General features: G+C 51.0%; 4 protein-coding genes across 10 annotated transcripts; 2 read left to right on the plus strand and 2 right to left on the minus strand.

Annotated features, from left to right (window-relative positions):
- Window positions 1-8,779: 8,779 nt before the first annotated feature.
- Window positions 8,780-31,354, minus strand: WDR93 (WD repeat domain 93). Of its 3 annotated transcripts, XM_089782065.1 has the most exons (17): window positions 31,219-31,354; window positions 27,376-27,685; window positions 26,777-26,972; window positions 25,352-25,416; window positions 23,600-23,682; window positions 22,694-22,817; window positions 22,058-22,096; window positions 21,299-21,386; window positions 20,333-20,516; window positions 20,006-20,076; window positions 18,610-18,696; window positions 17,453-17,584; window positions 16,132-16,327; window positions 15,371-15,431; window positions 14,644-14,800; window positions 12,780-12,960; window positions 8,780-11,262 (listed from the first exon to the last, which is right to left on the minus strand). In XM_089782065.1, the coding sequence occupies exons 2-17, from the start codon at window positions 27,640-27,642 to the stop codon at window positions 11,163-11,165; spliced, it is 2,031 nt and encodes a 676-aa protein (XP_089638191.1). In that variant the 5' UTR covers window positions 27,643-27,685; window positions 31,219-31,354; the 3' UTR covers window positions 8,780-11,162. The 3 variants fall into 3 exon arrangements, with proteins under 3 accessions (XP_089638191.1, XP_075753205.2, XP_075753204.2); XM_075897090.2 differs by lacking the exon at window positions 22,058-22,096 and having other exon boundaries at window positions 8,781-11,262; XM_075897089.2 differs by lacking the exons at window positions 22,058-22,096; window positions 31,219-31,354 and having other exon boundaries at window positions 8,781-11,262; window positions 27,376-27,978.
- On the plus strand, window positions 31,320-59,931 carry PLIN1 (perilipin 1). Of its 5 annotated transcripts, none has more exons than XM_089782067.1 (9): window positions 31,320-31,458; window positions 41,627-41,691; window positions 44,361-44,559; window positions 46,608-46,690; window positions 47,555-47,819; window positions 48,853-49,034; window positions 52,435-52,587; window positions 54,488-54,733; window positions 57,210-59,930. In XM_089782067.1, the coding sequence occupies exons 2-9, from the start codon at window positions 41,638-41,640 to the stop codon at window positions 57,612-57,614; spliced, it is 1,587 nt and encodes a 528-aa protein (XP_089638193.1). In that variant the 5' UTR covers window positions 31,320-31,458; window positions 41,627-41,637; the 3' UTR covers window positions 57,615-59,930. The 5 variants fall into 5 exon arrangements, with proteins under 5 accessions (XP_089638193.1, XP_089638194.1, XP_075753210.2 ...); XM_089782068.1 differs by lacking the exon at window positions 31,320-31,458 and adding an exon at window positions 32,432-32,546; XM_075897095.2 differs by lacking the exon at window positions 31,320-31,458 and adding an exon at window positions 38,741-40,640.
- PEX11A (peroxisomal biogenesis factor 11 alpha) lies at window positions 31,340-35,206 on the plus strand. Its single transcript, XM_006139281.5, has 3 exons — window positions 31,340-31,458; window positions 32,431-32,546; window positions 33,476-35,206. Exons 1-3 carry the CDS (start codon window positions 31,403-31,405, stop codon window positions 34,045-34,047), a joined length of 744 nt encoding a protein of 247 aa, XP_006139343.3. The 5' UTR covers window positions 31,340-31,402; the 3' UTR covers window positions 34,048-35,206.
- Window positions 59,932-62,206: 2,275 nt separating the features above from the next.
- Window positions 62,207-66,879, minus strand: LOC102456025 (ras-related and estrogen-regulated growth inhibitor-like protein A). Its single transcript, XM_006139283.5, has 4 exons — window positions 66,693-66,879; window positions 66,046-66,099; window positions 65,431-65,507; window positions 62,207-63,861 (listed from the first exon to the last, which is right to left on the minus strand). The coding sequence occupies exons 1-4, from the start codon at window positions 66,829-66,831 to the stop codon at window positions 63,436-63,438; spliced, it is 696 nt and encodes a 231-aa protein (XP_006139345.2). The 5' UTR covers window positions 66,832-66,879; the 3' UTR covers window positions 62,207-63,435.
- Window positions 66,880-67,607: the final 728 nt, after the last annotated feature.

Consider the following 67,607-nt stretch of genomic DNA (forward strand, 5'->3'; position numbering starts at 1 on the left):
GGCTTAGTGCCTGTAGATGAGGGGCAGCACATGGAGCCGTGGAGCCATTGCTGTACATGCCAGCTGCTTTCAGGAGTGGTGCAGGGCCACGGCAGGAGTATCTTGCCTTAACCCCACTGCTCCACCATCCGGAAGCCATCTCAGTTAAATGGTGCCCAGACAGAGCTTGCTTCCTGAACACCTGTGCCAGCCCTGAACCCCCTCCTGCACCCAATCTCCTGCCCCAGACATGAGTTCCCCTGCACCCAAACTCCTTCCTAGAGCTTGCACCTTGAACCTCCTGCTGGACCCCAATTCCCCGCCCTGGGCTAAGCCCGGTGCTTCTCCCACACTCTGAACTCTTTGACCCAAGACAAGAGCCTGCAACCCAACCCCCCATCCGAGGCTGGTGAAAGTGAGTGAGGATGAGGGAGGAAGGGGGAGGAAGTGAACAGAGTGAGGCCACAGAGAAAGAGTGGCGCAGGAGTGGGGCCTCAGAAGGGGCAGGAAGGAAGTGGTGCAAGGGTATTTGGGTTAGAGGTAGATCTTACTTTGCACTTAAATTGAAAAAAGTGATCTTGTGATTAAAAAGGTTGGAGACCACTGCTCTATAGGGTTCTGCTTAAAAGCTCCCCAAGGTCACAGATTCCCTGGCCTTGGGAAGTAGCTGCCATCACCAAGTAAAAAAACCAAACAAACCCTTTCTTCTTGAACCCAGGAAGAAAGCATGTGGGACTTCTTCTAAGGGTGTACACCAAGCTCTTTGACCACAAGAGGGCTTGAAAAAAACCCAAACTAATCTCTAATAGCTGACCTGTCAGTTTTAAGCGTGCGTGCATACATGGACCTCCTATTACCTTTCAGGACACAAGAATCAAATCATAGCCTTAAAAAGGTGATTTTATTAACAAAACAAAAAGATATAATATACTTGGTAAAGCATATCGGTTGCTAGGTGTTTAAAAACAACTGAGAAAAGAACAAATTAAAACACAGATAATTTCATCCCTTGGATTCAGCTTAAAGTTACAGTGTATGGGGGAGCACACAGACTTAACAGAAAAGTTTAACACAACAACTAAACAGAGAAAATAAACTGATAGTGTCTAAATAGACATTCCCTATCTAGTCATATATCCATGCTCCAAGGTCCAGTCCATTTCCATGCCTAATATTCTTTGTGGCGTGGTAGTCCTGCCTGGTTCAATTCATTTTGTTACCCCAGCTCCTGGCTTAAACTCACACAAAAAAAGAAAAGCAAGGAGGGTTCCTTTCAATTCAAATCTCAACACCTTCTCCCATTGGCTCTCCTGGCTCCCTGCCAACACTTCCTAGCTACCTGAGTTTAACCCTTTAATCACTGAATGCTTGGCTGCCCAGAAAAGGACAGCACTCCTATCCATCACAGGAACATGACTTGTTGGAAGAGTCAACATCGCTTTTGTAAACGGAAAATCATGCCTTACCAATCTATTAAAATTCTTTGAGGGATTCAACAGGAGTATACAGAAAGGGGACCCAGTGGACAGAGTGTACTTGAACTAATAGTAAGCCTTTGACAAGGTTGCTCACCAAAGGCTCTGAAACAAAGTAAGCAATTATTGGATAAGTGGGAAAGTCCTCTCAGTAACTGTGTAAAACACAGGCAATAGGAATAAATGGTCACTTTCTCAGTAGACAAAGGTAAATAGTAGTGACCTGCAGAGAGCCATACTGGCATCACTGCTGTTCAACAGAGTCATAAATGACTTGTAAACAGTGAGGTGGCAAAGTTTGCAGCTGATACAAAATTACTTGAGCTACAAAAGTCCAAAGCAGACTGCAAAGAGTTAAAGGGATTTCTGAAAACTGGGAGACTGGGCAATGAACGGGTAGATGAAATTTAATGTTGATAAATTCAAAGTAATGTATATTTGGAAAACATCCCAACTATAAATACAAAATGATGGGATCCAAATTCGCCATTACCACTCAAGAAAGAAATCTTGGAGTCAGTGTAGGGATGGTTCTCTGAAAACATCCATTCAATATTCAGTGACAGTCAGAAAATCTAACAGAATGATAGGACCCATTAGGAAAATGATAGATAATAAGACTGTAAATATAATCATGCCACAATATAAATCCATGGTATGCCTACACCTTGAATATCACATGTAGTGATAGCTCATCTAAAAAATAAGGTGTATTAGAACTAGGAAAGTTACAAAGAGACACCAAAAATGATTAATGGTATGGAACAGCTTCTGTATGAGGAGAGATTAAAAAGACTAGAACTGGTCAGCTTGGAAAAGAGATGATGGGGAGGCGGTGTGTAATGGGGCAGCACTTACCTCTCCTGAGTGCCCCCCTCTGACCAAGTGCATGTGCTTGCTTTCATTCAGTTCCAAAAGCCTCTTAAGCAACTCAGCCCTCCAGCCAAGTCTCACACTGCCAGCGTGTGAAGTACGAAAACCCTTTCAGTGTATACATCTATAGTATCCCTCGGTCTGTTCCACACACTGGGAGAGAGTGGTGCCAGACAGTGTCCTTATTCCTACATTAGGGCTTTATCTCAAAGACCCAGATTTTCTGGGACAGTTGGATTTCAAATATTCTGTCCCGTTGTCCCTATAAACCATCGAAATGTCCTGGAAATTCCAATATTTCTACAAATATTTTGGTGGGAGTCGGGGGAGAGAAAGCCTCAAGGCTCCCCACTAGATCTGGCTGTGGGGAAGAAGTACAGCTAGAAGCAGCTATGTACTCTGCTACTCCCCCTCCCATGGCTGGGGGAGCAGCAGCACAGAGACATGCTTCCTGGATGCTTTTCCCACTGCTCCAGAATCCGACCAACAGGAAGAGCAGGAGGCAGTGCCTAAGGCATGGTGTTGGGGGCCACATGAAAGCAAGTAAGTGGCCCAACTTCCCCTCATGCCCAGACCCCGCACCCTCAGCCCTCTCATTCACAGTTCTGCCAAAACCCAAGATCCCCAGCCTGCTCACTGACTGCCCTGTGATTTAATTTTCATAGTTTTGTAAGACTTGTCATATAAATAAATTCATACATTTGAAAAAAAAATCCTTTGTCAGATCATGTGTCCCGATTTTTGGTTTGGAAAATATGGTCACCGTAATTATAATCCATTTTCACTACAATCACCACAAAGAGCTATCCATGGTGCTGCCACTCTCCCAATCACACAATCTTCATCCTTGGAGGTCGCCAGAGGAATTGAAATGCCTCTGGTCCTTCAGCTTCCTTTATAAGGCCTTCATGGCCCCTGATTGGCCACTTCTCTTGCAGCTACTCTAGCCTCCTTAGAGAATGTCTCTATTGTCTTTTTCTGGGGCGGGATGTTGCAAGGCCACAAGGCTCCAGCAGAGGGCTTTGGGGCCTGGTCCACCCTGCCATGGAGGGATATGATAGAGGTCTGTAAAATCATGACTGGTGTGGAGATAGTGACTGAGGAAGTGTTATCTACCCCTTTACATAACAGAAGAACCAGGGGTCACCCAATAAAATTAACAGTCAGAAGGTTTAAACAAACAAAAGGAAGTACTTCGCACAATGTACAAACAACTGATGGAACTTGTTTCCAGGGGATGTTGTGAAGGTCTGAATAATAACTGGATTTAAAAAACTTAGATAAGTTCATGAAGGTGGTTCATGAAGGTGAGGTTTATCAATGGCTAGCAGCCAAGATGATCAGCGATGCAACCCCATGATCTTGGTGTCTGTAAGCCTCTGACTTCCAGATGCTCAGACTGGATGACAGAGGAATAACTTGGGGTATGTCTACACTACCACCCTAGTTCGAACTAGGGTGGTAATGTAGGCAACCGGAGTTGCAAATGAAGCCCGGGATTTGAATTTCCCGGGCTTCATTTGCATCTTGCCGGGCGCCGCCATTTTTAAATGTCCGCTAGTTCGGACTCCGTGCCCACGGCTACACGCGGCACGAACTAGGTAGTTCGGAATAGGAAGCCTATTCCGAACTATCTGTACTCCTCATGGAACGAGGAGTACAGATAGTTTGGAATAGGCTTCCTATTCTGAACTACCTAGTTCGTGCCGCGTGTAGCCACGGGCACGGAGTCCGAACTAGTGGACATTTAAAAATGACGGCGCCCGGCAACATGCAAATGAAGCCCGGGAAATTCAAATCCCGGGCTTCATTTGCAATTCCTGTTGCCTACATTACCACCTAGTTCGAACTAGGGTGGTAGTGTAGACATACCCTTGATGATTACTCTGGTCTCTTCATTGTCTATGAAGCACTTGGTACTGGCCACTCTCTGAAGACAAGATACTGGGAGAGATGGACCATTGGTCTGACCCAGTGTGAATGTTCTACATTCTGTGACTTGGGTTAGACAGGAGATCAAAGTAGATGATCACAGTAGTCCCTTCTGGTCTTGGAATCCATGAATATTTCCAGTGGAGAAATACTGTCAGGAATTTCAGGGGCACCATGAGAGGGCCATAGGTGTGGAGGCCACTAGTTGAATTGTTCTGACCTCCTGCTGGCCCCCAGGATCAGAGGAGTGCCATCTCCTCCAGCTGTCTGTCTTAGTTCTCCCTTCTCATCTGTGTTTGCAATACTTGCCACAGAGGTCATTGGGAACCCACTTTTTCCTTGATTGGTAAATACTTAGATGGACCTGCCCCTTCTTGTTCAGATGTGAACATATAATCCAAACTGGATCAATTTCAGACTCTCCCGTAGCTGCAGCAAAGCTGAGTGAGCAAACTGGCAAGATGTGTGTTTGTGTGCTACACCTTCTGAGAGGCCAATTTAGTGATATTAAAGCAGAAAACCATCTCCCATAAAAACAGTCACTCTGTGGAATAAATGATTGTAACAATCTGCTCTCTCCAAATTGTTGCTGCTTGAGCTCCCCCATGTGGACTTCTGTGCCATTGTTAGTTTGCTTGCATTATCTTTTGAGTTCATTACATCTCCTTTTCTTTAGAAGACCATAGATATCTAAAAAGTCTCAGAGGGGTAGCCATGTTAGTCTGTAACTTTAATAACAACAAGTAGTCCTATGGCACTTTAGGCTATGTCTACACTATCAAGTTATTTCAAAATAACTACTCCCAAAATAGCTATTTCAAAATACTTATTCCCCTTCAAAAGCAGGAGTTATTATTTCAAAATAACAAGCCCGTTATTTTGAAATAACAGACTTGGTAGTGTGGATGCTTGACTTGTTAACTCCCCTTCTTTCAAAGTATTTTGAAATAGAGCCCCAGTGTAGACAGGCCTTTTAGAGATTAATAAAAATATATAGTATCATGATATTTTGTGGGTAAAACCCACTTAATGAAATGAATTGGAGTGGAAATAATAGAAACCAAGATATATATATAACAACAGAAGAAGTACTTGTCAATTGTAGGACCTGTATTAATTAGGCTAATTAAGTGGGCTGGATGTGTCCCATTAATAGCTTTTGATGTGAAAATGTGGATGCTAAAAGCAGGGGAAATTGGCTTTGTAATGTGTAACCAGTTAATGTTTTTATTCAAGCCCAGGGTGACAGTGTCACATTTGTAGATAAATTCCGGTTCTGCAGTCGCTCTCTGTAATTGGGTGGTGAAATTCCTTTGTAGAAGAATGTCTACTTTTAAATCCAGCTAACTTTCTCACTCAGCTAAACCTAAAAAGTTTGACTTCACTGAGGATAGATTTCAGCCTCTCCAAAAGAGCAATCAAACCCCTGTGGAGTTATATCTCTACTTTATATTGATATTTACAAGGTTTTTCATTAGCTCCCAATAGGGGCAGCAGGATCATGTCCTCAGTTCTCCTTGGCTCAGGTACTTTGAGCCAGTGAGAGTGGAAGGAGTGCCCCTCAGTAGTAAAAGAATAGCTGCCTGGGAATCTCTCCAAAAGTACAATGTACCTTTTAAATAGCTGATCATTCCAATCATTCTATAGACCTCAATGGGGAGAGGGAACAAATATCCTGCATTAAAGTCATGACTAAAAGTTGACAGTTCATCAGCATCCTGCATCTGGTTATTCCTTTCCATTCCGCATGGGCTACGTCTAGACTGGCATGATTTTCCATTAAAAGCATTTTTGGAAAAGAGCATCTAGATTGGCACGGACGCTTTTCCGCAAAAGCACTTTTTGCGGAAAAGCGTCCGTGGCCAATCTAGACGTGGTTTTGCGCAAAAAAAGCCCCAATCGCCATTTTCGCAATCGGGGCTTTTTTGCGCAAAACAAATCTCAGCTGTCTACACTGGCCCTTTTGCGCAAAAGCTTTGCACAAAAGGGACTTTTGCCCAAACGGGAGCAGCATAGTATTTCCGCAAAAAGCACTGATTTCTTACAGTAGGAAGTCAGTGCTTTTGCAGAAATTCAAGTGGCCAGTGTAGACAGCTGGCAAGTTTTTCTGGAAAAGCGGCTGATTTTCCGGAAAAACTGGCCAGTCTAGACACAGCCATGGTGTCTCCCTGACCCTAGTTATCATCGTCAGACACATTAGTGGGGCTTTATTCATTACAGTTGTGTGTGTTAATAAGCATTTCTGGGAGTAAATACATTCACACTAACTGACTATCCATTGACAAGGTGAATATCATGCCCTCTCTTAGGGTATGTCTACACTACCCTCCTAGTTCGAACTAGGAAGGTAATGTAGGCATACCGCACTTGCAAATGAAGCCCGGGATTTGAATTTCCCGGGCTTCATTTGCATAAGCGGGGAGCCGCCATTTTTAAATCCCCGCTGCTTCGAACCCCGTGTAGCACGGCTACACGGGGCTCGAACTAGGTAGTTTGGACTAGGTTCCTATTCCGAACTACCGGTACACCTCGTCCGAACTACCTAGTTCGAGCCCCGTGTAGCCGCGCTACACGGGGTTCGAACAAGCGGGGATTTAAAAATGGCGGCTCCCCGCTTATGCAAATGAAGCCCGGGAAATTCAAATCCCGGGCTTCATTTGCAAGTGCCGTATGCCTACATTACCCCGCTAGTTCGAACTAGCGGGGTAGTATAGACATACCCTCAAGGGGTTATTGTGGGAGAGCCACAGTTGTTCTTTTGGGGACAGCATCAGGATGCATGAGTTCCCCAGTAGTGTGTATGTGGCAGGAGGGCTGATCTGGTGCTGTTACAGAGGCCGCATATTTCTGCAGCACAGGAAGCAAGATGGGGGATGAGGAATCTTGCACAAAGGAAACAATGCTCAGCTGTACAATTAGGCTGTTTATTTCTAACCCCCCTCCTCACTCTACTTTAGTGAAGGATTAAAAAAATAAAGAATTAGAGTGAACTTAAGTTTGATTTGTAAAAAGAGGCCGACTAGGAGGCAGAAGTCTGGCCTTGAAAATGAGTTCTCAGGCAAAAGGGGAATGCAGTAGGGAGGATGTCCAGTTTAAAGAATAATAAAATAAGGGGAAGCTTCTAAGAAGGTCCCTGAGTGAGAGGGGTGACTGCAGATGGTTTTCAGTAAGAATTTCTCTTAAAAGGAGCCAGCATAGACCTACCTACCCCACATACCTGTATTATCTCCATTTTATTTTACCTAAGGTGTAATGAAAAATCCGGTCAGCAGGAAAGAGGGAAAGAGAGGAGGTGGAAATACTATGGGGGGAAAGGAGGTTTTAAATCTTATTTGGATCAAATTTTAAAAGGAGAGTTGTCTCAAATCATTTGTTTGCTAGAGTGGTAACTGGCTATGACACTTGCTTGTGGCAGAGTATAAACGTTATGAATTTGAAGGTGGTTTGTCAGACCCTATACTGTCATTGTTGGAGTATGCCAGGATGAGACTGGCCTTCCTAGGTCTGACCTCTCTGTAAATATACAGATCACATGCTTATGAGTACTTGGTTACTGTATTGAGTGTAGTAAATGTCGTGTAGCAGGTCCTTTTGACCACGGCCTTGCGCGTATTGCCCATACTACCACACTAAAGCCCCTCACAAGAAAAACACAGGCCACTGAGGTGGATCCAGAGACAGACCTTGAAGTCCCTCGGGTGCTCAGCACAGTTCTCAGTAAACGGAACTTAACGAGGCAAGCACCCGGGCCAGGGGCCTTCAAGCCTCAGTAAACGGAACTTAACTTGGCAAGCACCTGGGCCAAAAAGATAAGAGTAGGGACACAAGCTGTTCCATACACTAAGTTAACGAGCACTAAAAAAACAGGACAAGATAGGAATAAGAGAAATGAGCTGTTATATACATAAGTTCACAAGCACCTGGAGCAGGAAAACAAAAAACATAGCTAGTTTTCACATGTGCCAGTCATGTCTGCATCAGGCACTAACCACAATGCCCTGAGGCAGACGTCATGTCACAAGGAAGGAACCCTAATATGGTACCGGATGTCAAAATTATAGTATAAAGCACCCTGAGCCCTAAGCTCGGGGAGGTTCCGTATCAAAATAGAAGGCACGTATCGTCCAGCCTAGCTAAGGGGTTGATCACCCAAGGCTGCCTCCCACCCACCGAATCATGAAAGGGTGTACGAATCCGGAGCATGCTATGCATTGTTTTTTGTCTGTGTATCGTAATTGTCACTGGGTTTGTAAGTATTGCTTAATATATTATTTATCAGCTTAGCAATAGTTAGTTGTATTGTATTAACCATATAGTATAATCAGGGCTCGACAAACTGTGTAATCTACTCACCCGTGGCGAGTAGATTACAACCTGGAAGAGCCGGGTTCGGGCAATCTTGTAGACGGAGCTTGATCCTGCCTTGAGGGCGGGGGGCTGGACTCGATGACTCTCGAGGTCCCTTCCAGTCCTATTATTCTATGATTCTATGATCTGTGCATGCGCAGATCGCTGGACAGCGTGGCTGGCGAGCAGGGCTCGCCGCGGTTCGGCGAGCCCTGAGTATAATGGTACAAAACCTAGGTCTAAATAAGAACTAGGAGTAGAATTGAGGGGTTGTTAAGTGAATAGGCAAACTAATAACTAACTCTACCGGCTGTTCCAAGATAACCATAGTGGGATTGGCTGTAGGAGGAGTTTTTATTATTGTTGTATTGACTTTTGTATTGACTTTCTTTGATGTATGTTTTATTTGCATGCTATGTTGTCTTAAACAAATCAAAGACAGTAATTTAATATAATCAGAGTGTAGTCAATAAAGTTTGTAATTGGTTAAGTACATTTAAGTCTTGGGCTTTCCTCCTTCGCTGCCCCAGTCCCTTGCCACAAAACACCACCCCTAGAGAATCTTTCGAGCCTCTGGTTCATCAGTAAATTGCTTATTGTTTAGAGTTGGTAGCCATGTTTAGAGCCATTTGGAATACCAAGGAATGCAGACCCAGGCTATAGATCAGCTCAGAGCAAAAAAACATTCTCTGAGCTCCCTCTGCTGCTCATCTAACAAACATTGGGCCTGATGCTGCTCTTAACATCTGCTTCTAAGCAACCCACAGGGTAGGTGAGTGTGGTTCTAACTTTCCCTGACCCATGCAGCCTCCAGAAATACTTTGGCCGCCTCTAACATAAGAGTGGTCATACTGGGTCAGACCAAAGGTCCATCTAGTCCAGTATCCTGTCTGCCGACAGTGGCCAACACCAGGTGCCCCAGAGGGGGTGGACCGAAGACAATGATCAAACAATTTGTCTACTGCCATCCATCTCCAGCCTTTGACAAACAGAGGCCAAGGACACCATTCCTTACCCTCTGGCTAATAGCCTTTTATGGACTTAACCTCCATGAATTTATCTAGCTCTTTTTTAAACACTGTTATAGGCCTAGCCTTCACAGCCTCCTTTGGCAAGGAGTTCCACAGGTTGACTGCAAGCAGGTTGACTCTGGAGTTCATAGTGACCCAATTTTCTTACTGATTCTCCAATGAACAGATGTTGGCTCCAGGCAGAATTGGTAATCAAATGGGAATAAATCTGAAGCACATCCAGGGTTGCCTCGCTCTGGGTATCTAGCAAGACCCAAGGTAGAAGTTACTTGCTCAAGATTATAACAGCAGAAGAATTTTTTGAGGACAATGTCCAACCCCATGTGTCCTACCAGTAACTAGCACCTCCATGGACTGCTAGGAACAGATTCTAGATTTTCTGGCCAAAAATACTTATTTCTCCATCATCTCATGGCACTCGAGTCCAGTGTCTTACTCCTACACCCATTCGGTCTTAGGAATGTCACAAAGGCAGCTCTGTGGGCAGCAGGCACCCTCTTTCCCTTATGTGACAAGTGACAGAGTCCCAGCATAATGACTTTGCTTTATATGGTGCCTAAGTTAGATGACAGGGTTAGTGTGCCTGCAAACAGGCAAGGCTAGAAATCAACCCAGCCCCCAGCACTGTTCTGCTCCTCCCTCCCATGTCTCTCTGGCCTTCCCCCTCTCTTCTGTCCTGTACTTCCTCATTCCTTCCCTATGGCAGGGACCCACATGCCACAGTGCGAAGAATCTAGATAAATGTGTAGATCTCATTGGGCTAAATGACTGAAAGCAACATTTTCCTTATGTGAGGTTGGGTAAAGAACTGATGTTGGCCAGAAGCAGCTAGAGGCATAGCTAGTGCCAGCATTGGCCTCTAACACTGGGTTGGCTCAACCTTGTTCAATAAAGCTTGTGAGTCAGGGGAACCTCTGGATTTTCTGTTGCTCCTAAAAGCCACCAACAGCATGTGGGACAATGGTGCCTTTGTCCTTCTGCATGCACTGTCCTATTCTCTCCCATCCCAAGCACCAGGCAGCTTCAGATGCCAGGGGATGAGGTAGAAGAGCAATCCCACTTCAGTGCCAAGCCTCTGAAACACCATAGACATACAGTGTGCAAAGGCCTTTATTGAAAGGGAGGGATGTGGAGCTAACTGCATGCATGAAGCTTTTGCTTAGGCTTGGATTTCCACATCCACATGGGACTCAAAGGCTCACCACACATTCTCTAGCTCAATGGGGCTGCTGGGTTCATCTCTGGCATAAGCAGACACGGCTATTGGAATGCTCCCAACATGGTGCAAGTACAACTGGAAGAGGAGCTGATCCCTGCTGGCATGGGCTGATCAGAGGGCTTGGGTAAGATGTGGGGGCGGAGGAAGGATCAGTATGATGAGCTGCCTCGAGGGAGAGATTAGTCAAGATCAGTGAGTTAAAATAAATAGCCTGCTGTTAAAATGCCAATGCTGAGCCAGGTCTGCGGGCCTAGTGCCAGCCCAAGGCTGCAATGTTGATCTTGACTGTAACTCTTCCTGCCCCCATCACTTCTTCCGGCTTTCCCGCTGCAGGGCAACTGCATGCTTCCGCAGCTGGCTCCAGCACTCGGGTATCTGCTGGCTGACTCTTGGCAGGTGCTGCAGCCTAACAAGGAGAAAGCAGGGGCACAGACCTTGTTTTATTCCCCATCCCAGAGCCCTCTGGGCTTTATCAAACCAGTTAAAGAGAAATCCGTGTGAATTAACCACTTTCCTCCAATGCAGATGGAGATACAGAGCAGCCGGACACTCTTCAGATGGGCTGCTCTGGGCTGGAATGCTGGCAGCAAGCAGCCCCCTCATGTGTGTTCTTCTCTTTTAGCCTTTGGGAGCACAAGCTAGTGTGCTGCATTGGTACTTGCTGTGAACTAAGCTAAGGTCTGCTGCAAACTTGTCCTTCTGTGGGTTGGTGATTTAAGCTCTGGTTATTAGGTAATGTGGGTCTCCAATAGTGTTCATGCTAAGATTTTCCAACCGTGAGTGGAATTAGTTTTGGCTTGTGCCCTAGTATCGGTCATGTGCGCTGGTTGGGATGTGTGCCACTGTGGCATCCAATTTATTATCCTGTCCTCTGGAGCAGAAACCTGCCCCCCTCCCCTGCCATGCAGCATTTCCCATTCCTGGCACTAGCCACCAGAATAGACCCTGGGCCCCACTGCCTCAGTGGCTCCCTCACCACTTTGTCTCAGCCGGCCCCCTCTGCCAGAGCAGCTGCCTACCATGTGAGTCCTGCTGTGTGGCTCTCCAGAGGAGGTGGGCAAGGGAAGAACGTGTTGTGTGCAGGCGCACATCTTAGCGGAGACTATGGTCTCCAAGTTTAACAGTAGAAAGCAGACAGGAGAAGCTCTTCTCAGGGCAGAGCTATAGGGAGGGGAGGCACTACTGATTTGGATGAAAGGCTTTCTGTGCCCTGAGCTAGCCCTCCACTCCATGGCCTCGGGCCTAGAAAAGCACTAGGTAACAGAATCCTGCTAGGCCACTTCATAAGAACGGCCATACTGGATCAGATCAAAGATCCATCTAGTGTTTTCCAATAGTGGCCAATGCCAGATGCCCCAGAAGGAATGAACAGAACAGATAATCAAGTGGTCCTTCCCCTATTGCCCATTTCCAATAAACAATTTTGATAAGCAGAGGCTAGGCATAGGCTTTTAAAAGTAACAGTGCATCCAGTAAGTGATGTAACACTGCCATCTAGTGACAATATGAGATAGCAAGGCCTCTGCCTAGTCAATGGTATATTTGCATCAAAGATGCAATACAAGAGTTCCCATTCAAGAAGAGAAACCTGCTGTGCCTCTTAAGTAACGGAGGAATCTGCCCTTCAATTGTGTTCACAAGGAAACAGAACCATCTGGAGAGATCCCAGAGGCAGAGCTGGATGCTTGAGGAGGAGTGTCTGTCTGCTCTTTTGCATGGACACAGCTACCCTGTATAGCCCAGAGTGTACTCTGTTCTAACCCAAGGAATATAGGAACAAATCAAACCAGTGACCTGGAGTGACGATCCTGCCTCCGGCCGTTTTGGAATTTCACAGGTGCCCTAGGGTGGGACCTGCCCTACCAGGAGTTTGAGCAAAGTCTCAGCTTCCAACATTCCGGACTCCTGATGGGAAAAACTTACCTTTCATGGAGGAAAATGTCACATCTCTCCTCCCAGGGCAGGTATTGCAGGGAGTCAGGAGGAGGCTCCGGTACTGCTGGGAAAACCTCCAGGGATTGGTAAGAATTAAAATAAAAAAGGAAGATGGAGCTTTGATTGTATTTGGTCTGTGGCGGGAGACCCGCCTGCTGCTGCTCATCTCCTGTGGACCGGAAGAGAAGACATGGCTGTCTCAGTGGGATATGCATTCTGCAGAGCCGTCTCTGGAGGCCAAGAGCGACCCAAAGCCACCATGGAGCTGGCTGCACCAACCAGTGTGCACTGTTCCCCAGACTGCTCTGATTTCAACCTACTCAGTGGGAGAGAAGAAAATGGCCTCATTCAGAGCAGGGATCACTACCACTGACCAAACAGTCCTGAGCCACCAGCTGACCACACAGTTCTGGAACTGGTGTGCTAAAAATAAAAACATAAAAATGGCCGCACTGGATCAGACCAAAGGTCCACCTAGCTCAGTATCCTGTCTGCTGACTGCGGCCAATGCCAGATGCCCCAGAGGGAATGCACAGAACAGGTAATAGTCAAGTGATACATTCCCTGGTGCCCTGACAAACAGAGGCTAGGGACACCATTCCTACCCATCCTGGTTAGTAGCCATTGATAGATCTCTCCCCCATGAATTTATCTAGCTCTTTTTGAACCTGTTAAAAACCAGGCCTTCACAACATCCTCTGGCAAGGAGTTCCACAGGTTGACTGCGTGTTGTGTGAAGAAATACTTCCTTTGGTTTGTTTTTAAACCTGCTACTTATTAAAAAGCCTGTTTGAGGCTCCCAGTAGGCCTCAAGAAGCCACCAAGAAGCACAGACTTAACACAGCTGGCGCTGCCACCCCTGGGTGGGCTCAAACCACCTTTTAGCTAACAGCTGAACACACTGACCCACTGCACCACAGAGACGTTCCAGCATGGATATCCTTACGTTGGGGCTTAAACAGCACATGCTGGGGCTGGCAAAAAGCTAGCTGAGCATGTGGAGTTTGGTCCTCCTCCCTCTTCTTCCCAGTTGCTTCATCACCCTGGAGCAGCTACTAATATAGCAATGCTTTCCCAGTGTCACTTGCAGCAGTGGGCTACCTGGACAATTATCAGAAGGGAAGTTCTAGAATCACAAATGGGAAGGAGGAGGGGCAGGCCATGGCTAATAGGAAGAGAGGTACAACCAACTGATGGAAAGTAGGACTGGAGATGTGTAGAAAACATTCTCTCACCTAACATGTTGCCCACCCTTTAGAAAGCTGAGGACCCCTGCAGCAGCTGACAGAGAATGATACAAGCACTCAAAGATGACCAGAAATTCAACCCTCAGGTTGCTGTTTAATCCTAGCAGCTGCTATCTCCAGAAGACCAGTTGCAGGGAAAGGAGAGGCAGCCAGTCTACTCAACCTGATACCCTGGTCTAATCCAGCCTGGGCAGTGACTGAAGCATGGGACTGCAATCCCCATGGCTCCAGCAATGATGTTTAAAGATTTCAGTCCCTGCTGCCCCATGCAAGTCCTGTTGCTTCACACTAGCAGGAGGCACTGGAAGGCCAGCGCACGGCCTGTGAGCAGCTTTCAGAGGGGCCAGCATACTGATGGATACCAGTGCATCAATGCTGTACAGTGCTAATCTGCCTGGTGTACAGGGCAGTTTGTACAGATCTTGAAGCCATCAGGGGAGACCCCATCCCCATTTCATATTGTGAGTTGATTCTTCCACCTCCTAGGACTTGCTAGCTTGAAACCCTTGGCAGGAGCTAGAGCTCTGTGACCCTCCTTCCCCTCCCACCTGTGACAGGAGCAGGTTGTTCCCTCCACCTGCTCCCATCTGTATCAGATTCCCTACCTCGAAGGAGCAAGCATTGGCTATTGGTATCCAGGGTAAAGACTGGCTGCCAGGGGGATGCCACTGTGTGAGAAGGCGGGGTGATGAAGTGGCAAACAGTCTGTGGCGTGGCCGTGTCTGTGAGGCACACTGTGCCGTCCCAGGAGAACACCAGCACCTGAAATAACAACAGGGCACAGAAGCTGCAAGGAGAGCACTTGCAAGGCTTACGTCCTGGCTCTGAGTGCCCTTCCCATGTCCCTTGGCTGAGACCCTGACAGCCTCAGTCCTTCTGCCCTAGCAGGATGCAGAAACCCTGCAGCCCAGACATGAGATGCATGGGCCAGAGCTGCCCAGAGAGCCCAAGGCAGCAGTAGCAGCTGTGCAATGGGTCGGGAATGAGGTGCAACAGCAGAGCAGACCTTGCTCGGTGCTTGCTGTGCTAGGGCTGGCTCCAGCCAGATTCTTTTAAGCGTTTATTTTCCACCAGGCCCTTGTGCCTGTTTTGAAATGGCTGTCCATCTCCACTAGTCATGAGGCTCCACATTCCACCTGTAGCTTATAACTGGGTTGGGCTGGACTCTCCATGCCTCGAAGGACTGGGATTTCCTGGAGATGCTTCCCCTCAGCCCTCACCCAGTCCTCTGTGACAGAGACAAGCTGCTAATGCTCTTCCCCCCAAGGCCCTACACTCTGGCATGCTCTTCAGAGGACACAGTGCCCAGAAAGGATGACTTGCAACACTCACTGCACCCGGTAAGGCTGGAATTGGTGCTACAGCACTGATGGTCTGATCTGGGTCCTCAGGCCTGTAAAATAAACCCATCCTTAGGATGCTGCTTGGGTGCAGACACAGCACTTTGTGGAACCATGACAGCAAGAGCTGCAGTGCATGATGTAGGGGTTGGTATGGAATTTAGGCCAAATGCTACCCTACTGAGATCAGCAAACTGGGACTGGCCCTTCCCCCAAAGCTCTGATTGGCTAGAGCACAAGCAAACAGGAATTAGGCAGGCGCAGGTCAGGGAATTCCACCCCAACCTCTGTTCCAAGCTTTTCCTGGGAAGATGACAGAGAAGGCAACAGCAAGACCTCCAGGTGGCTACAACAGGGACAGTGCTGGCTGAGCCATGGCTCCAGGCAGGGCTGGAGGGACAAGCCAAGGACAGCCTGAGCCTGTGGTCTCATGAGCCTATATCACCATATGTATCAGCCAGAGCCTAGAGGGAGGAGATGCTCTAATCCATGCCTGTAGGACTGATCATAGCATTGTGATTGTATAATTACTGCTAAACAAAAGGAGTTGCTGTAAACCTGAGTATTTGCTACTGACAATGGGGCAGGAGAGTTTGCTGGGTGGATCCCTGCCTTCCCCAAGGCAGTGGTGGGGTCTCCCAAGAAGAGGGGAGGTCTTTGCAAATCCCTTCTAGAGGAGGGGAACCCCCACTATGCTACTGAGACAACTGGCCTGTCACCAACCTCTGTGGGACCTAGCAGACCCCACCTCACCTGTCTGCCAGGAGCACAATCCTGGACTCTCTCAGCTTCGACACTGTAACCAGGTGGAGAGACCCATCTGTACACAGAACAAGAAGCTGCACTTTGGGGCTAGGCAGCTGGTCGCTTGGAGCTGTAGGTGTCTGCAGGAAGTGGATAGCACGGCTGAGACATCCCTCTGGAAGGGCAGTCACACTTAGTGGGAACCCTGGGAAAGGCACAAGCACTCAACAGTTAGAAACAAAGCAGTGAAGAGTTCCAGGAGTCAGCACTGAATCTGGCCCCGGTGCGCTGTGTGGAGCTCCACCCCGCCTCTCCACGATGAAGTACTGAAGAGCTTGTAAGTACCATAGTGAGCTAGTGACTTGCATAGGATGGGTGTGGAGCACAACACCATCTTACCAGCATGGCCAGGAACTGGGCCATCTGTTTTGGGCTCATTTTGCCCACTGTCCTCCTGGCTATAGCACAGCGTGGCTCAGCTGCCACCAGTATTCCCGGTAAGCTCTGCCCTTGGGCAGCCACCCAGGAGAGATTCAAATGCTGCCCAGCTGATTGGCAGAGTACCCACAGTTGGCAGCAGGCGTTTCTACTGGAGGTGAACGTCCACACGTATTGGCGCACATAACAAAATGTATCCTGCACATGGATGGATAAAACTAGAGGGGACATTGGTTGACACCACCTCAGCTTTGGCTTGCGGGACCCAACCTTTACATTGCCTTGTGGTGGTATCACAGTGTGATGACGCTGCACTCTCAGGATATGGAGTTGGGTGGGACTGGTGCTGCTGCAGTGTAGTCACAGTTTCTACCCAAGTGCAGAGTAGGGCAGGCTCTTGGACTTTGCGACAGTCGTTGCAGTACAGCCCAGTGATGCTACGGACCTGTCAGCGTGAATCCTGTCACAATGTGGTGACATGTCAGGCCCAAAGACAGTGTAAGGCTATGTCCTCAAAATGGGGAATGTCCCACAATGAGTCAGGCAGGGCACTCATAGCCTAGCTGCCACAAACATGACTAGGGCAGGGCAGCCCCAAATGCATTTTGGTGTCACTCTCTTGCAGGATGGGATAGTTCTGTCAGAACTGGAGCTGGCCCCTGAAAACCCAGGCCATGTGGCGTGAGAGACTCTGCGACTCAGCTAAAGCCACCGGGGATGTTTGGCCAGCTGTTCCTAGGGAGCAAATGAGCCTGCAGGTTTTTTGGAAAATGTTCTTGAAAGCCCCTCTGTGATCCCCAGCGTGCACATCAAGACCCCCAGGCACTAGGGGGATTCCCCTGCCAGCCTCCCTCAGAGACTCCCTCAGTTCCAGCAGTGGAAGAGCACTCACCTTGACATTTGTCCCACACAGTTATCGTCCCATCTTCACATGCCAGAGTCAGGTAAGAGGAGCAGGAACTGACAGCTGAGCAAATGATTGGAGCAGCACATGGCCAGACAATGTCAGGTTTTAGCTCCGCATCTGCGGGGAGAAGCATGGCCTCTGAACAGCTGAGTCTCTTCTTCAGGGAGATGGAGATTCTCCCTCCCCACCACACACACATGAATCCCCAGGGTGTGTTAACCTTCTGGGGATGAGTACACTGGGTGCAGGTCAGGAGTCACCCAAAAGAGTGGCCTCACTTGGGACGCTGTCCATCTGGGAACCTGCACCATGCAGCTGCCACCCTTGTGTAGTGGAGACACACGAGCCATAGAGCCAGCTCCTCTCCTCTCCCATAACTCACTTCCCCTAGCTAAGGAGAGCTGACTCAGCCCTCTCTCTGGGCACTGGCCAACTGAGAGAGAAATGAAGTACCTCCTGCCCCCAGCCACAGGGATAAGGATGCTGCCTTTACAGGGTTCCCGTCCCAGCTTGTCTGGGAGAGCAACTCCCCCCTTCATGGTGTCATTAGACTTTTTGTCCTTAAGCCCCCTGCTAGTACCTGGCTATGGTGGAAGTGTCCTCGGGTTAGACACCAGCTGTGCTCTAGGCTGAGTGCTTGCTGCTCATTGTTGTGAATTACTGAATCACAAACGTCAGTCTGTGGGAGACTGAGCTCAATGGGGAAAAACACACAGGCTACGTCTACACTGCTGGGGGGGGGGGGTTCGGCAGAAGATATGTAAATCGTGCTCTCATATGCATATCTCCCGCAAAAAGGACCTGCAGAAGATATGCAAATGAGAGCATAATTTGCATATCTTCTGCCAGAAAGCCTCCCCAGCTGTGTAGACGTAGCCACAGTGTCCTGCCAGGGTGAGAGGTATGGAAAGGTAGGCCCATGCCCTCTGAGAACCGTCAGCTCACCAGTGGGGACCCTACTCAGAGAGAGAGAGATCCTAGGGTGACCCTACTGGGAAAAGTCAGATGATCCCCAGCGGCTGCTGAGTTAAATGGAAAAGGTCAGTGCAGAGTTAAAGGGGAAAGCCACTTTCTTTTGAAATACACAGCAGCAGTTTGAAAATAACCATACTCCCCCCCACCAGCTCCATTTCTCTTCTTACCTGTTTTCTCCTTTGGTGGCCGAGTGAGTAAATACAGGCAGAGATTGTGGCTTCCCTTCCAATGCACGCTGATGCCAATGGGTACGTCTGGAAAAGGGAGCAGGAAGAGGGGAGTAAGCAGCTCAGAAACCTCGGGTGCTTTCTCTAAAGACAACCCCAGGAATTGAGGGCATCTGAGCTACACAGAGATGTCTCCTGTGCCAGCTGTATCGTTAGCCTAGCAGAAATTTGTCTGGGTTCTGCATCCCTTGGCATTGCTCATTCAGGGTGAGAAACCAAACAAAAATTCTTCTTCGAGGTGATATTTTCCCCCGCCTGGCTGTGTCACACCCTCCTCCACCAGTTTCTCCCCCACACCTGGCAGTCCCCATTACAACAGATGGTCTAGACAAGAGGAAGCCCAATCCACTCAAACCCTCTGAGGACACAGAAGTGATTGGAGAGAGAGAGAGACGCTGTGTTCCTGCCTTCAACAGCCATCCCCCCAGTGCCAGCATATACTGAAAGCAGAAGGCACCTTGCCTATAACAATTTCCTTGGGGCCTCCGCCATACTGATTCGAGTGATGAGACACTGGTGCAAAAATGACAGGCTAATGTCCTGGTGCCTGGTACTTGCCTGCCTGGTTAAAATGCTGGTGATACCAATTAGTTCAGCCAAAGCAAGGCTGTTTCTTTCACTGTACCCCTGAATTCTACCGCAGCCAAGCTGACACGGTGACTCAGCCAGTCAGGAGCACAGGGCATGCTCAAACGTGTCCAAAGTGGGAACCACATCTTAACAGAGAGATTGACTCAGAGAGACTTCCCCTCCCGTTCCCTATGGCCTAGCCCTGCCTCTCTGATACTTGCAAACCCAGAGCATCCCTCTGACAAAGAACCATTAGGAAAGCATTTGTGTATTTGGGGCTTCTTTAGTGCAATAAGAATCATCCCTTGTAAAGAAAAGTGAATCATGAACCACCAGAAGGCAGAATGCAATGGCATCTGTTGTTCCTAGCCTATGGAAGTGCCCACTTTTGGAGAGAGATCAGAGAGAAATCATGTTGGCTCAGGCCCACTATGGAAGTTCCATGCTTTGATTAGGATCACAGGAAAGTAGCCAAAGATGCATCTAGTCCTGCATCCTACCTCCCAGGGTGACCAATGTCAGATGCTACAGAAGAGACTATACATCTTCTCTTTTGTAGTAACATACCACGGAGCAAGTTCTTATGAAACTAGCTGGCATTTCACATATGCCTAGTGCATGAGGATTGATCGCCCTTATCACTTTCACCCTGGCTTATGTATTTGTAGATGCTATTCTTTCTCATAGCAATGACTGGTCTAGGTTGAAACTCAATATCCTGAAGCAGTGAGTTTCACAGGTTAATTATGTATTCTGTTTATATTACCTGGCTGTGCTTTGATTTCAGGTCCCAGCTGCAGTATCCGGTCGGGCAGCAGAAAATGAAACACGGCATGGCTGAGAAAGGAAGGGACAATAAATACATGCTATGGAAATATCTTGATAAACTCAATAAACAATTCAACACAATTAGGAGTGGCTGTGGCCAGCCCCTCATAGCTTGGGACCAGGGAGCCAGCCTCTTGGGCCACCATTCAGAGTAGCAGTTAAGAAGTGCCCCGAGACAGTGGTGTGTGATGACAACTCTGAATCTCTGGACTGAAATGCCAGCATGCAAGAGATAGAGACACACTTGCATGAGTCTCCCTCTCACCTGGGTTTCTCCTCCTTGCTGTCAGGCTCACTTTCCTTTTCCAGGTGCATTTGGAAGGTGCTACGAAAAATTGCATCCTGCTGTTCCCATTGGTAGTCTTTGATCATGTGATTCTGTCCCAAGCCAATCACACTGCCATCATCAATCTTCATCAAGGCTTCTAAAGGGCTTTTGAATGTGCTTCCTGCTCCAATTGCAAACACCAAGGGGAAGAGAGAGAGCCGCAGAAGGAGCAGAATGTATTGAGATCTAGGAAAGCTCTTGGGGGAGGGATAATCATTTCCCTTTCATTTGCGCTTACGCCATCAGGGAGGTGAGGTACTTGAGTCCATTCTCCTCCTTTGGGTGAATCCACCTCTCCTAGGCCTTTGAGCCCAGCCCCTCTACAAAAGCAATGGTGCCTGCTTTCTGCCTCAACTATCTTTGAGGCATAGGGCCTTGCCCCAGGTTGCCTCTCTCTCTGCTCCTCTCTCTGTATAGCTCAGGCAACCAGACTGGGCCTGGCACTGCTTTTGGTAAAAATAAAGCTGGAGGGAGAGGAAAATCTGCTTAGACCAAGCAGTGACAGGAGAAGAGATTCAAAGCTCCATGAGGTAAGAATTATAGATGCATGAGTGTGTGCCATAGCCACTAGCTCAGAGCTTTGGCAACAAGTGGAGCTTTTGGGCACCAGTGTAATATACATACATAATCATTAATAGAGGTGATGCATCAATAATGCAACTGGGGTGCCAACAGCTGAGTAAGCAGCGAATCCCACTCCAGGATCAGAGATGAGCCACAGGGGAAAGGGAAGGGTGGTGGTTTTACTGTGATTGTTGATTTTTATGTTGCTACCCAGCCACTCGGGCAGAGAGAAACACAAACACACAGAGAGGCCCAGCTGTTAGTACTTAATCAGACTTGACTAAATTCCCACTTCACCACCAAAAAGGGGGGGAGGGAGGTTGAAACAAGGCGCCTGACCTGTCAGAGGTTTGGGCGACTTGATCTTCAGCAGCAGCACTGGGAGACTCAACTTACTTTCAACTCTATTTGTAGACATGGGTGATTCCTGCAAGGAAGAGACAGCCACTCTGAGCACTGGCACTTTCAGGAGCTGCTCTGTGGCCTGTGCTGCCCCTTGCCACCACCACCAAAGTTGTCATAGCTGAACCCCTGCAGAATTGCTCGCCTGGGAATCAAACCTTTCCACCAGAAAGGGTTTGTAGCATTCACTTCCCAAGCCTGCCACTCCAACTGTCACCGTGTCCACTACACAGGCCACGTCCTGCCAGCCTGAAGGAGCACACACAGCCCCATGGGATCCTGCTTGCATGAGTGCTAGACTTGGCTAGGTACCTGCACAGGGATTGTTGAGACTGAGGACTTAGCTGTATGCAAGGGGAAAGGAAGTTCTTAACACAAGTACTTGGAGCAGTAGAGAGGAATTTTAGTTGTTCCCTTGTGTCAGAGCCATTGGGGATGGGGAGCTGGTCTATCAGTGTTGAAGAGCAGTGCCTGTTAAAAGGCAAAAGCAACCCCTGCTGATCTGGGGTTTGGAGGGGACTAGCCCAGGTGAACACTGGAATGGATCCACTGGATGCTTGGAACAAAGAGTGTGGCCCAGATTCCTCATGCTCCTCCCTAAGAGCTGGGATGCAGGGGGTTCCAGGTGCAGCCACCAATTTAACATCTATAATCTGCCCGGAGATCATGGTAAGTTCTCACTCAGGTCTTCATTACCATTTCTGCAGAGCCCTCGCCCGAGAGTTCCAAACTTTTCTGCCAAGGAAATGCGAGGACTGTGGTTAATTCACACAAGCTGGCCATGGTAATTCAGAGCATCCCCTTCTCCACCTGAACAAGTAATGCTCTGGCACACAGCCAGGTCTTCTCTTTGGCATGGGACTGAAAAATGAAGCCAAATTAAAGAGGCCCAGACTGGAGGATCAGCTTCTGTGGCTCACACTTGGAGATCCCACACCCAATTCTCAGTTACACTATGGCCCTTTTTGGCCATTCTGCCAGCCTGAAGGGCATTGAAGGGGGATAGAAATGGCTCCTGAGAAACTACTCTGCACTGGACACTTCCCCACGTGGGGGCAACACTGAATTCTGGCCTCTTAGCCAGAGGAACCTTCTTGTAAATTATCTTGCAGGTGACAACAGTGACCCAACAATACAAGGGGCTTGTGAAACGTGGGCTGGGTGACGATGCCTCAGCTCTTTTCCCCATCAACGTGCTGACAATCCTCAGCCTGTTCGACACTGAGGTTGGGAGAACAGCAGCGGGGCTGGGAGAACAAGGCTTCTGGAAAGAGATGGAGGTGAAAGGCCAAGACAGAAGATATCACAGTGGGAAAGAAAAACATTTTGTACCATCGATGTCTGGCTGAACCGCCTCTCCCTCAAAGATGATGCAGCTGCAACTGCCTGGGCATGGTCTGTCTCCTTCAGCCAGGAATCCTTAGGCAATCGGTAGATCTCCAGCCAAGCCTCTGTGCTGCCTGCATTGGGAAATTGCATTGAGCAACTGGAAAGGAGGAGAAAAGGTCTCTCGGGCAAGAGGACTCTGCTGTTATGTATCCTCAAGAATGGGATTAGGGTTCCCTTTCAAATGTAGGATTCCCCAGCTCAGATCCCCACAAAACCCCATGTGGTGGGTGCTGATCAAGGGACTGGAGCTATACCCACTGGTGGTCTCCTAATGGCTGCCTATAGGGTGTCACATGTCCTGTCTTTCTAGCCCTCAAGTTTCCACCCAAGCCTGCTTGTGAGGCACAGAGACCCTGTTGGAGCAGAAGGGGGCATTCACATGAGCTCATGTGGTCCTCACAGCTCTGAGGCTAGGAGATCCCCATACTTTGTTGAGGATTGTTTGCAGCAACAGGTTTGAGGAGAGCATCTCTCTGCAGTTCTCCAGCCTGTCAGGAGAGAGCTTTTCTGCATGCAGGCCTATACGCCCTCAGTGTAAATGTGGGGTCTGGGGACAAGGTTGGTGATTAGAGAAGGAGGAGGGAGTCTGCTTTGCTTTTGATGGCCTGTCTGGCAGCCCAGAGGTATCACTGACCAGCCCCAGAGCGAACTGCTTTCCAGGATTAGCTGGCCACTTGGGCTGGGTCCCTGCCAGGCCTTTGGCAGATGAAAGAGAGGAGCAGCGTCCGCTCTCCTCTGCTGGAAGGACACATGAGGGCACTGGGGAACCCCAGAGGATGCTCCCTAGGCTGGTGAGTTGCACCCATTGAAACAGGACAGCCAACATCTGACACCACAAATTCTTCGGACTTGCCTTGCAGCAGGACGCCTGCATAATGGCTCCCGTGGGAGAGCTCTGCCACCACACAGGTGTTTCGCTTGCTGATCTCTTCCTGTCAAAGAAAGGCATGCTGGCATCAGAACAGGCCAGGGCTGCTGAGCAGGGATAGGGCCTCTAATGCACCTGGGGAATTTGACAGGTGCCAGGAGAATGGGTCCATGATGAATGTTCCATGTACAGAGGGTTGGTGTGGGAGCAGGAGGGGGAGGAGATGTACTTGTTCTTGAGGGTTTACTCCTGCACCCCCTAGTGCTCCCAGATTCTCAGGTAGGGCTCATGACCAGAGGTGCCTTTTCCTATGTGCATTGGGCTAAACAGATGTGTCCATTTCCTTCAGCTCCACATCTCAGCAGAGTCATGCCCCCAGTGGCTTAGCACAGCGAGCTTTGCATTGGGCTACCATTGAAAGCCACCCTGGAGCACCAGTAGGTGCAGAATGTAGCTTCTGCAGAGACAGGGAGAGGAGCATGGATGGCAGGTATCCAGGCATGGCCCTGCTCACACTTCACCCCCAGGATCCCACTTCAGCTGTGCCACCCAGCTTCCCAGAGGTGGGGGAGATACTACAGTGGCACGACACATTCTCCCTCCCAGCACTCTGGTATTGGGTAGAGCTGGGGGGCAGAGGGCTGTGGGCACAAGCCAGCTTGGAGCAGGGGCTGGTGGCCATGGGATGGGGCCTCTTGGTTCTGAGGTGTGTGAAAGGGGCAGGGTGTTGGGTAGAAGGGGCAGGGATGGGAGCTAGCTTTCCCCAGCCAGTAATTCACGTGCCGCTCAGAGAGGAATGTGGAAGAAAGGTAAGAAGGTTGCAGTGACATGAGCAGAGCAAAGGTAAAAGGCAGAGAGTGCTGAGAGCCCAGACTGAAAGGGGTTAGTTTGGGCAAGGCCTATGGTTTGGGTCCTCAGTGGGGACCCTTCAGCCCCGAGAGGCTCCTCCCTGAGGCTGAGCAAAGGCCCATGGTTCCTTTGGCCATAGGCACCAATGTGTCTATGATTTCTGTAAGGCTGTGTGGGCATTGGTGGGGCCTGTTGGGGTGTTTGCGGAGAGCAGACCTGTAAGGTCCATGGGCCTGGTCCCCAGCCAGAGGGATGCTCTGAAGTCAGAGATGGCAGCAATAGAATGTCCTGCTGCCCTGTGGGGTTTGTCACAAAAAAGATGTGCAGTGTACGGCATGGGAGGGCACCAGCTCCATGAGGACAAGAACCTGTCATGTCACCAGAGTCTTGACATGCAGCTACCCCCTGCAAACAGCTAGGGAGGGCTGAGGAGCATCACTGGCTTTGAACTTGCTAAAGGGGATGTGAAAACAAGTACAAATTATTCCCCAGCCTAGTGTCTCCTCTCCCCCACCCAGCTCACAGTCACACCTCCCCTGTGCCTGAGTCCCAGCACTCCTGTCTCTGTGCCTGAGTCGCTCTGATCCAGCCTGCCAGAGCCAGACTGCACATTACTGGAAGACAGGCTGCTTTAGTGCTGAGCTACTTTGATCCTGAATACTGATGCACCCCTGGAAGGTTGACATCTCAGAGAAGATTCTGGGTATACCCCGGGGTCTGTCGCAGGAAATGGGTTCATGCGCCATTGACCCAGTTAAAAGGATCTGATCTCCAGGCCAGCTGCTGCCCAAAGCAGTGTGTTTCCTAAGTGCTGTTAGTAATCATGATTATTTATTACACAAAGGCTTTTGCCTCAGTGCCCATAGCACAAGTAGAGGACTTACGGCTTCATTCAGGACTTTAATGAGCAGCAGGCTGTCCTTATGAAAATAAAAGAGCCGAGCAAGGCCTGGAGGAGAAAAACAGAGGCAAGACGTGAGTGGGAAGACAGTGAGGGGTGCAGCTTAGCTCCTTGGGAGGCTGCAGTAACAGCACTAAGTGCCTTCTCAAAAAACAGGACTATGTAGCACTTTAAAGACTAACAAGATGTTTCAGCTACACCAGACTAACACGGCTACATTTCTATCACTATTCTAAGTGCCTTCTGTGGTTCTCAGAAGATTCGGCCACGCCTTGCAGTGCTGATGGCCCCAGAGGATATGTCTATGCTGCAATGAGAGTGCATTCCCCCCTCCCTGAGCAGACATACACCAGCTCCACTCAAGCTCACACACTAAAAATAGTGGTGTGGATGTTATGGTGTTGAGGGCAACTCAGGCTAGCTTCCTAGTCCATCCTCACCTGACACCCTAGCTCTGAGCTCAGGTGGCTAGTCTGAGCTGCTGCTCTCATTGCCCCATCCATGCTGCTATTTTTATAGTGCTAGCTTGACCCTCCCCCACACACCATCACCCCCTGTACTAGCACAAGGTCTGTCTGCTTAATTGGAGGCTCACTGATAGCAACCCTCCCCCACAAGAGAATGAAGAGGGGGAGGTGGGTGAAAGCCGCAGTCATTTTCATGCACCTCTCAGCTACTGGAGTCAGTGCAGCAATGCTTAGAATTTGGAAAGCATCTCTGCATCTGTCTTACTAGGGGTGTCACAGCAGCACCTAAGACATGGGTTTCAGGGGTCCTCCTCCACCACGCACTCCCTCGGGTGGTCCCAAGTCCAGCATGGAGACAGCCTGTGCTCCACGAGGATTTGCTCAGCTCCAGCTTTCTTCACTTCAAGGGAAAGAGTACTAAAGCCCACTTCATTAGTGTTGGCCTCAACCAGAATCCAATAGACCCTTCTGGGACTGCTGCATGCACTAATATCATGGTGGGACCACTGGACTCTCCTTGTCCTAACCTCTACACTGCAGCATGCGGACCATCCCTGAAGTGGAAGGGCTGGATAAAAGCCTTTCCTTGAAGCCCAGCAACATTATTCTTTGGCTGGCCCAGGGTATTGCTACAGAATGTGAGAGAACTGAGTGTGCTACTTCCCCCATGTGACCAACCTCTGCTATACCCCAGAGAGGGAAAACAAACTCCGGTCCCCCTCTAGGGCATTCGACATGGGGTATCCCCACTCTGAAGTCTGTTGACTAGCCCCATTGTTTGCAGGATACTCTCAGAAATGTTTTAGTCTTGTTTATTTCCTTTCTGCTTTTTAAGTCTTTTGTACTGAATAGATGCCACTTTCCCCCTTGCCTCATGGTACACAAGAGTGTTTTCAAAGTCCTCCTCAGGTGAGACCTGATGAAGATTATGGGGCACCTACCCATCTCATCCACAGTAATGAGAAGGTGTGTCTCATTGCCAAGGTTGGAGGCACGGATGGCACAAATCTCTAGTTTGGCTGATTCCCAAACACAGACCTGCTTACAGGTGGGCATGTTGAAGACTGCAAGCCCAGTGGAGAGCCCAACAAAGACATGCTGTCCAGAGGCTGCAAGGCAGTTGGCTCTTCCCATCACCTGCAGAGATGAAAAACAAAGCAGAAGAGAAAATGACTCTGGCCTGCCATCCCCTGATAAGGGGATTGATCAGTCTCATCAACTTCTCCAGATTAAGCAGGGACAAGGGTCAGTCTGGGGCAGAGAAGCAGAGGGCAAGCCTCTCATGATTTAATACCACCTCTCCTCTTACAGGAAGGGGTGATGGACTCTAAAAGGGCCATGTCAAGTACGTCTCAGATGAGCAAGCTTAGAGCTGCAGCTTTGTTCAATGAAAATGAAAGTGAGGGAAATGCTAATGGAGTCTCAGAAATGTGACCGGACAGAGGGGTGACAATGAAAGAAAAAAGGAAAGGGAACTAAACTGACACTGTCTGGATGAAGTGTTGCCATCACAGGTGATAACAGTGAAGGGTCTCAGTACCTGGAATTCAGCTGTGGGGAGGTACGATGTGGGCTGGACCTTCAGTGTCTGTGCCTCTTGGAGTGCCTCCCTCTTCTCAATGATTTCCCAGGCCTGCTCAAACACTAGGGTCACCAGTTTATTGATCATCCGGAATGGCTGAGGTAATGAATCAAAGGTTTGATCAGGATCCTGCAGGAAAAAATTTTCCTCCTCATCCTTCTTAATCCAGTCCTTTTCAGAGGGTGGAGGGATCTCCAGGGGATTTTTCCGGATATATCCTGACATCTTTCTGCCTTCCTCGGTGTGATTATAACACAGGTGCTCAACACTAAATGAAGAGACCAGGAAATCCTACCATAAATGAAATCACAGTAGATGAAGAAACCCAGGAAATCCTACAATAAACAGATCTTAGAGATAATAGGAGGAAACAGAACGTAATACTTAGGAACTAGCTATAACAAAAAAGGAAGCTTCCTATTTGTATATGGAGAAATGATTATATCTATTTTGTAGGGCTCACTTCTGCTTTTCCCATTGTCTCACTATGGTCTCCACTAAAGCTAAGTACTGTGCCATGTGAGTACCATCTATGTCGGGGTAAGCAAAAGGGCCTCTGCGGGCCAGATTCGGACTGCCAAGCGGGTGGATCCAGCCCGCGGAGGTCCTGTTGATCCCCTGCCCCTGGGCCAATTAGGACCTGGGGGCAGGAGAGCACCCAAAGCCTTCTCTACTCTGCCCCCATGCTGCTTGCAGGGCAGGGGCAGAGCGGAGAAGGCTTTGCGCGCTCCCCCGCTCCCAGGCCTTAATTGGCCTGGGGGTGGGGGAGCACGTGAAGCCTCCTCCGGCCCTGTCAGGAGCACATGGTGCATTGAAGCGCCGTACACTGCTCGCAGGGTGGGGGGAGCGCGGACAAGGCTTTCTGCGCTTCCCCGTCCCCAGGCCAATCAGGGCGTGGGAGCTGCGTGAAGCTTCCTTCACCCTGCCCCGGCCCTGCGAGGAGCCCACAGTGCTTCAAAGCGCCACATGCTCCTGGCAGGGAGGGAGGAGACTTTGCGTGCTCCCCTGCCCCCAGGCCCTGATTGGCCTGGGGGTGGGGGAGCGTGCCAAGCCTCTTCCAGGGCATGGGTGCCTAGTGGAAAGGGAGGGCAAAGAGGCTTCCCCCACCCCTAGACCAATCATGGTCTGGGGGTGGTGTAGCCCTGCCCTTCGTGTTTAGGCCCTGCCCCTTCATGTTTAGGCCCTGCCCCTTCTGGGGTGGCCCAGGGCTACTTCCAAAATTTTTGAAGTGGCCCCCCCAGACAAAAATTATTGCCTACCTCTGATCTATGTGGATATATGCAGGTTAAAGTACACAGATGATTAGATATTTAAAATATACAGATAGTTATACAGGTTTTAGGTGTAGTGTTACAGATAGATTAGGATACAGGTAGACAGCTTTTTGCCTGTCTCCCCGCTTATGGAGCCTGGAGAAAGTCAGAGATATGATTTGTTTACATTTTTCAAGCTGCTTAGAACTTTATTTTTTCTAAACTATGTTTCTTCGCATTAGTTAAAGGCCTATGTCATTGTGAACTAAGCTTTTTGTAAGTTAGAAGATCTTAAATTAACTGACAGAGCTTGTAATTTCGTAGATGTTTGTGCAGTCCCTAGAACAAAAAGATTCCTTACCTGATAGGTGGCTTTGGGGCTTTACCACAATGATCAGAGCATATAAATATCATCTAAAACTACTTTAAAAACAAAACATTTCCTATTGACACAAATCAGAAAGAGTCAAATGGAACTGTTCCAAAAATCCCCTTTGAACTGAAAACAAAAACATTTTTCCAGCACAAAAGAGTCATTTTCCTGCAGAGTTACAGCGAGCTGTATACAGATGTTGCAAATTGAAAGGTTTCCTAGCACAGTACTGTGGGATCATAATACATGGACTTTAATCAAATCCTAACACCTTGGGCATACTCACGTTTTCTTTGATGGCCTTGTCTTTACTGCCAAAAGCAGGTGTTTTTCCTTCAGTGTAACCAATGCACATAAACTCAAGATAAAAACGTAGTAAAGACAAGATACTTTAGTTTTAGTACAAGGCAAAATAGATTAAATATAGTGTTGTCCTCAGTGAGTTTACCTCACAGTAAAATTGAAGTGCCTGATCTTCACTATATTTTACCTCAAAACGGCCCTGGGGTTAAAAAAAAAAAGCCCTTTTTTAACAGTGAAGACAAGGCCCAAGAGTTGTTTGTTTTTAATAAATGAGCACAGACCCAGCTGAGCCAGCAAGGGTGTGTCTAGACTACAGGGTTTTGTCAACAAAAGTGGACTTTTGTCGACAAAACTATACCTGCGTCTACACTGCTGCTGAGTTCTGTCGACATAACGTTTGCAGCTTTGTTGACGGCTGTAAACCTCATTCTACGAGGAATAACGCCTTTTGTCAACAGAGTTCTGTCGACAGAAGGCATTATTGAATGTACACTGTCCTTTTCGTCTACACTGTCATGTCGACAAAGCGGCTTGCTTTGTCGACAGAACTGGATGTAGTCTAGATGCTCTTTGTCGACAGAAGCTTTGTTGACAGTATCTGTCGACAGAACTTCTGTTGACAAAAGCCTGTAGTCTAGACATACCCCAAGGTTGCTGCTACCTTAGGGTACGTCTAGACTACCACGTTTTGTCGACGGAAGTTTTGTCGACAGATACTGTCGACAAAACTTCCGTCGACAAAGAGCGTCCAGACACATTGAGTTCTGTCGACAAAGCAAGTTGCTTTGTCGACAGAACTCCGTAGTCTGGACGCAACGTTACAGGCAATAACACCTTCTGTCGACAGAGTTCTGTCGACAGAAGGTGTTATGCCTCGTAAAATGAGGTTTACCAGCGTCGACAAAACTGCTGAGTTCTGTCGACGTTATGTCGACAGAACTCAGCGGTAGTGTAGACGCTGGTATAGTTTTGTCGACAAAAGTCCACTTTTGTCGACAAAACTAGGTAGTCTAGACACACCCTTAGCCAAACACCCACAGGCTGAGAGCTCAAATTATACAAGCTCTTCCCCTAGTCTCTGCCTCAGGCAATGATGACCCTGGAGAAGCTCTGAAATGTCACCCATTAAGCAAGTGTTGTGTAGGGTTCTTTTGCCCAGCCACTCATACAGAGAAAGTGGGGTGAGCCATCGGCGCCTGTGGGCTGGAAGCTGCAGGATTGCCTGGACACCCTGAACAAAACAACCACAACTGCTTGTGTTCGAATCGGGATCCATGCTCCGATCTTCAGGGGACGGAGCGCAGGGGAGATGGATACATGAGGGGCAGGCTTTGATGTGATCCTGAAGGCCAGGTGATTATGGGGTATCTTGCTGCAAGGTCGGCCTCCAAACCTGACTCGCAGGTGGGAGACCCGGTCACTGCATTTCCACGGGGTCTCCTGGAATTAGTTATGTCCATCCTGCGCTGAGGGGATCCCCATTCCCGGGGGGTTGCCGAGGGGATCCCCATTCCCGGCGGCGGGCGCTGAGGGGATTCCCATTTCCGGCGAGTGGAGTTGCCGAGGGGATCCCCATTCCCGGGTGATTGCCGAGGGGATTCCCATTCCCGGCGGCGGGCGCTGAGGGGATTCCCATTTCCGGCGGGTGGAGTTGCCATGGGGACCCCCATTCCCGGCGGGGGGTGCTGAGGGGACCCCCATTTCCGGCGGGTGAAGTTGCCATGGGGACCCCCCATTCCCGGCGGGGGGTGCTGAGGGGACCCCCATTTCCGGGTGGTTGTCGAGGGGTCCCCGTTCCCTGTCGAGGGAGGCGGATTATAAAGGACCCCCGACCCCCCCCCCCCCCCGCGATTAGCCTCTTCCCTCGCTCACCTGTATCGAAGGTTGATGGGTTGCTATGGTAACTGCTGCGCTAGGTCCAGTCTGAGCTCGGTCCGGGTGGAGACAAGGCCGGAGGTGGAGGGTTCCGGGCCCGGCAGCCCGGGGCGGAGCTTGTCCGTGGCCCCGGCGTCCAGAGTCCAGGCACTGCAGGAGGCTGAGGGGCTCCCCCGGCAGCATGGAGGCGTTTATGAACTTCACCAACCAGACCCGGGGCCGGGATCGGCTCTTCCGGTGAGTGGGCTCGGGGGCTCGGGTTTACCCGAGCCTCCCTTGGCTCGGTGCTGGTGGGAGACACTGCCGGGGCCTGTAGTAGTAGTAGTACCACTACCACCCCAGTGCGGTGCCCGGGGCGCTGTGGGGCTCGGTGTGGGGCACGCCCCCTAGGTCAGTGCTGGCCCCAGTGCAGTGTCTGGGGTGCTGTGGGGCTCGGGATGGGGCATACTCCCCCAATCAGAACTGGTCCCAGGGTGCTGTGGGGCTCACTATGGGGGCGTGTAGTAGTAGTAGCAGTGTCCCTGTGCAGTGTCAGGGATGCTGTGCTGCAGGGAGCCACCAGGCTTTGGATGAAAAGTAAGAGTCGGGTCCTTGCTGCCTGTGGCTATTCCTGATCTGTGACCACTTTCCCCAGATGTATAGGGGACAGGTTCTCCAGTGACCTGCCACCAACCATCTCAAGTTACTTAGTTTATGCAGGAATAATCATGGCATCTCTCCATATTCTACCCATTCCAATGAGTATCTATTGTTGCTTAGTGATTGCTGTGGCCACAATACAAATTGCAGACTCTGGAAAAGAATTTTCTGCTGATCTGCATCTTGTTCCATCAGGAAAACTGGCTTAATCCCTTTGTAGACCCAAAGCCTTGCTGCAAGCTAGCATTTTTGCAATAAGTGCATGTGGATATTTCAGGCAGTGTTCATTTACATTGCCACCAAATGTGCCCAACGACACCCTTTATTGGCTGCCAGGTGCATGGTCCCCCATTGTCATGTTCACATTGCATTTGTATTGTTTTTCACGCTTCATGTCTTAAAGTGTTGAACTTTACAACATTGTGTGATCTTTGTATCTCTTGGTGCTGTAGCATGAATAAGTTCCATGGAGAGTCCCATACTTGGGACAAAATCATTCCTTTCTCTCCCCTGCCTCCCCTGAATGGTCTTTGTGTCTCCTGTGAACCATTTTTCTCATTTTTTTCCTAGAGCCATTCAATACACATGCATGTTGCTTAGCTATTTATTAGCAAGTAAGGCTGACAAAGAGATGGTGATAATGAAGCTCAAGCAGTTGGAATCTAGCATGCGCTCTGGCCGTAAATGTAAGTACCCCATGTCCAGAGGATTGGTCCTACTTCATATTGCTTATTCCATCTAAGCAGAAGTCAGTTGTGCCAGCTCTTAAATAGTTAACTTACCACGTAGTCCAGGATCAGAGGACCTCATTTTGCATACTCATGAAATATAGTAGGTACACTCTTCCTCCCCCATCAGAATTACACTCACTTTATTACTTGTTGTGTTGTATTAGTATTGCTCAGAATACACATGGTGGAGCCAATGTTGTGGAATAAGTGAAAGCAGATTTGTCGTAATTGTTGCTGTGAACTGAAATATATAACACCTTTGGGCAGGGAACTAACTAGCAAAATCATCCTAAAAATGTGCAGCTCAAGAAAAGCATTGTTCTCAATTGGTCAAACAGTCAATCATTAGCCCTCAAGAATAATTTAGAAAGGTGGTAGCTCAAGGATTCAATGGGATTCGTACATTAGCACCTTCCTTTCAAGGAGCTGAGTTAAATCCTCTTCAGGTTATAGAAGACTGTCTGTCTATATTCTCTGAGTTACTAATCATGCTAAGTTCTATGGTGTAATCACTGTTCAGAAGTGACCCCCAAAATGAGACTGGAGTAGTGGAGGGTGTTCTAGGTGACAACAGGCAGGTGGGCTTTGTCAGAGTTGTGTGGAGATTCTAGGACTGGAATGGCAAGGGATACTTCAAGCGAGTACTAAGATGCATCAGTGAAACTATGTGGGGCAACCTTGAACTGTATCTACTGTAGATGGCTCTACTATTGTCAACCTCTTGCTTGTGCTAATACAAAGTTAACCTCAAATGAAAGGACAATATTTCAATATACAAGGCCTGAAAGACCAATTAGTTGTTGAGAAGCAGAACTGGATGGCAGCCTGCAGGATGGCACCTTAGAGGGAGTGAGCCATGCTAACTTCTCTGGGTTCTCTTGCAGTGTTCAGACTGGGCAACATAGTGCATGCTATGGTAGCAGCCAGGCGAACAACCCAGCTACCAGACCTGGTGCCCCGACTCTGCCTGACAGCCTCCAACATCAACCGTGTCTTATATTTCATCTGTGACACAGTCTTGTGGGTGAAAAGTGTTGGACTCATCACTGATATTGACAAGCAGAAGTGGCGTAATTGGGCTACCAAATGCTATTACTATTCACTGCTGATGAATCTGACCAGGGATTTGTATGAGATCTCCTGGAGGATGGAACAGGTAGCTCAAAGGGAGAAGGCAAAGAAGGAGAACTCTTCTCACTGTGATGAAGAAGACCAGGACCTGATCTGCATGGGAACTGGCGGGTTGCAGCCCTTTCTCCTCCTGCTGTACCATGCACTAAGGAAGCATCCTCCTTTATTACTAGACACCGTGAAGAACCTTTGTGATCTTTCTAGTCCCTTGGACCAGCTGGGAATCTACAAAACCAATCCAGGCATTATTGGGCTCTGTGGCCTCCTCTCCTCCGTGGTGGGGATCTTCACAGTAGTAAGTCCACATATGAAGCTGAAACACTGATCTGAGAGCAGCTGCATCACAACAATGAGCTAGCAATTTTGCTTCCCGGGCAGCTTTCAATCCCAGGATGATATTTTTAAAATGAACACGTTTGACAATCATTCTTCATATGTAGTTTGTTCTCTGGAGAAATCAGCTTTACTTCCTCCTTCTTCCTGGTATCCTCTCAGTCAGGGGCTGCTCTGTGCTGTGATGTATTACATTTCAGAGGAGAATAGTGAAGAGGCTAAGCAAGGACTGAGCAAAACCTCCTTAAAGAATATTGTACAACATGGAAATCAAGATGTTACAAATTGCTGCTAGTTAAGGAGATGTTACTGTCTCTGTATTTGAACATAAACATATGGAAGAGCTGCATAGGCAACTAAAACTGTGTATATATACAAAAAGCCATAAGAAGTGGTGCTGATACTGGAAAGGCAACATTCACCAATAGACATGGGGACCATTCATGCGATCAGTTGTCTCTTTATTTTTTTAACCACATTCGAGCATGTTGGTACCAGGAAGGCTTTAGGAACTGGAATTCACATGGGCTGGTTCAAAACATGAGTTCTCTGACAAGATTAGATGATGCCAAAGGCCTAGTAATTGGATTCATGGAACTTTTCATCTGTAGGTCGCTGTTGAAATCCAGCATAAGCTGGTAGTAACTGGAGAGTGCTCCTGTTTGGTGATACAATGGCCATCATTGAATATGTATTTGTGGTATTGGATCTAGCTCCTAGTAAAATAGGTGTCTGTATAATCCAGTAACTACCACCTCATCTGTCTTCCTTATTGATAATGCAAAGCAAGGATTGCTTAGACCATGGAATCTGAATTCCTCTCTAGCAGGGTTCTTCCAGGTCATGATTAGATGCACTTTTTTTCCCTCGATATGTGTGGCAAGCTTACTTCGGTGCTGCTCATGCTGGGGATAAAGAAAGGATTTCAGTCTCCATGACTGCTGATCTGGCACTATTCTTCAGCACTGGCCTTCTCCCAAATCCACACACAACCCTTGCAATCACACAAGGGTGATGATTTCTGTACTCTCGGAAGCAGCTTTTGCACTGATACTGCTTTAGTTTTGCTGAAAGTTTTCAAATATAATCCATTTTAAATCTTCACGCGTTTGAGAGAGACCAGCCCCAGGGCTGCTGGTGAGTGAGATGGACTGAAAGCCATTGGGTTTTGTCTAAAAAGAAAATGTACACTATTCGACTGAGTTTGCTGATGCCAAAATCCTTTGATAGACACGTGCTAAAAGATCATCTTTTTTCTGACTCTCTCTAGAGTTCCCCCCTGTCATGGCCACCTGCTTGGATAAGGACAAGTGGCTTTCTCATGTCACCTTTCTGTGTGGGTTCTACCACTCTGAAGTCCCTTTTGTTCTCCAAGCCACCTAGGTTGGAATGTTGCCTTTAATTATTGAGGAAATGCTCTGCCTAATTGTCTAATGTGTAAGATGTGCATTGTCTGACATCCTTTTGGGTGAAGGAGACTGACATTACAGAAATCCCACTTTCACAAGCATCTGTGGCTCAGCATCTGTAGAATTTACTTGTGAGACGAGAGCCAAAAGGACCCCTTCTCTCGGTCTGAGCCTGGCCTCTGATTTCTGCTCTCCACCAATACAGAGACTTCCCACCCCCAGTCTTTGAGCAAATATGGAAGCTGATTAATATTACCAGAACTCAGTTGTAGGCAGAAATTAAAGAGCATCATTGCCCATTCTGCTTTTCTGAAAAGCAAAGGACCTGGAGTTCTGCAACCAGGTTAATAACATGCCCCTGTTAATCTCATGTCTTTTCTCTACAAGGGGCCATGTTTGATGTGCCCACTGTTAATATTCCAATGAAGTGTTTTTAAACAGGAGGATGCTGTCCATTAAGTGGCAAAAGCGTGGCCTGGAGACTGAATGTCTGCAAAGTGCTACACTGCTGCCTTTTTTAATGTGGAAGTGCAGCTCATCAAAATTACAGGTCCCAGTGTACTGTGTGTCCTGGCTGCTTAGCCCAAGATGGAGTGTTGCATGCTGGAATCTGTCGTCGCCATGGCCCTCCTCTCCTTTCTTAGCTCCATCTCTTAACTAGTAGGCTCCTGGCCATACTCCCCATCAGAGGTGATGGGCAGCAGCTTGCCATCACCCTGTTTTATAATGAAATGAGCTAATGTAGATAAGAGGAGCTATGTTGATCTACTTTGGGGGAGAGGAAATTAATTTCTCTTTGTTTACAGATTTTTTTTATTTTGTTTACTTGTAGGAAGCTAAATTATGATCTGACATCTTTGTTGGGAAGGGGTCACACATAAAATAGACTTCCACTTTTGTAGCTATTTTCTTAGCATCAATGGGTTAATTGTAGCTTGCAGGTATAAAGGGTAACTTACTAAAAAATTGGGGTGATTCCCAGCTAGAAGGGTCCACTGAGTGGTAGGGATGTTAAGTATCAGTTAATTAACTAATCAATAGACTCTCCATCAACTGCTTCTGCAGCAGCTCTGCACTTCAAATGTAGTAAGAGCCCACTGTGTATTCACCCCAGAAGGGTCCCAGAGATGTAGAGTGAATTGCTGAATATGTTTAATGCATAACCATTTAGGATTGGGCAGTTTTGTTCACTCTTATTGAAATGGGGGATAGGGCACAGTATAATGATCAAAACTGGGCCCTAGGGGAGCCTCGGAACTAACATAAAGAGCCACAAGCCAGTTGAAAATGGCCCTTCCAGCAGCATGGTGCCCTTGAACAACATGCAAGGCACTTGCTTTAGCTCTGATTTGAAAAGAGTTTATTCCGCTACTGCATCACCAGCAGTCAGATGCTTCTTGAGTAATTTTACACTATCTGATCACCACCACCCGCCCTACTAGATTTCCTGCCCTGGGCCTGGGCTCTGCACCAGCTTTTCCTGTGGGGAAGAGAGGAGCAGCATGTGTGCTTCCCCAGAAGCTGGATGTGGCGCGGAGCCTTGGGGCTTCTCCTCCTCCCCCGCAGGAAGCCAACGCTGGCTCATCGTATGGGAGGAGGGGAGGGGATGATGCTGGATCACCAGCATGGGCTGGGGTCAGAGTGGCTTGGGGGAGGGTTCAGGGAAATGGGTAGGTGGGTAACCTGGGGTGTCCAGCCCTGCTGTGGGCAGAGTCCCATGGGAATCCGGTCCATGGTGTCCTCACCTTCCTGCCAGGGACCTAGGCACCCCAGGGCCAACATAGCTTTGGGGTAGGAGACACCCCCCCACACTCATTTTCCTCTCTCCTCAGTCGCCCCTGCTGCTGCCCAGTCCCAGAGCCACAGCCCTGGCAGCACTCCCCCTCTAGCACAGTGGTTCTCAAACTTTTTGGTCCATGGACCACCTGGCTCAATGCAAACCTTTCTGCAGATCACCAGTTGCTATTAATTACATAATTATACCCAAGCCATTTTGATAGTGCTGCAGCTAAGGGGAATGGTTTAATTTAAATTATTAAACAGATGAAGCATTTTAATTTTCTCTTGTTAGTTTATCAAACTTAATTTTAAATAAAGTAAAATATCAATTTATGTCCGACACAAAAGGTTTCAATATTTTCTTTATTTATGGCAAGGGTGGGGAACTTCTTTTGGGTTGGAGGCCACTGACCCACAGAAAAATAAGTTGGGGGCCACACAAGTGAGAAGCAAAAAAACTACTCCAAAAACCCTCAACCCTCTGAGCCTGACCCCGACACACCCCAATTCTCCCATTACCTCCCCACCCTGGCCCCCACTTCCCTCTCACAGGGCAGGTGTGTCCTGAGTCTGTGCAGTGTCCCCGTGCCACCTGTTGGAAGTGGGCAGAGAACCAGGGCGGCTCTCAAGAGCACCAGGGATGGACTCCCACACCCCATTGCTTCCTTCTCGCTCAGCCCCCATCCCCCACTGCCTCATAACCTCCTTGGTGGTGGCTGCTTGGGGACAGTACTGGCCAGATCCCGGGGCTGGGCAGCCTTTTCCTTCCCCCTGCTCCACCCCGCGGGTCCCCACTTAGCAGCGGGGCTGGAGTGGGCGGAGCAGCAGCAGTGCATGTGCGGGACCTCAATCCTGAAGCTCTGCGCGAGGTTCCTGTGCCACCCGGTGGAAGTGAACGGGAAGCTGGGGTGGCTCTCGGGGGCAGTGGGAGCGGACTCCCCCACCCCATTGTTTCCTTCTCCTCCAGCTCCCTTGCATGCTGGTGAGGCCGGGGCAGGCGAAGCAGCAGCAGGGTGCATGCAGAAGTGGGGCCTCGATCCTACAGGGACGGTGGGGGGCTGTCCCGGCTCTGTGCAGCATTTCTGTATTGCCTGGTGGAGCGGGGTGGGGAGCCATGGCTGCTCTCAGGGACACTGGGGGTGGACACGAGTAGGGAGCCAGGTCCGGTCGGGGTTTTCTTCACCTCCCCCACTCCCCTGTGCCCAGAAGCTGGAGCTGGTGCTTTAAGTCTCACAGTTGTGCAGGCTTCAGAAGTGGGGGCTGAGCTCCTGCCATGGACTGCATGTGCCACGCAAAATTGGCTCGCGTGCCGCTTATGGCACCCGTGCTGTACGTTGCCAACCCCTGATATAGTGGCTGCTGCTTCAGGACTGGTTGGACACCATGGAGATAGATGAATGGGGATCTTTTGATGAGGCTTTTGTGCTCTAGAGCAGTGTTTCTCAACCAGTGGTACAAGTACCCTTAGGAGTACTTGGGAGAAATCGGGGGGGGGGGGGGGGGGGGGACGTCAACACAACTGAAATTTGGAGAAAACAGAATTTTTATTTGAAGTTTTACAGCGTTTTATTATTTTTGTACTTTTTACACCCAAAAATGTCGTCCCCTGCCTGGCAACGATTAGTTTGTTTAAACACGTGTGTTGCAATGGTAGAAAAAAAATTGTGTGTCTGCAAACTGTAGGTACTGGGGGTACTTATAAATTGTTTTTTTTTAAAGGGGGTACTTTATAAAAAAAAAAAAAGGTTGAGAAACACTGCTCTAAAGGGGCTGAGAAGGAGAGAGAGCCAAGACAATGCTGGGGGGGAGGGACACTTTGCCCAGCAGTAGGGTGGTGACTTTAGCAGGGCAGAGGTTGTGTTGGGTCTGGTCTTAGCTGGAATTAAATCAGGAGGGAGGCTCAGCCACACGCTTCCCTCTCCTGACTGATCATTTGTGCTTTTACTTAAGGATAGCAAAATCCAAGAGAGAACCCACTGCCAAATACATGAGCTACAGCTCTGGAGCAGCTGCTGCCCTTTGCCCTGCTGTCTGGAGAGCAGTGACTCATCACCGGGATGGAACACTTACCCAGTGTTATGCTGCCTTTCCCTTTTCACCTTCATTGGGTGGGGAGCTCAGCCAGACTCCTGCAGCTTGAGGTGTATGAGGTGGGGGAGGGGACGTTACTCCTGTGTACACTACCTTCTTTATTTGGGGGAAGTTGTCTTCCCGATGACTCAGCCTCTCAGTCACCCCACTCTTCCACCTGCCTGGGACTCTTTACTAGGAACCTGCTTTCCACACCCCCAAACCAGGGTAGGTGGGTGGGTGGGTCAGTGGTGGTGGTGGGGAGGGGGAGATTTACACCTCTCTCATTATCTTGTTTGAGGGAATCTGTGAAGCTCTGGGCATTCAAGGACCTGCACTGTCATTCCCCACCTGTGCCCTGTCTGCAGAGCTGGGGGAGCTAGAAGCATGAAGCAGCCAGTCAGCACGCAGCGCAGGGGGCTTTCAGCTCTGGTGGCAAGGGGCTTCCCCTGCCAATCTGCTGCTAGCTGTTTCAAAACACTCCAGTATCATGTCTGCAAACAACCAGTCTCTTTTTGCCAGCCATTGCTGACTCCTGGATTCCTCTTTCCCACTGCATACCTCTGGGCTTCTCATGTGACTATGACCCTTTGCTTTATTTCTCTGTCTTCTAAGCATTCACCACGCCTTCCAACTCCGTCTCTGAGAATTGTACTGATGTGCCACGTCCAAGTGAAGAAGTGAAATAAATCCAATCCTAATTACACTCGCTGTGCTCCCCACTGAATCCCTCTCCCAATTCAATAAATCCCCCTTTTTCTTTATCCCTTGTAGGTTTTCAATCCACACAGCAGTGTCTTTTTCCAATGCACTAAATCCTCAAGTAAGTGTGAGCTGCACTCTCAGTCCCAAATATGTGCATCATGTTGCGCTCCAACCATCCACTAACACATCACTCTGCCAGCAAGAGCCACCAGGGCTGGCAAACCTGACTGTCCCCAGACTGCCTTTTGCTCATGGTTCCATTGCTCTCTAGGTGTTAATTTGAGGGATTTTTCTTTCCCTGTTTGTTGTGTTGCTTTGGTATGGTCGGGTTAGATGCAGGTCTTGTGTCTCAGTTCCTTGGACCCACAATGGCGGGGGGGGGGGGGTATTTTCCAGACTGGTTATGCAAACATCTTTTGAATTTGATATGGCCCTAGAGAGCCATTTATCATGTTACCACAGCAACATGCAGACACCTTGACCCATGCAGCTGGGAGGTGGGGTTTTGTGGTGATTCTGTGGTAAGACACATCTATGTTTGAGAATCTGCTCCCTGGAACAGCACAACCAGACACACTCGGCTCCTGACATCCTGCTGATGACAGCGTCTGACTGCTGCTCCGTGAGTAACCAACGGCAGGTGTATGCCTAGCGTACAGCCTCCCTAATGCTGGGGAAGGGCAGGGAGCAGCTGGCAAAGTAGTTCTGCTTAATGGTTCTGCATTTAATCTATTGCTGGGAAAGAAGGAATCTGTGCTGGAAATGGCAGTAGGGGATGTCAGAATAGTGGCATTCGGGTTTTGGAGATTGAAAAAGGATCCCTGCCATGGCTTTGGGGATGCATTAGCCACAGTAGATAGAGCATGCATTGTACTGTTCAAATGCATTAGATTGAATCTGTATCTGAACAAGCACTGGTCTATTCTCCTAAAAGCCTTCTGAGTGCTCCAGAGCTGGCACTGCATGGGTGGGGAGTTTGCTCATTCCTTATTAAGCTCTACCAATGCTCCTATATCCTGCACCACGGCACCAGCTAATCCAGCCCTGACCATTATCCTCAGCTTTGCTAGGACACCTCCATTCTGACCTGCTTCACCCCTTGCTACTCTTATCCTTGGCTCTTTGTTTAGTTTTGGAAATGCCCCTCAGTCCTGGCCTGCAGTCCCCATCCTAGACTTCCACCTTGCACAGTTGTGCTGCTGGACCTCAATCATGACTCAACACCCCCTGCAATTCATATTCTGACTCTCAGGACTGTTACTCCAATTTGCCAATTTGAGAGGTGGTTGATGCCTCCCAACCTCTTCGTTCAGTGCTTTCTTTCGTTGAGGAGACTCATTTGGGACTCTTCCAGGAGTCACCAATTCTGCTGCTTACTTGCATAGATCTAGGTGCTATTAAGCAATACCGGGTCTCATCCACCCAAGGCATGTACTGCCTCAACATAGCTCTCTGCCCCTGCTGGTCTAGACTGCAAGAGATCAGGATGTACCTACAGCTTGAGACTCCACCAGAGTCATCAGTTCGACTAGAGACCAGACCTGAGACCATTCCCAGCATTGTTTTCCCAGAAAGCTCCTTGATTAGACTCTGGACTTTGCTTTGCAGGCTGATATGTCATGATGGCAGCAAACAGAAGCCAGAAAATGCAGAACCAGAACGGAAACACGAAGGTGAGTGTGGGCAAGAGATGGAGAGGCAAAGAAGGCTGCTGTGTACGAGCAACATCAGATGGACCCCTGGCTTGAGAAGTAGGAGGTTGCTAATGCTACCAGGGGAGTATTTGATTCAAATATTATACTGTACTGTCTTCTGTTGCAAAAGTCCGTATCATCTTTGTAACAGATCAGCAACTATAGCAATATACAGTTACTGTTGGAAAAAATAATTATAACATTTAGCAAGATCTGTGTTTTTAAATGCTTTCTCTTAAAATCAAGTTCTTAGACAAAATCTTTGATTCAATCAGAGTTGGAAATATCAGTTAAATTAAGCAGCATTCAAACTGTAGTTATTAAAACCCCCAGTGTATTCATGCCCCCTGCCAAAAAAACTAAAGCAGCTCAAAAAATTAAAGCCTAAAAACTCAGTAGTTCAGATTCCAGAAGCAACCTTAATTCTGACTCTGTCTGTCCGTCAACAATGTTCAGTGACGGTCTTTACCCACTTTCACAGTATGGACCACAAATATGCTACCATGCTGAGAACCCAGTACAAATGTAAAGAACCACAGCCATTGGGATGGCCTTGGTGTAGGAGTTACATAATTGCTAGCCCTGGAAATGCCATCAACTCCCATATTTACTGCACAAGCAGACCTATAACCTACTCTGAACACATATGGCACTGATCTGAATACAAGCTGTTCCCTCTCCCCTCCCAGACACGCACACAGCCTCGCAGCTATCATTCACCAGGCATTGATTAGTCCAGTCTACTCCATTCCTCCTGCCACACTCAGGTGACTTGGAGAACCTCTCCTCTTTGTATTGCCCTGATCAGACTCATGTAGTGTAGTGCTGCACTGGCGATGAGGGTCTGACATAAAGTGGCAGAGCCTAGGGGTTTTCACTTAACTAGGTATGTCTTGATTTTTACTAGGAATGTGAATGACTAGTTGACTATCCAATAAGCAAATGCTTATCGAATAAACTAGTCGCTTCCCCCCCCCTTGTTGCCTCTATCAGAAAGAGGCAGCAAGGTGGGGGGGGGAGAGGGTGCTTCAAAGCGGCAGCGCTGGGTGGAGCCCGGGAACAGACCCTGGGCTCCATGCGGTGCTGCCACTTTGAAACACCACATGCAGCCCAGGACCAGCTGGGTACTGGACTTCCAGCTGGCCCCAGGCTGCACGTGTCATTTCAAAGCAGCAGCACCGTGCGGAGCTTGGGTTCAGCTGGCCCCAGGCTCCATACGGTGCTGCTGCTTTGAAATGCCGCAGGGAGCACGGGGCTAGTGGGGGACTGCTTGAGTTCCCCACTGGCCCCATGCTCCTCACAGTGCTTTCACCTTTGAAGTGTAGCAACAGTCTGTTGCTACACTTCAAAGGCAGAGTTGCACTTATCGGCTAAGCAGCTTCCGGTCAGCGATGCAGCAGGGTTGCTAAGGCAGTTTCCTGCCTCTCCTGGCACCACAGACCATGCTGTGCCTGAGAAGCAGCTAGTGGCCTGTTCCCAGCCAATGGGAGTGCGAAGCTAGTGCTCAGGGTAGGGGCAGTGCACGGAGCCTTGTGCACTCTCCTCCCCCCTTCCGTCCTCTCGCCCCACACCCCAGCCACACACACACCTAGTAGAAAGGCCTGTTGCTGTCCGCTCCTGGGACTAGGGTTGCCAGGTGTCTGGTTTTGAACCAGAAAGTCCAGCATTTGAGGCTTCTGTCCAGGAAATAAATTGAGAAAATACCGGACATATAAACTAATTAGATTAGTTTGATTATTACGAGTATCAGTACATAGCTGCGTACTGCCTGGCTGGTAGACATGCTCACACTGCATGAGTCACACTGTGTGAGTGTGTCTACCAGCCAGGCAATACGCAACTACGCAGTAGGGAGGAGCGAGCGCGGGTGGGACGGGATGGAATCCCTGGGGCCGGACTCACTCGTGCTCCTCCGGGACCATGCGCAGGACAGGCAGCACCCCGGGATCTGCGTGTGACCGGGCCCAGGCCAGCCCTGCTCCCCACCAGCCAGCCCTGTTCCCCCCAACCCTCTCCCGGCCAGCCCTACTTCCTGCCAGCCGGTTCCGTCCCAGCCAGCCCCACTCCCTGCCGGACAATTCTTTCCCCCTGCTCTCCTCCCCCTCCGTCTCTCCCCCCCCCCCCCCCCGCCTGCCCCGCTCCCCCTCACCGCCTCCCGGCCAGCCCCACTGCCCACCGGCCAGTTCTCCCCAGGGCAGCCCCACTCCCCCCACCCCCGTCCTGGCCAGCCCTGCTTCCTGCTGGCCGTTCACCCCCTCCCCCGATCTCCTTTGCCCCGCTCCCCCCACTCCCCCCGCTCCCCTCCCGGCCAGTTCCCCCCCACCCCCCATCTGAGATCAAGTGTGTCCGGTATTTTTTTGTTAAGCCATCTGGTAACCCTACCTGGGGCACGGCGCAGTCTGTAGTGCCAGGAAAGCACCTCTGTTGGTCACTTGATCATCCTGCAACAGTGAGACCCAGGGCCTGACATTCCATGACCCAGTACTGAATCGCGACCCGTAGTTTGAAAACCGCTGGTGCAGTTGATGGGGGAGACCTATGTGGCCAATGTTGTCACTAAAATGCTTGTTCCCATATTAGCAAGTGTTTCCTGCAGGGCTCTCTGTCGTGCACAGCTCCCTAACTTGTCCCCTTCTTGCTGCACACAGGAAAATGTGCTGCAGAGGGTCTTGCAGCTGCCAGTGGTGAATACAACCTGTGAAAGCCTTCAGAGGACATACAGCAGCACCAAGGAGGTACACCCACTCGTGGCATCAGTGTGTGAGGCCTATGAGAGAGGAGTGAAGAGGGCCAGCTCGCTGGCTGTATGGAGCATGGAGCCTGTGGTGCGGAGACTGGAGCCTCAGTGTAAGTCTGGATTCTTCCCAGCTCTCAGGGAGGGGCCCGTGGGAGTATGTGGCAACCAGGGACTGTTAGCACATGTGAGCAGTCACAGAGAATCCCCTGCCTGTGGAAGGAAGGCTGCAGTGGAGAGATTCTGGCTAGCAGCCAAAGCACAGGCCTGGGAGCTGAGAATGCCTTGTTCTCTGTCTGGCCCTACCACCTGCTTCTTCCAGGGCAATTTTCTTGACCATCTTGCCTCAGCTGGCAGATGTGACTCTGTCAGCTCTTCCTGTGCTGGGTTAGTGGAGGATGAACGGTGCAATACATGAGCTAAAGATTTCCCATATAAGCTTAGGCAGGCGGTTGGGCTTCAAGCTTTTCCTGGTCTGGTTTAAGCCATTGGGGTATGTCTACACTACCCCGCTAGTTCAAACTAGCGGGGTAATGTATGCATACCGCACTTGCTAATGAAGCCCGGGATTTGAATTTCCCGGGCTTCATTAGCATAAGCGGGGAGCCGCCATTTTTAAATCCCCGCTGCTTCGAACTCCGTGTAGCGCGGCTACACGGGGCTCGAACTAGGTAGTTCGGACTAGGGGCCTATTCCGAACTACCGTTACTCCTCGTGACGGTAAAGCACTTGGCCATGCCCCCCGTAACAGGAGGGAGGGTAGACTCCATCAGCACGAACTCTATTCTATTGCCTGCCTGCGCCATGTAAGCACCTCCAAGCACTTTACAAAGAGAATGAACTCCTGCAGCCTGCGTTGGGGAGGAAGGGCCGTGGCACCCTTAAATCTTCTGAAGCAGTGCACCTCCCCCTTCCCATCCTCAGCACAGCTCTAAGGCAGCAGTTCTCAGACCTGGGTCAGTAAGGTTGTACCAACAGGCCCGTGAGTCATGTCTGGGGCAGCTGGCCTTGCTGATCAGCTCTTTCCCCTTCCTCCCAGTGCCTAGGGTTGCCAGATGATTGAAACAAAAATACCGAACACACACCACCCAAGAAAAACACCGGGAAAAAATTCTGTTGAAGGGGGGGGAAAAAAGAGGGGGAGAATAAAGTTTTTGAGGGGGGAGGGGGAAAAAAGGACTCCAAGGACTGATTAAGCCAAAAAAAATTAAAATAAAACAGTATGTCCCCTTTAAGAGTGAGTGCAGGGATAGGAACAGGGGCGAAGTTGAGCACTAAGACCCAGGGGAAGCATTGCTTCCCCTAGGTCTTTTGGCCAGCAGCCATTTTGTGCCAGTAGCCTTGGGGAACCAGGTAAGCATGGGGGCTGGGGCTGGGGGCCCGAGGGGACTCGGGGTGGGGGAGGCCGGGTGCTGAGTGTTTGTAGGGTTGCCAGGTGTCAGGCATTTTTTCCTCCTGGCCAGGGAAAAATTCAGAGAATACTGGACACCTGGCAGCCCTACGTGTCTCCCGCACGCCCTGGAACAGCTGTTCAGTGATGTGCAGGAAGTGATGGGAGGGAGGGGCACAAGGGCAGCCCATGAGCCTGGGCGAGGTAGGTAATTGCCTAGGGCGCTGGTGGCCCGGGTGCCCTGTGATGACATCACGGCCATTGACGGCTGTTCAGGCAGGGGCGCCAGCTGCTGCAGCCGGCCTCGGGCCACTCCTGGAGGGGCACGAGCAGCCATGGGGCACACTCTGGGGGAAGGAACAGAATGCAGTGGGAAAGAAGAGGGGCAGGGGTGGTGCAGAGGCAGGAGGAATTGGGATGGGGCCTTATAGGAAGTGGTGGAGTGGAGTCAAGGCTGGGTCTGAGCAGGGTTGGGCACCCCCAGGAAAAATTAGAAGCCAGCTTGTTGGTCCATGAAAAACTTGTAATCAAAATGGGAACCCTGAGGTTTCTAAGGTGTGAGAACCACTGCTCTAGGCCCAGGCATTGGAAGAGCGCCCTCTACTGTGCCACCTGCACCTCTCCCTGCAGCACAGAGCCTGCTAGCTGTGCTGGGCTATCGGGATCTGCACTGACTCAGAAGGGGGCATCCTCTGCTGCGTCCTGCCCCTCCCTCCATGCAGCACAGAGCCCCTGATCACCAGGCTAATACTCAGGCTTTGTCTGGTTCAGTCACAGCTGCCAACATCCTAGCCTGCAGGGGCTTGGATCACCTGGAGCAGAAGATCCCTGCGCTACAGTACCCAGTGGAGAAAGTGAGTAATGGACCCAACCTCTTTCCCCTGTCAGCCTATGGCACCCATCTGCTCTTGGGCATTGCCCACCCCTCTCTTCCTGGGTACTGCCCGCACCCATGTAATGCTGGGCATTGCTGTTTCACGTATGCCTCGGGGGAGCGGTCTCTTTCTGTGGACAGAGGGAGTTGCTTTCATTCTCTGATTCCATGTGGGTGATAGCTGGATGGTGATGGGCTCTTCTGAGACTAATAGGGCAACATGCCAGGAGCTGCTGATCTCTGAGCCCCCAGAGTCCCCCACAGCTAGGAGTGAGTGTACGATGGGGCCTAGGGTAATCCCTAAAGACATGCAGTCCAGTGGAGTCATGTCATACCTGATGAGCTGCACCTGGGAACATCCCCGTCATCTTCCCTCAACCCAGACCATCTAGACCAGGGGTGGGGAACCTAAGGCCCAGGGGCCAAATGCAGCCCCCAGCTTGCCTAGATCTGCCCCTGAGGCTCAGGGCTCCCCCAGCATTACACTGGCACTCCCGCTTCCTGGCCCCCGCCCCTCACCGCCCGCAGAGCTGGAGCACACTAGACTGGGCCCCTCTAGGCTGTGCTGTGCAAGGGGAATGTGGCGAGAGTCTTTCTCCTTCTTAGTTGGAGGCCACGTCAGTGAGGGGTTTGGGGTTTTTTCCTCTCACTTGTGTGGCCCCCGACTGATTTTTCTGTGGGTCTAGGCACTGGTCTAGGCACTGATGCTCCTCCCTGGAGCTACCTTGGAGCTGTCTTTGCACACAGCAATGCTTTGGTTTCCATTGGTCACTGTATCTTTCCACTGTGAGACCTGGGTGACTGGAGCATATTGCAGGACTCTTCTCCATCTCTCCTCCTGCAGATTGCATCTGAACTGAGGGACTCCATCTTCATCCCCATTCAAAGTGCCGGGAGCACCATTGGCAGCTCCATAGCTGGCACCTTGGACTGGATTTTGGGGCTGACTACTGAGGGCTATGAACTGACCAAGAGCACAGCAAGAAGCACGACTGAATACACTCAAAGCAGCCGAGTTAGCCAGATGGCAGCTGCCGGTGTGGACAGTGTCCTGGGACAGCTAGAGAAGCTGGTGGAGTTTCTCCTGCCAAAAGAGGAGCATGAGCCAGGTAACTCTGCCTTCCATCATCAATGGATAGCATTGGGGATGGGAGGGGGCAGTGCCTGCTAATGCAAAAGTTTTTCCCTTTGGGGAGACCTGGCCTCAAATCTAATTCACACAAACATGGCTTGGGCAGCCATTGGGGGCACAGGGGTCACAGTACAGTGGAGATTGCCCAGTTCAGAGGATTTGTCAGCTTCTGCTCAGGAGACTGGAGTAGTGTGGGGAGGGACGGGAGTTCCAGGTCTGAAGCCTGGGCAGGTCTGTGTGAGGGCTTCAGCGCCAGGTGAGCAGAGTTTGCTGCCCATCAGAACGGAGGCACACTGGTCGCTTTTCCAGCTCCTGCCTGCACTACGGCTGGTTCTGGTCAGGGCCAAGAGAGAATGTCCCTTTGTGCTGTCTTCCCCACATGCCTGGTGGACACCTCCGTGGGAACAGTGAGAGGTTTTATGTGCACTGGGGTAGAGCAGAGCCTCTTGTCACCTAGCCCACTAGGGAGATCCCCGGTAGAGTCCGGAGTAGTGATAGGGAGAGCAGGATAGCACTGGAAACTGCCTTCACCGCAGGTTATTGTTCCTCATTATGTCCTAGGACACAGTAAATGGCCTGTTGGATGGGTTCCTAAAACACGGGTACTATTTGCCTCCTGCAACCAACCAGTTTTCAGGGAGCCATCTGCTGTGCTTTCCACAGGGTGGCACTGTCACTCTGGTCACATGCCTCCTGCAGATGAAGCCTGAAAGGCGCAGCACTCCACTAGGCTAGGGGATTGGGGCTGAAGGTTGAAAAGGGACTTCAGAAATGAAAGGTCCTGGATGCCAGGGCCTGTGCAGAGCTGTAAGGGTCTTTGTTGTGCAGCTGGTGTCCCTGCTCCTGTGCACTGCTGGAGTTCCTCCTCCAGAGATCCCGGGGAGCAGTTCCACGCTGAGTCTCCCATGGAAAGAGGGCGCAGAGCAGGGCAGGTGAATCCCAGGCCGTGTGCGCTGTTCCCACCCCTCCCATGCTGGTTTCATGCTATTCCCAGTTTGCTCTGCCCTTAGCTCGGGAGCCCACAAGGGTTCATGGATCTGAGGTGACACCCTCCCAGCCACAGCCTGGCACCTTCACCCGGATCAGGGCTTTGGCCAGCACCATCTCCCATCGTGCCTACCAGCAGACAGACAGAACCATCCAGCACACTAGAGCCAGAGGGCAGGAGCTGGCCACATGGATCCCAGTCTTGGTGAGTGCCCCATCTTGCACAGCACAGCCCGGGGGAGCCCGCTGCAGTGTCTCCTGGGGATCCTTGCAGCAGTTTAGTGCTGGGATTGATCTGCCATAACACATGGGCTGATGGCCCCTTGGATCCAGCTGGCTGCTGCATCCCAAGCCACGCAAGTAACAGCCAACGTTTAATGGAGGACATAGACAAACTCAGTGCTATGTGCTCCGCGGGCTGATGGTGTTGCAGCAGTTATTGCAGGCTCCTCATCCCCTCAACCAGGGGTGGGCAAAAGCCTGTCAAGGGCTGGATTCGGCCCGCCTTACGTTTTGATCCGGCCCACGAGGCAATTACAGGCCCTGCCCCCAATGGGCATGGGGGAGGAAGAAAGAAGGAGCTCAGCTCCGCCCCTCCACCTCTGCCCCCAGCCACTGCAGTGGAGGCATCACTGGGGTGGAGGCTCCTCAACAGGGCTGGCCCTGGAGGTGCCGCTACCGTGGCCACATGCTCTGGGTCTGGCCCCAGAAGCTGGAGGTGCTGCTGCCACAGTGCCTCTGGGTCGGCCTGTGGCCGCTGGCCCAGGAGGCAGACCTCATGGCTGCGGCAGTGGCACCTCTGGCCTCCAGGGTGGCCCGTGGCCACGGTGCCTCAGGGTTGGCTCCGGACCGCGAGGCCTTGGCAGCAGTGTCTCTGACCTCTGGGACCGCGTGGCCATGGCAGTGGGGCCTCCCTCCGGGGTGGCCAGGGCAGCGTGGCTGCAGCTGTTGCTGCAAGGGAGCACGAAGCCAGGTAAGGTTCCCCCTCATGCCCAGACCCTCCCACCTCCATGCCAATCCCAGCACCCCCAGCTTGCTCTGACACCCTCCCTTGTTCTTGCATCCTCTCTCTTGGCCACACACTGCACCCTCCTTTGTTCCTGCTCCCTCCACTTGGCCAACACCCTACTCCCAGCTTGCTTCTGCACCCCAGCTCCCTCCCAGATCCTGTGCCCCATCCCTATCCTACTTGCTGGCTGCCCTGTCTCGCACACTGTACCTCTCATTTTTGTCCCTACCCCAGAGCCTAAGGAGGTCCATAAAATCCACTAATTCCAGAACCACAGAAAAGTAAATCTGGTCTATGGGAAGGCCTGAACCTCAGTTTCCCCATTCCCTTCCCCTCACCCCATGAGGCTGGGGCACCAGAGGAGTGAGGTGTCTCAGTTGGAGCCACATCCGTGAGCGTTGGGGGGTTTGGGAGGAGATTTTGCTTCTCACTTGTGTGGTCCCCAACTGATTTTTTTTTTTTTTGTGGGTCAGTGACCCCAGACCCAAAAAGGGTTCCCCATCCCTCCCATAAATAAAGAAAACATTGAAACCTTTTGTGTTGGACATAATATTTTACTTTATTTAAAATGAAGTTTGATAAACTAACATGAGAAAGTTAAAATGCTTTCATAATTTAAATTAAACTGGTCTTACTAGCTATAGCTGGTTCAGAGAATAAAATCACCGTACCCAACAGGGTACTTCTCACCCCCGCCCCTTCCGCCTAAGGCCCTGAAATTTGTGAAGTGGCCTCCCCTTCCAAAATGATTGCCCACCCCTGCTGTAAACTATACTAAAGGATACAAGTGCAAAGACAGGGAACACAAGTAATAATAATCAATTCTCCTATATGCTGTATCCCTTCTCATCTTTGCACCTGTCTGTTTCTGTCACTGAGGCTCTCCGAGTGCTTTGAACTCACTAACCAGTTTAGCCTCTCAGACTTAGCAGGCTAGCACCAGGTGGTTTCTCCTCAGTGCAAGGAGGATAAAGAGACACAAGTGGCCCAAGTCACAAAGGTCACAGCAAGTTAATGTCAGGAACAGAACCCAGGTGTCCCTGCACCCAACATCCTGTTCTGACTACTGAGGCCCATCCACTGCATCCCAGTCTAGGAGCGAGGCCAGTACATTTCAGGGCCTTGCGCTCGGGGGACAGCGGGACACCGGACATTACTGTTACGAATGTATTTCTTCTCAGGAGAAGCCAAGCAACTCTGTGGTTCATGCTTTGCTACCAGCTGCTCTCTCTCCTTCCAAGTCAGGAAGGGGCCTGAGCTCCCGTGGAGACCTGTAATCTCTGTGGCATCAGTGCACACAGGGCCCCCACCAAGCTAAGCTAGTGGTCTGGATTATTTTTAACTGGCTCTATATTTAGAATGGTAATGAATGGCCTTGACATAACATCCTTCCCAAAGCAAAAAGCCCCAGCGGAAGCACAGATAAAATCAGGAGTAAAAAGTCCCCCTCCCAGCCACCATCTTTCCACTTTGCTCCCTGGGGCTGGAAACCACTCCCACTTCCACTCCCACCAGAACCCCCTGCCTCCTTTAGGATTTCTTCCCATGTGTGTTTCTCTGTCCTCTGACCCATGAACATCCTGTCTAAGCTCTGACCCAGAATGGTTCCTAAGAGCCAGCCATTCCAGCAAGGGCTCACAAGCTAAGACAGGGTGGCCTGAGTTTGATAGGGGAACATGAAGTTGCTGCAAGGAATGGGGAGGTGAGTGACTGGTTAGAGGACTCTCTTGATCATGGTCCTATGCAGGGGGCTGTATTACGGGGAGCAGTGTTAGGGGAGAGAATTGGAATTCCAGAGTCTGAGCCACTCAAAGATTAAAGGGCTAAGTCACTTTTGGAAAGAGTTGAGGTTTTGACTCCTGTGTTCTGGCCAAATTCCATCCAGGGTAATTACATCTCCACTCACCAATCCACCCTGTGGTTTTTAATGGCTCTGGAATTCTCCTTTACTTTCTGTCCTCACCCGCTCTGTAGCTTTGTTGTAGATCAGTTAAACAGCTGCTGCTTTGCACACAGAGGAGGCAGCAAAGCCGTGGCAAGTGGATGGTCTGTGTGTCCCTCCATTCTGTTGCAAGGCAGGGACAGGAGGCCAACAGAAGAAATGTAGCATTTTAACATATTTATAGCTAGATTTTTTTTTTTAGTGTCCATCCCCGTCCTGTAGTACCTAAGCATGCAAAGCTCGAGGGGCCTACCCTCGCAGCCCCCTCAGCACTGGGACGGCAGCACTGTCCTGTGTGCAGGTGGGAGGCCTGGATCAGGGGTGGCTTGCCCTTGCATGGAACGACCCCGTGTTACGCTGTGTGTTCGTACAGCTGCCCCTTCCTTGATAGTGGTCTGCCGGCTCTCACTGGATACCTAGTTTTGCTGGGGGAATCTGGAGCCCTGGCAAGGGGCAGTGACCTCTGACCCCTCAGCCTTGAGCTGGCCATGGTGGGCTGCAGAAACACCTGGATTCTGGAGCCAGTGACAAGCACAGGAGATGCAGTCGTGAACTATTAAATGCAACCTCAATGCAGAAGCTGCCCCATACCAGGGTGGCTCTAGTGAGGTGCCAGCTGTGAGCAGGGGCTCTGTGCTCTCTTTCTCACTGCAGGGCTCTGTGGCCAGACAGAGCACAGCCAAGGCACAGCAGGTCCTGTGCGAGGTGCAGAATGCGGCAACTGGCTGGCTGAGCAAGGGGCAGAGTAAGGAGCCGGAACAGGAGCAAGAGGAGGAGCTGAAGAAAGAGGAAACCAAAGCAAGTGAGGTACAGAGAGGGGCAGAGCGGTGAGCACACCTGCTGTGATGGGCCGAGGGAGGGGGGAACCTTTACAAAGCCCCTGCAGGCTCGGTCCAGTGGCCAAGACACAGCCATGGTCCTTGGTACCATCAGGGGTCAGTTACAGAGGGAAAGCTGAGGCTTAAGGAGGTAGGGAAGGGCTTGATTCTCCCAAAGCTGGGCGTGATTCTCCCAAAGCTGTAGAGGGAATTGGTAGCAGGAGTCCTGGCTCCAAGCTCCCTGCAATAACTGCTAGACTACACTGCCACGTTAAGGGAAACCGTTCTTTTTAGAAGCCAGTCCGTGCCCATGGGCCATGCTCCCTGTGCCCCTCTGCCACTTAGTCTTTATTCCCAAGAAACCGGCTCAGTGACCTGGGGCAGCTCCCGCACCCTTGTGCTCTCAAGTGAAGCCCCTCTGCTTGTGCCTTCCCAGGTGGAGGTGTGGAGATGGCTGTTGCAAGTGGAGGGTTGGAAGGCAGTGTTCCCTGTGTTCTTATGAGGCCATTGGTGAGCAGTACACCCACAGCTAGTTATTTCCACTGGTGTGGTGCACGTTCAGACATGCCTCGGTGCACATACAATTATTCTGCACATGGATGGAAAATATTAGAGGGAACATTGTTTGGAAGCCCCAGTGGAGGGGAAAGAAGTGTCTTTAGCTCCCTCATCTGATGGAAGCTCTGGAGAGGCCCCTATCCCTTGAAAAGGGAGCTGGCAGACTCAAGGCCTGTCAGACACAGAGGCCTGGAGTATCTGGCCGGCTGAACTGTGTTTGTTGCAGTGAGGGATGGGGAGTAGGGGAGTCAGCTTAAACTTCCTGTTTTTGGCCCACAGCCCTAGGCAGCAGTTCAGGCAGCCAGGCCCTGCTACGCCCCTCTCAGCTCAAGAGTGCCCCTTCACTGGCACAACGTGGTGACATGGAGCCACTACTAGAGCTCTGACACCTAAGAATGTGTTCACTTCGTCAGGGGAATCCTTGGGAGGCTGGACCCACCAGCTTTACCGCGGCTCTGTGCTGCTGGACCAAGACTGAGAACCTGGCCCAGAGATCAGGCAGTGGAGATGGCTGAGTGGAAACTGTCCCTTAGTAAAAGATCTGTTGGGACAAAGAAGGGAAGTGAGAGCCCTGCAGCTTTCCCTCCCACTCTCAGCACAGTTGGAGGAGTGGGACAAGCTTCCACTGGAAATACAGCCTGGAACCTAATAGCTGGGGGAGCGGGGGCAGGCTTGTGTGTCTTGGAGGCCTTGGGGGTTGGGCGAGGGAGGGCAGGAGGAAGCCTCAGTGCAGGCTGCTTAGCCCAAGGCCAATGGCACTGGCTCCAAATCCTCTGCTCCTTCTTTGGACACTCAAAGGCTGTGTCTACACTGGCATGAATTTCCGGAAATGCTTAAAACGGAATACTATTCCGTTTTCAGTTTTTCCGGAAAAGGAGCATCTACATTGGCAGGCTGCTTTTCTGGAAAAACCCTTTTTCCGGAAAAGCGTCTGTGGCCAATGTAGATGCACTTTTCCGGAAAAGAGCCCCGATCGCCATTTTCACGATCGGGGCTTTTTTCCGGAAAAGACTACTGGGCTGTCTACACTGGCCCTTTTCCGGAACAGTGTTCCGGAATAAGGACTTATGACCGAGCGGGAGCAGAATAGTTTTTCCAGAATAGCGGCTGATTTTGTACAGTAGAGCATCATTGCTTTTCCGGAAATTCAAGGGCCAGTGTAGACAGCTCGCAGCTTATTCCAGAAAAGCGGCTGATTTTCCGGAATAAGTGGCCCAGTGTAGACACAGCCATTGGGCTTCAGAGCAGAGATGGTGCCTGAGGCCTGCAGCTCCCCAGCGAAGGCCTTGCCTGGCTCTCAGTGGAGTAGAGGGGTGTGTTTCTCTTTGCAGATGGCTGAGCGTGCCAAGACTCCAAGCCTGGTGGGCAGCCTTTCTCAGAATCTGCAAACTGCCTATCTCTCCGCCATCTCCAACGTGAAGAGCGTCCCCTCTGCTGTCTGGGGGACAGCTGGGGAACTGCTCCAGCTCACCCCCCACAAGGCAGCTTCCATAGCCAGAGAGAAGGTGGACGCTCTAGGGGGTGCCCTACGCAGCATTACTGGGAGCATGGTGGAGACCTTGTCCCTCTATGTGCCGGTGAGTTTATCCCTTCTCCTGAAAGTGCCCTTCCTGCACTGCAGGAGCAATGGAGCTGTCCTGGATGTGTGAGGGCAGGACATTCTTGGTCAGGATCAGCCTCCGCAAGCCTGTTTCTGCCTCTTCCTCTGTCTGGAGCCTCTCCCGAGGACTAAGTGGTACTGGCTCCTTCAGCACCGAGTGGAACAGCCCAGAGGAAGGGGGTGAGAGAAGTGATGGACATTTGACTTTGCTCACACAGGCCCTGGTGCAGAGGAGCGCCCTGCTGATGCAACCTGTCTTGGCCGCCTCATGCCCAGGTGTGCCAGTGCCCGTCAGTCCTGGCCTGCAGCCTCCTTCTAGTCCAGTGCTCTGCCCCTTCCACCTTTGAAACCAAAGTCAGGACTGAGGGTCACTGGGAGCATTGCCCGGAGCCCCAAAGCAGGGCCTGCTGCCAGGTGCCGGGCCACATGCTCAGTCACACCCCTTAGCTCACGTAGCCTCTCAGATTGACTGGCCCAAAAGCCACGTATTGCGAATGGGCTCTGCTCTGTCTGTCCTCTCACCAGATAGACGATGCAGCCAGTAGTACTGCTCACGTCCACTGTCCTAGGAGATCCCAGGTGACCAGCAATTCCTGGGGAGGTGAAAGTTCAGGGAGTGACCCACCTCTCCTCCAGCTGATTCCTGCCTGACCCAGGGTTCTCAGCCGGTTAGTCGTGTCATGTGTCCATGGAGACACAGGCTGCCCCTCAATCCACTGCCTGCCCCCAGGGGACCTGTCTGGACTCAAGTTCTCAGCCTCTGGCTTGGGCTCCAGGCTTTTCCGCTTTGTGGGGCAGGAGTAGCTGGGAGCCCTAGCTCCATGGTGGGTGTAAGGTCTGAGTAGTTTCCAGGCTCCAGGGCTGAGAGAGAGATTGGCAGAAGGCAGGGAGTGGAGGGGGCACTGCGGAGGTTAGATCCTGGCTGGGGATGGAACAGGGCTGGGTCTAGGCAGACCAAGGTCCTGTCTTTGTGAGATTTTACGAGTACTCTCTCTTTGAGCACATGAGCTAGGTAGAGAGACCTCGGTCCCCTTGAGTATCCACACTGAGGCTATGGGGCCTTTGGAAAAGCCTTACAATGAAACCCTTGGAGCAGCTGAGACCAGAACAACCTGAGCTACTGCATCCTTCATCCGGGCAGTGAGAGACAAACCAAGCTAAGGGGTCCTAACACCTCAGGGTCCGGCACCTTCACGGCTGGAAAGACAAGTCAGAATCAACTGTTCAGAGAACCTGGCTCCGCTCTGTAGGCAGCCAGAAGTCCCTACCTGTCACTGCATGTCCCAGCTTCTTGGGCAGGGCTGGAGTGGAGCAGGTCTGGAGCCTTGGGCCAGAGGAAGGGAAGAGTCCCCTGAAGCCGAGGGGCAGGACTAGGGCAGCTGCAGGCTCCCTGGAGCCAGTATAGAGCCTGATGGCAGGTCTGGGCCCAGCAGTGGGCACTGCAGTAGCTCCAGACCTGAGTTGGTCCTGAGGGCCAGCCAGGACCCTTCAGCCAGCACACCTCTCTCCCTGTGGTGCCACAACAAGCCACGTGACCTCCTAGGCTGGGAGCAGTGACTTGTGGGGAGGAGACAGGGAGGCTGGTTCGCTCCAATCTGAAGCAGGAATGTGTGGGATGAGGGGGGGTAACCCCACAGAGTCCCCCCACCGAGCAAAGAATGAGTTTGGTGTGCCTGCTCCTGCTGGCCCATCCCCTGCAGGGGAAGCAGGGAGGATGCTGAAGGCCAGGGAGGGCATCTGCAGGGGCCATGCCTTGCAGTCTTGGCATTCCTTACCCCCCAGGGCCACTGCGCCAGCTCCCTGGCCCCCTCCCAGACCTTTTATTTGTGCTGGGTTGGATTGAACTCTGTGTGTGAGAACTGCGGTGAAGCCTCCTCGTCCCTGCCCAGTGCGCGGGGATTTAGCTAAAGGGATTAATTCCCTCTGGGCAGCATGGACCAGATGGATGCCTCTGGGCAGAAGCTCATGCAGTTTCCTCACACTCCTCAAAAGGATGGGTAGGCTGGGTCTCACAGAGCAGGTCTGGATCAAGGCTGCAAGGTGGGTCCCCCTCCCTGGGCTGAATGGGGGGAGCCAAATGCCAGTGGAAAAGCAGGGCAGGGGAAGGAAGACCAGACATGCCCTTCCTTTGTTTATTTCCATAGCACCTTCCTCCACGTGCTGCACCAGTGAAATGCAGCCACCTCTGGGGTGGGAACAATACGGCAGTGAATTTTGGCCAGATCTGGAGACAAACCCCAACTCTTGATAAGTTTCTAGAGCCCCTTTAGTTATGGTACAGAGCAGCAGGAGCTAAGTGCAGTTTCTTCGGTACTTGAATGCCCCTCTGGCAGTCCCTGGCCGAGAGGCAGGGCAGTGCTTGAGGCTGGGGGAGGAAGTAGCCAGCAGGCAGTGCATCTGCCCACCCTCACCATAGGCTGGCCAGGTGTTAACACCTGTTCTCTTGCTGTCAGTTTCCCAGGCTGGCGGTGAAGAAAGAGGAGACGGCGGGTGAGAATGAGCCCCGCCCTGAGCCGTACCAAAATCAGGAGGACTCCAGGCCTGTGGTTTCCCCAACCCTGGAGGCGTCCCAGCTGCGTGGAGAATGGCGAGCCAGCCGAGGCCACCATCCCCTCTCCTTCCTGGGGCTGGAGGATCCTTTCTTCATGCAGCCAAGCTCCTTCCAGCGCCAGGCTCTGCAGCGGGGCCCAGCTTTGGAGCCCGACTACTCTGTCCCCCACAAATCTGCCTTCTTCCCTTACAGGGAGGTGCCCAGCAGCAGGAGGGTGAACAAAAATTCATACCGCTACAGCCCAGAGCCTGCGTACACCAGGGCTCACTATAGCAACCTCTACACCATGGCCTTCAAGAAGGACTGAGCGGGGTGGGGGAGGAGCTCACTTCCAGCCTGCTCCACATGTGCCGGCCTGCGCCTGCTACGCTTAGCGCCTTGTCAAGCAGCATGTCCAGGGTCTCAGAGCTAGGGTCCGAAGGAGATCATCTCAAAGCACTGCTCCCTCTCAGCCCCAGCACAGACACCGGTTGGAGGGGACAGGGATGGGGACTTGCCTTCCCTCTGGTGGGCCTTTACATTATCCTGGGAACCTTCTCAGCCCTTGGTTGAAGGAACAAAATGCTGAATCCTTAGCAAAGATGCACCCTTCCCCCCACCCCCTCCCGGTTCACTGTTCCTTGTAGTTACATGGCTTGTAGTGTGTGTCACAATGGGCTGATTTTATCCCCTGAACTGCCTTGTGAGGCACATGCAATAAGCAGGCCATAGTGTGTATGCACAGTAAGAGGCAGTTTCTTGAGTGGCAACGTGAAGGCTGGAAACAGGAAAATGAAGGAAGATGTAAGTTCTAAGATGAGGAAGTGGAGAGGGAGCAGAGCAGAGGAGGAAGAGGGAGCAGAGAAGAGGGAAGGGACAGTAGGAAAGGGCAGGAGCTAGGAGGCCATGTTGCCTGAGGCTGGCCCTTGCTCAGCAGGGCTTATTGGACACGTACCCGGAAGGGGAGGCCTGTGTTTGCACTGTAGGCTGGGGGAGCAGGCTTCTGCTGCAGAGCAGCCCCTCTTCTTCTAGGGCCACCAGACAGCAGCTTTATAAATGTCTGAGGGGAAAACATGGTTTCCCATCCTCATTCCTTCCTATCCCATGCAGGCCAACCTTGCCTCAGACCTAGTTTTCCTCTGCAAAACTTCCTTGAGACCCAGGAGCAGCAGTCCCTGCTGAGGGGCAGGATCCACAGGGGGATGGGAGCTTGAGTAACCAGGTGTCCAGTTTTCGACGGGAATGCCTGGTCAAAAAGGGACCCTGGCAGCTTTGGTCAGCACCACTGCCCAGGCCATTAAAAGTCCCGTTGTGGTGCTGCAAAAGGCAGGCTACTGTCTCCACGTTGCACCCCAGAAGCAGTTAGCAGGTCCAGTTCTTAGGCAGTGGGGCCATGGGCTTTGTGCTCTGCCCCTGCCCTGAGCACCAGCCCCACACTCTGGCCAGTGGGAACTGGGAGCCTGTACCTGAGGGGAAGATCAGCACATGGAGCCTCCTTCCCCTCTCCCCGCCTAGTCACCAGACCTGCTGACCACCTCCAGGTGCAGCATGGAGGCTCCAGGACAGGCAGGGGGCCTGCCTTAGCCGCGCTGTGCTGCTGACTGGGAACTGCCCATGGTAAGTCCCTGCCCAGAGCCCTGTCCCACATCCTGAACCCCTCATTCCTAGCCCCACCCCATAGCTCTCACCTCCTCCTGCACCTCAATCCCCTGCCTCTATCCACAGCCCCCTCCGACATTCTGAATCCCTTGGCCTCAGACTGGAGCCCCCACTGGTCCCCTGAACGCTTCATTTCTGGCCCCAGCCCAGAGCCTGCATCTCCAGCCAGAGCCTTCACCCCCTCCTGAGCCCCAGCCCTCTTCCCCAGCCCAGTGAAAGTGAGCGTGGGGGTGAGTGAGTCACCGAGGGACGGGGAATGTAGTGAGCGAGGGCCAGTCCTTGTGAAGGGGGCAGGGATGGGCTAGGGTTTGGTTTTGAGCAATGGGAAAGTTGGCACTCCCCAGAGGCCAGGCCATCTCCTGCACACATACACACCCCCTGCTGTAGGGGCTTGTGGAGTCAGGAACGAGGCATGTGCTAAGCAATCTATAGCTCAGCGGAGCTCTTGGAGGCCCTTTCTTTCTATCCTGTAGGAGCAGCGTAGTATCTGGTAGGTTCCCCTCAGGAAGGTGAGCTGCATCCCCCTCCCAGCTGTGTGTTTCCCATCCCCCAAGCTGGGCAACTGGCTCTTCCATTTACTGCAATAATAAACGTTCCTCACTTAGCTGGTGCATGGTGCGCTTGTTTCCTCTATGCCAGTGAGACTGGCGCTGAGGCCGTTCCCAGTTAAATGGATCCAACTGCGGCTATCTTGGTCCCTGTATCCCTGGGGAGGGGACTACAGGTCCAAAGACCCGATCCCAAGAGCACAGCCACAGACGGGAACAAAGAGCTTGTTCCTGAGCTATGCTTGGCAGAGTAAGCAGCACCTGGGTCTATGGGGCTGGCTGCTTTGCCCAACCGCTAGGGAAGGGCTGCATGTTCTGCAATCTTGTGACTGTTTCCATGCTACCTCTTCCTGTTGATTTGGTGCCAGCTTCCCCCAACCTGCCAGTAGGGTTGCCAAGTGTCTGGTTTTGAACCAGACAGTCCAGTATTTGAGCTTTCTGTCCAGGAGATAAATTGAGAAAATACCAGACATATAAATGTCCGGTATTTTCAAATTAGGTTAGTTTTATTATTATGAGTATCAGTACGTAGTTGCATACTGCCTGGCTGGTAGATACGCTCACACTGTGTGAGTCACACTCTGCGTGAGCGTGTCTACCAGCCAGGCAGTACGCAACTACACAGTAGAGAGGAGGGAGGCGGGGCGGGGCGGGACGGAATCGAATCCCTGGGGCCAGACTCACTCGTGTTCCTCCGGGACCATGCACAGGACGGGCAGCACCCCAGGATCTGTGTGCACCCAGGCCAGCCCTGCTTCCCGCTGGCTGTTCCCTCCTCCTCCAGCCAGCCCTGCTCCCCCCACCCCCTCCCAGCCAGCCCTGCTTCCCAGAAGCCGGTTCCTTCCCAGCCAGCCCTGCTCCCCCCAATCGCCTCCCGGCCAGCCTTGCTTCCTGCCAGCCAATTCACTTCCCCCCACATCTCCCCCAGCCAGCCCTGCTCCCCCGACCTCCTCCCGGCCAGCCCTGCTCCCCTCCTGGCCTGTCCACCATCTGAGATTAAGTGTGTCTGGTATTTTTTTTAAGCCATCTGGTAACCTTACCTGCCAGTGCTTTGTGCCATGCTGGATAGTGCCCTGCACTTCCTAGCCTTAGGGAAAGCGAAAGGATTTGTATCAGGGTGGCAGTGGAGGGTCAGAACTTGTCAGTGGTCTGGAAGCTGGACCTTTTCATTTATGAGATGGGATGCCTCGGCTCTTGCCCAGCCCATGCACTACATGGTGGAGAGAACCGGCCTAGCTTGGCCTTTAAGGAGGGTGACTATTTTCAGGAGGGCTGGGACTGCCCCGATTGATGTGACTAACCTACTCGGACCTGGAAGAAGCAGACAGTGCCAGACCTAGCTGGCTTCTCTCTTACTCACTGCTGGAAGAGCTGTGGCCACCACAGGCAGGAGACATGCTCCCGCTGTAGCTCTCTGCTGAGCTGCTGTACAGCAGGGACAGAAGATTCCTGCCTTGGCTGCCCAAGCCTGTGCTCCATGATTACACAGCACAACCGCTGGAGTGTTTCTTCCATACCCTGTGTGGAGAAAGGTTCAGGTAGCAACTACTTCTACAGTTGGGCTCTCCAGAGTCCGGGCTGCCAGGGGCTTGGATAGGCCTCAGAGGGGTAATGGGCCATGAGGTTTGGGGATTCTGCAAATGCAGGCAATGGGCCCTGCCCTGTAAGTGTGGGCACAGGGGTAGTCCAACTCATCCCACAGTGCTGCAACAACCAGCCCAAGCCTGGCTCTGCCTTCTGTCAGCGCTCGCACGGGTTTGATTTTTAACGGCCAAGTTAGTGCAATGCAGCAACACAAGGTTGGGGGGCATGGTCTTAAGGGGCCACGCTCTCCCCCTTCTGCTGCAATGCCAGCCCAGCGCTAATCACTCACCACTTATTGTATGCAGACTGCTTCAAACCAAGGGCCTCAGCCAAGGGAGAAAAGATCAGTTTGCCCTGCTACTCAGAGGCAGCTGTCAAATCAGTGGGTTAGCTGGGCAGCCCACAAAAGGCAGCCAGACGTTTTGAGCTGGCTGTGTGCTGGATTAATAGTGAAGGGCCTAGGACTACAGCAAGAGGGAGACTGAGACAAATTACAGCAGGTGCCCAGACGTCCGCCTTTGAACTGTCACACTCCAGGGCAGGCTAGGTCAAAAGACAGTTATCCTTGCCCACCTCCTCTATAGACGAGTGCCCCCTCCCCAGCACAAAAACCACAGCTGTGATGAGCCAGGCACTTCCTATACAAAGGGGGTTTATTGCAGTAGAAATCACTACGTTTACAAACAGCCTCTTATTTAGCTCAAACTTTACAGCCTTGATGCAGGTGAGGAGCTGAGGTAGGAGAGGCAGAGACCTGGCTTCACCCTCAGAGAGGAATTTTACTGGTTTTGGCCCATCGGTGTGGAGAATCTAGCCTTTCCTTCAACTCACAGGTCCTGCCTGGTGACGGTCTAGGGGGCAGACAAATCTTGGCTCCCAGCAGGCACTGGGTTTGCACACACTGGATCCCACGCTGGAGACTGGAGTCCTGGAAAGCAGCCAAGTCTCCAATCTTACACGCATGGCCAACACATTGTTTAAACAACAGAAACGTGCTGTCAGCAAAAGAATGGAGGGGAGGAGCTGGTCGGCAGGACAACTCCAGGCACTGTGACAGCTCAGAAATGAGTCGAGATTGCACAGAAAAGAGGGACAGAACCAGAGGCCGACGTTTCCTGAATCCCAGGGGCTTTGATGTCAGCTGAAGATACAAACATCTGAGATGCTGAGACACCAAGGGACAGCCACAGCCAGCACCCTCCATGGATGGACCCTGCATCCTCTAGCCACTCCGGCGCCAGAGAGACTTACAAGATGCATTACCCAGTACCACCTCCCTACCTAGGAAAAGAAAGGAGGGTCTATGGATCAGGGCGATAGCTTGGGACTCTGGAAACCAGGGTGAATTCCCTTATCTACCAGCATGTGAATGATCTTGGGCAAGTCACTTAATGTGCCTGTGCCTTGGTTCCCCGTCTGTAAAATAGGGTTCATAGCACTGCACCACCTTGCAGCAGTGTTGAGGGGTTCAAATGTTATGGTGACAGAAGCCATAGTAAATTCTAAGTCAGATACAAAAAGTCACATGCCCAAACCATTGCTCCTAGTATCCCAGCTGAGATAGCTGAGGTTGGAATGGAGGGCTAGGAGACAGCTGGTCCTTCCCACTCATCTGTACTGAGAGGAAATGGCAGATCCTCACCAAAGGAACTGGGGGAGGTAAGATACTCCGAGAAGCAGCTGAAAGACCCTCTGGTGTTTTTCAGTAGTAGGGAGGGGAAGGGTTAGGGTTAGGGTTAGGGTTAGTGATTCTCTCTTTTCTGTATGATTTTATGTGTCCCCATATGCATGGAGGGGAGAGTTGCAGCCCCTCTCCCTGCACAGCCAAACCCTTACTTTGCTTTACGTTATGATAAGAGGATGTTATGTACCAAATTTGGTGGTCCTAGCTCTTACGGTTTAGGAGGAGTTTTTTAATAAATAGACAAATAGATGGACTTGTTCTCTCACTCAAAGACAAACTCTCAAATACACAGTAGATATACAAACTACTTGTCTGAGAAATCTTCTCCTCAAGGGAAGGGTGGGGAGCCAAAGGGGGGGTGCATTTATAGCTAGACTGGAAAACACCTTAGGAACTATATAATAAGGCCTAACACCCTGGGGATGGACAATATAGATTCCTAGATGTTGAAATATAAAGGCCCCAGGTTCCACTGGTATATACGATAGCAGGGGCAGACGGAGCCATTTTCCTGAAATGCTCAGGTGTGAGGTTGGGGGAATCAATTAGACTCCTCCAAGTACATGTCTCTCTTCACACTCACTGGGGTTGGAGGGCTTCAGTTAGTGAAGGAGACTGGGCAGCCTGGTATTGGCATCTGGCAGCACAAGGGGAAGTAACATGCAGACGCCAGCTCAGAGCGAGTCCGTCCTTTTCCGAGCAAACACAGCCGACATGCTTTTGACAATGCTGCGGATCCCAGTTCCCTTCTTCAGGGCCAGCTTGGCCTCACAGATGCGCTCTGCCAGCCCCTGGAAGACCATGAGTGCCCCATGATAGGCCTCAGCTGCAGAGACCTCATAGAACAAGCAGTCCATGGAGAGCGCCAGGAGCCGGCCCTCCTCACTGGAGACCGCTCGCCGGTGGTGCAGGTCCCGCTTGTTGCCCACGATGACAATGGGCACTTTCTCCTGACTTAGAGCCTCCTTGGTTGCCTTGATGCTCTGGACTTTGGGGCGCAGCACATTGAAGCTGGCACGGTCGCAGATGCTGTAGACGAGAACAAAGCCATCTGCCCACTGGACTCTCTTTTCCTTGGCAGCGCTCTCTTCCACCTGGTCCTGGCGGAGGAGAAACGGCAGAGGAAGATGGAGTGGAGTTTGATAAATGAGTCTCTGGGGAGGATGTTAGTGCTGACTAAGGTCATACAATCATCTGGCGGGGGGAGGGGGGAACTGAAGTCCCTGCCCTCCCCTTTGAACAACATGCAGGCTGGGTAGTGACCCTGCCAGTCACATCAACCCTGGCCTGGAAATACCAGCTGCAGGAGGAGAGAGACTTTGGTCTGGGTCTAGGTCAGCCCAATGGCCTGCAAAGGTAACATTTTATCACCCAGTCATCTACACTCAAGCCCATCCTCCCTCCAGCTCCCAGGAAGGGAGGAGCCCTTCACCAGTTTGATTCAAGGAAGCTGTGCTTGCATCTAGAAGCAACTAACTGCCTTTCAATGCAAAGCATCAACAGCTGGAGTGTTCTGGAGCAGCTCCCTGTCTTTGGACAGGTGGGCAAGGGAGGAGGGTGACATTCACATCCTCCCCACGGAAGAACATCTCAAGGGATAAGTTGGAAACAGGGAAGGTGAGGAGGAAAAGAGAAGGGCAACACAAAACTCGGAAGGCTGTGAAGGGATGGGACGATACCTGGCAGAGCCCACCAAGGCTAGGCCAGAACACTTGGGAAGAGACTAGAGTCAGGTATACTGTCCTCATGTACTGTGGAGCAAGGAGGGCTTTTGGCCATGCTTCCTCTGGCTGAAGTTTGGCATTCTTGGCTTAGGACCTTGCTCCGCATTCCCTGCTACATGCACTGAATAAGTACCATGCGAGGAGGGAGCGGGGAGCATTCAGTCGGATCCAGCACTGAGCCAGCTGCTGCTTCATCCGCTTTCTTTCCCCCTGGGCTGTGCCTAGACTGGCCACTTTTTCTGGAAAAGCAGCTGCTTTTCCGGAAAAACTTGCCAGCTGTCTACACTGGCCGCTTGAATTTCCGCAAAAGCACTGATGATCTCATGTAAGATCGTCAGTGTTTTTGCAGAAATACTATGCTGCTCCCATTCGGGCAAAAATCTTTTTCTGAAAAACTTTTGTGCAAAAGGGCCAGTGTAGACAGCACAGATTTATTTTCCGCAAAAAAGCCCCGATCGCGAAAATGGCGATCGGGGCTTTTTTGCGGAAAAGCACGTCTAGATTGGCCACAGATGCTTTTCCGCAAAAAGTGTTTTTGCGCAAAAGCGTCCGTGCCAATCTAGACGCTCTTTTTCAAAAATGCTTTTAACAGAAAACTTTTCCATTAAAAGCATTTCCGGAAAATCATGCCAGTCTAGACGTAGCCCTGGAGATTAGTGGAACAGGGTGCAAGTCCTGCCCAGGTGCTAGCCTTGGGATACTCTTTCCTGTCCCAGGGTCTTTACCCTCCAGCCAGAAGCCCAAGAGAGCAGGCCCCATCCCTGCAAGCTGCCCACGAGCCAACTGGCTGGCCCAAATGTTAGTCCTGGTGCAGAGAGTCTGAAGCAGGGGTTACAGTCTGGCTGGTGCTTCAGGTCCATAGTTTGCCATTGGGTCTTCTTAGCTAGGGCAGTAGTACTCCTGGGAGGGCAAGAATGTGTGACAGTAGCAGCAGAGGCTCCTTACCTGTGAACAGGGGACATCCCATATGTGGAGGAGAATCTCTCTGCCCTCCACTGCCAGGCTGTGGTTGTAGATGGAATCTGCCAAAAGGCACAAAGATCACTGCCTGTATAGACCACAGACAACCAGAGAGCGGTGTTCTCTCCATAGCAACCCTGCCACACTCTGCCTCCCTGCTGCACACGCATCCTCCCCTCCAGCTGGGAGATCAGACTTCAGGCACAAGAGCCATGGCCTTTGTGTTGTATGCAAGATGCCAGCTATACCGAACATTCAGCCAGAGGGTCTGTCACCCAGTAACCCAACCTGGCGGCATAGCCATCTCCTTTTTGTCCTTCAGTCAGTGCACTTGCACCTGCATCCACACTAGCTGCCCCCCGTGGGTCACTCAGAAGCCCCTCACATCTCTACAGCAAACTCTCCTAAATGTACCAAATGGCTCGAATGAGTAGATTTAACCTGTAAGCCTGCAGGCAATAGGCAAGAGCCCTAGAGAGGAAAAAAAGAGGCTCAAGAAACAGCCAAATCCCACAGGCAGACCCAGTCATACTAATCAAAATGTTTCCAAATTGGTCAGTTCACCTTCCTCCCACCCCCAACCCTCAGCTTGGCACTCACCCATGTCTCCATATTCCCCAATGAATCGCCTGGTGAGGAAACGCACCGTCAAGGCTACATGGAAAAGAACAGAAAAAAAAATCTTAAGGATTTTAAACAACCTCCCTGGCAAAACCAAGGGTGGTGATTACTATGCTGAGTCCAGCTCAGTACCAGCCACAGCCTGGCATAGACAGCCTGCTCTGTAAAAGAACCATCTCTCTTGCGATGCTGTGTGCAGATGATCTCTGTATTTTATTTACATGTTGGCCAGCCAGCAGGTTTGCTAAGAGAGGATGGATAGACCAGAAACTGCCCCAGACAAGCATTTCAATGGACTTCAATGGACTAAGAATCATTTTTCACTTTAGCGAATGTACCCATTGTGAAACTCTCTTTCTGGCTCAAGCAGATGTGCTCTAGTTTCCTATTTTAATATCACAGCTGTTGAGATGGAATAGACCTAACAGGTCCCATCTCCATTGTCCTTTGGCTATGGCAGGAGTGCTCCATAAAGCATATTCTCAAAGCTTTCTCCAGTTCTGTTTTAAAAGTCCCTAAGGTGTGACTCACAGTCATATCCCTTCCCCTGGGGGAGCTTCCTCCAGCTCCAGGGGACCCCAATAGGAAGTTCTCCCTGTTCTTCCTTTGGTGATTAAAATTCTCACCTGATTTCCCCACGCTGTCTGCTCCCATAACTAGCACATTCACTTCCATTTTCATTGTGGTGGGACTTGATATCTCCATCAAGGGCTGGTGGTCTGGGGTGAAGCTGGCACTTCTGCGCAGAGGGATTCGGAGAACCATTTGTAGCTTGCTCTCTCAGCAAAGTCTGTTTGTCTGTCTGCCAGTCCTCTCCACTGTTAAGAGGTAGAATGACTCCTGTAGCCCTAACTGAAGGAGTAATCTGCATGGGCCATACCATTCCCAATGATTGCAGGGGGTGACACACCAAGAACAGCAGACTTAACCATTCATTGTAAGATTCCCAAAAGTAAAAAAATCCCAACTTTGATACTAATAAAATCATCCTAAAAGAAAGACCCCAGACTTGACCCTGCAGTAGCAGAGGACTGGGAGGATCCTGATGGGGCTAATTAGTGTCTGAATTCAGCAGCTGTTTTCCAAAGCATATCCTGTAGCGGACCCTCAACTGAGCAGGCAGCCGGCTCCTTTCATAATTAGCCACTTGGAAGAATAGTCCATCCATGGTACCTCACCCAGCAGGCATCACAGGGCTGCATTCTTCCTACTTCACTCTTAAAGGATGAATTATGCGGCTTCTGATGAGAAAGGCAGGTGTGTTTCCCCCATCCACCCCTTTCCACATAACTTCCACTAAGCCACCATGATCTTGAGCTGCAGGACCCCCTGCTATTCTAGTGCTGCCTCCCACAGCCCTGCTGACATCTGTTATGACATGCAGACTCCCCCCCCCCCCGCCGCACTCCTGTTCTAGTGTGCCCCTTCCCCCCCACACCTGTCCACCCTACTTCATTCCTGATCATAACACTCCCAGACCTCCTCTGTGGCATGAGCAGGGACTGCTGACTGTGCCATTACATGCAAAGACTCTGTGAGGT

The sequence above is a fragment of the Pelodiscus sinensis genome, chromosome 14 (genome assembly GCF_052426305.1).
Source record: "Pelodiscus sinensis isolate ZL-2025 chromosome 14, ASM5242630v1, whole genome shotgun sequence".
Classification (NCBI taxonomy): Eukaryota; Metazoa; Chordata; order Testudines; family Trionychidae; genus Pelodiscus; species Pelodiscus sinensis.

Excerpts from the sequence above, each read along its gene's own strand:
- WDR93 (XM_089782065.1), bottom strand. The coding sequence starts at position 27,642 with ATGTCAGGATATATCCGGAAAAATCCCCTGGAGATCCCTCCACCCTCT. Across the intron at positions 20,077-20,332 it reads AGCAAGGAGGAGAAACCCAG|CCATGCCGTGTTTCATTTTC; the intron begins GTGAGAGGGAGA and ends TTCCTTTCTCAG. Across the intron at positions 15,432-16,131 it reads ATTGTGCTCCTGGCAGACAG|GCCTGAGGACCCAGATCAGA; the intron begins GTGAGGTGGGGT and ends TTTATTTTACAG.
- PEX11A (XM_006139281.5), top strand. The coding sequence starts at position 31,403 with ATGGAGGCGTTTATGAACTTCACCAACCAGACCCGGGGCCGGGATCGG. Across the intron at positions 31,459-32,430 it reads GGCCGGGATCGGCTCTTCCG|AGCCATTCAATACACATGCA; the intron begins GTGAGTGGGCTC and ends TTTTTTTCCTAG. Across the intron at positions 32,547-33,475 it reads CATGCGCTCTGGCCGTAAAT|TGTTCAGACTGGGCAACATA; the intron begins GTAAGTACCCCA and ends GTTCTCTTGCAG.
- PLIN1 (XM_089782067.1), top strand. The coding sequence starts at position 41,638 with ATGATGGCAGCAAACAGAAGCCAGAAAATGCAGAACCAGAACGGAAAC. Across the intron at positions 46,691-47,554 it reads TACAGTACCCAGTGGAGAAA|ATTGCATCTGAACTGAGGGA; the intron begins GTGAGTAATGGA and ends CTCCTCCTGCAG. Across the intron at positions 52,588-54,487 it reads AGGAAACCAAAGCAAGTGAG|ATGGCTGAGCGTGCCAAGAC; the intron begins GTACAGAGAGGG and ends TTCTCTTTGCAG.
- LOC102456025 (XM_006139283.5), bottom strand. The coding sequence starts at position 66,831 with ATGGTTCTCCGAATCCCTCTGCGCAGAAGTGCCAGCTTCACCCCAGAC. Across the intron at positions 66,100-66,692 it reads AGACAGCGTGGGGAAATCAG|CCTTGACGGTGCGTTTCCTC; the intron begins GTGAGAATTTTA and ends TTTTCCATGTAG. Across the intron at positions 65,508-66,045 it reads TGGGGAATATGGAGACATGG|ATTCCATCTACAACCACAGC; the intron begins GTGAGTGCCAAG and ends GCCTTTTGGCAG.